Source organism: Cibotium barometz, chromosome 26, assembly GCF_041138505.1.
Source record: "Cibotium barometz isolate CiBa-2024 chromosome 26, ASM4113850v1, whole genome shotgun sequence".
Lineage (NCBI taxonomy): Eukaryota > Viridiplantae > Streptophyta > Polypodiopsida > Cyatheales > Cibotiaceae > Cibotium > Cibotium barometz.
Window position 1 is genome coordinate 13,509,052 of NC_141071.1, and position 64,433 is coordinate 13,573,484.

General features: G+C 44.9%; 1 protein-coding gene and 1 pseudogene across 1 annotated transcript; one reads left to right on the forward strand and one right to left on the reverse strand.

Moving 5' to 3' along the window:
• Positions 1 to 31,690: 31,690 nt before the first annotated feature.
• On the reverse strand, positions 31,691 to 59,682 carry LOC147623686 (carbamoyl phosphate synthase arginine-specific large chain, chloroplastic-like). Its single transcript, XM_086820283.1, has 3 exons — positions 57,614 to 59,682; positions 33,531 to 34,223; positions 31,691 to 33,385 (listed from the first exon to the last, which is right to left on the reverse strand). The coding sequence occupies exons 1-3, from the start codon at positions 59,090 to 59,092 to the stop codon at positions 31,871 to 31,873; spliced, it is 3,687 nt and encodes a 1,228-aa protein (XP_086676409.1). The 5' UTR covers positions 59,093 to 59,682; the 3' UTR covers positions 31,691 to 31,870.
• LOC147623687 (uncharacterized) lies at positions 38,919 to 41,490 on the forward strand (annotated as a pseudogene).
• Positions 59,683 to 64,433: the final 4,751 nt, after the last annotated feature.

The following is a 64,433-nucleotide window of genomic DNA, read 5'->3' on the forward strand; positions in this document are numbered from 1 at the left end:
TAATAAAATGTCCTGTGTCTCAATTCTCTAGCTAAGGACTATTTACTTTTATTTTATTTTATATTTTAGCATGACAATCAATATGGTTGTATGTCAATGGCTTGAATATGTTCATTCCATTCATCTACTTTTTTAAATAAAGGGGATAGCCATGCATCTACTTTTCTAAATTTAGGGAAAAGCCATGCATGTACTTTTCTAAATTTAGGAAAAAACCATGTATCTACTTTTTTAAATTTAGTGGATAGCCATGCAAAGCACCTTCTTGCTTTTTGTTTTGTGTATCTGTAAATTTGGTCCCTGCCTCTTACACTAATCCTCACTTCTAAATCTTGTTGCCTCCCTCTCCCTCTTATTGCCTCCCTCTCCCTCTCCCTCTTGTTGCCTCCCTCTCCCTCACTATCGTTCTCTTCCTTACAACCCTCACCATCATTAACTAACCTTTGTTGATCTCTAATGGCTTCTTTCCATGGCCCCGACTATACTCTGAAGGAAACTCTGGATAGGGTTTGCAAAGATTTATGTAAGAAAACGGGCGGAGATACAACAGAACATCTCAGAATCACGATAGGGGCATGCAACCTTTGGACAAAGATGCTAGCGGATGAGTCTATTGATTCTGGAGATTTGTATTTGTGGAACATGAATATTGGAAGCGCTATTGACACTTCGCAAAGTTATGGGTATATTGTTGAAGAGATGGAGGAACCCCTACAAGAGAGGAGCTAAAGAATAGAGCCCCTATGAGAGGAGCTAAAGAATAGAGTAGCCCAAAAAAGCGTATAGGTGTAGGAACCATAAGTAGTTATGGTATGTTATAAATTTTAAACAATGTTTGATTAAAGTAGTCCTTATAAGTACATAGTCAGATATAATAACTTTTTTTAGAATAAAGTGATTGCCTTGGAAAATTTTTGGTTTGTTGTTGTTTTGATTAATTATGTCGAATTCTCAAATTTTTATATGGTTTAAATAACAGTTATGATAGAAGAGTTGTATTTGGAAGGTGTATGTGAATGAACTTGGTTTTATTTGTAATTAAAAGTGGTATTTTTTATCCTAAGGATGTAATGTCGTCATGTTCTTATCTCTCTCCCTCTCACTCTCTCTCTCTTCCTCTTTGAAAGATCCCTACCCCCTCCGCGCAATGGATTCAGGGGTGCTAGCAGCGGAAGTAGCACTCCTTGCGCGGTGCAGGGTCCTTCACTCGGGGCCTCGTTCCACGGTTATCCGGACAAGAGACTAATCCCTCGGTTCTTCCAAAACCGAGCCCGAAAAAACTTCCCTCGCCTAGAAAGCACGGGCGATTCCTCCAGGATATTTTTACTCTAATGTAGTTACAGTCATTACTGACCAAACTGATCCGACTGAACCTGTGAGTCTCTTGGTCAGATCAAGGAAGAAACTTACACTTGGATAATAGAAACCAATGCTTTTTTTCCCATCGAGAGGCACAGCCGTTGATTCTTTTTCCATAGAACAATTACTATCTGGGATTTACTTCATCTATCGTACTATAATAGAATTGAGTCTCATTTTACAGATCCATCAGTCCAGTTTAAGTCCCATGGGTTAAGCCAACCACCCAACCACTGTAGTGATGGGATCCAATTAGGAACTTGGTTAGGTTTTATCTCGGGTACCAGGGAAAAGAGTTCCCAGGCCCCCTAGCCGGATATTCATGCAAATTTAACGCCAGTCACACCCTTACACACCCAATATGAAATTGCCTCTTTCACAGATTCAGCTTTCTTTAAAACAATCATTTAATGAAACCATAGTGTCACTGATCATAATCCTCAAAATCTCCAGTTGAATCCTTATTTCCAATCATTCCTTCATCGGTGTATCTATGGCATCATTGGCAACCAGTACGCTCATCACCTGTCCCTCAGGGGATTGAGTTTTGGGAAAAGGACATTTCTTCCATTCAAGAACTTTCCATATCCTGGGCTTGACCCTTATATCTCTTAGACGGTGGAAGGTTGGAATCGCCTGGAGCTAAAAACCTTTTGAAAGGGGATGGTTCTGGCTTCGGTAAGACCTATCCCTTTTTTTTTGCAGATAGTACGTGGCTATGTGCGCTGCTGTAGATGCGGTTATTCACGCAGCTATTCATGCGGTTATTTGTGCGACTATAGCCGCATGCTCGTAGCCACGCTTGTAACTGGGTGAATGTTTTTTTCCATTTATAGATCCTTTGAAATTTTTTGCAGCTCTTCAAGTGGATGTGTTCTTCGTTCACTATAGTGAAATAGGTGGAAGAGGAGGATGAGGAGGATGCGAGGGCAAACAAAGGAGGTGGAGGAGGAGAGGGTAGGTGGAGTAAGGAGGAGGGCATATGTGGAGGAGGGGGTAGGTGGAGGAGGAGAGGGTAGGAGGAGCCGAAGAAGGGGATAGGTGGAGAAGAAGGAGGAGGAGGAGCCGGAGGAGGGGGTAGGTGGAGGAGGGACGAGAATTGAGCCCCACAAATCACGGATCTAAATGAGCATGGGTGATTAGACCAAAGACGATCCATGTGGTGCACACCTAGTCCAAAAAGAATGGGATTTGAACCCCACAATATAATAGGGTCTATATGAAATTATGGGTGACTAGAGCATAGGGCATATAAGGCATGTACTGTCCATCATTGCTAAAGGCAAACAACTTATAATGTCCATATAAGGCATGTAGAGTCCATGGTGGTTGCTAAACGCAAACAGCATAAAATAAAATAGTGCATATTAGGCTCGATTGAATCACAGACATCTCTCATTTGGAGCAACAACAGGGCGAAGCAGAGTGAAGCGTTAGTAGTGCTAAGGTGGGACTCAAGGATCTGGCTGAAGATGTCGAGTTCCTGCCTGAGGACATGGTGGAAAGTGTGCTCGCCGATGTCTTCGTAGTAGAGGGTCCAGAGCTTGATGCAGGAGAGGGCCCGGGCAAGAGCTTGAGAGAGTAGGCGAAGCGTGCGAAATGCTTGCCAAGCGCCCCTCCCTCGATTATCTTCATCTCGGCGTAATAGTTGTCGTCTTGACGTAATCATAGTTCTCAAACACTGCAGCACAAGCACACGCACACGCACACGCACACTCACACGCACACGCACACGCACACGCAAATGCAAGCTTTCTCAGTACGTGATTAGGCTAATTAACATCATGATATTAGTAAACACAATACATGATTTTATTGGAGCTTGAGGTTAATCAGTATTGAACACGCCATGCATGTTACCACCGTATTAGGTTTCTCAGTATTGGACACGACACGCTATTATTAGGTTGCCATCGTCATTCATCAGTATTAACCGCTACAGGTTACCATGGTGATATCATTACCGCAAGATTAGCGAGGATTAAGAGGTTACCATCGTGATAGAATTAATGAGGATAATCAGTATTAAACACTGCAGGTTCCCATCGTGGTATGATTACAGCAAGATTAGCGAGGATTAGTAGGTTACCATCGTGATAGAATTAATGAGGGTATCAGTATTAAACACTGCAGGTTACCATTGTGGTATCATTACAGCAAGATTAGTAGGATATCATCGCCATATTTAACCAGCACGATTAGCGAGGATTAGCAGGTTACCATCGCCATATTTAACCAGCAAGATTAGCGAGGAAGAGTAGGTTACCATCCCCATATTTAACCAATACAACTCCTCCCGGCGCTAGAGGAGGGCCTTCCGGTACTCGATGCCAGTGTAATGCTGGGGCAGGAGTTGAGGCACCGTCACTTGCAAGTTCTTGATATATGCCTGCCACACGGACGAGGCGGGATGGTTCACGGGAAGCTTAAGCTCAAGGGTCTTCGCCATTGCACTTGCTTACAGACTCTACTGATACACTCAAACACGTTCTGGGTTCGGGTCATATTTATCAATTTGGATCTTTTGGGCCATTTCCATCCCCGCTACAAGGCCTCAATGCAATTCCTTGTATTGTATCCTGTGCTTACCATGGCACTGATAATATGTGTACTTTCTACTTTGAAGTCTATATTATATATATATATATATATATAAAAGATATTGAAAGGATAGTTGGAAATTGCATCCGTACACTTCAATGAAAATGCCATATCACCATATACATGTACTTTCAACTTTCAAGTCTCTCTCTCTCTCTCTCTCTCTATATATATATATATATGCAAATTGTGTGTCGATGATAATATGTGTACTCTTTACTTTGAAGTCTATATATATAAGATATTGAAAGGGAAGTGTATTGATGCAACTTCCCTTTCAATATCTTATATATATAGACTTCAAAGTAAAGAGTACACATATTATCATAGACACACAATTTGCATATATATATATATATATATATATATATATATATATATAGATAAAGTGTATTAATTTGCAACTTCCCTTTCAATATCTTATATATATAGACTTCAAAGTAAAAAGTACACATATTATCATCGACACACAATTTGCACACATACATACACACACACACACACACACACACACACATACACATATATATATATATTTAGAGAGAGAGAGAGAGAGAGAGAGAGAGAGAGAGAGAGAGAGAGAGAGGATAGTTGCAAATTGCATCACGTTAATGAAAATGACATATCACCATATACATGAAAGATGGGACATATTTTGCCATTTAATAGTTTTCCCTCGTAAAATATAGCTTTTTCCAAGATGATGTGCCCTACTGATCAATATTATATTTTAGAATTTTTGAATTCATATGTTTAATTAGAGGCCTATTAAATAACTGTGATTGGAGGTCTTCAATGGTCAAGACTTTCATTGCAATCATTGGTGTGTAGGTATAATATAAATAATACTAATTTATTACATCATGATTGGTGTTAAAAGTTCATGATAATTAATCTCAATTGTACTTTTACACCTAGTTATAATCACTTTTCATTCAGCAATTGCATAGCCTCAATGGACATTATATTTATTAAATTCTTCTAGATAATAATATGGTATCATGAAGTTATTCATTTTCTATGCTAGTGTGATTTAGTCAATTTTTAATGTAAATTTTGTATGGCCATTTTCTATTCCCTATTTTATGCAAGGTTTTTTAACTCTTTGCAGCCTACGCTAGTTCTAAATTTTTCTCAAGCAATTCTTATATTATCCATCTCGTCATGTTTATACATTGTCACTTTTATTGTTGGTACTTCTAATGGGTTTACTAGTGGGGCTAAATGCTTAGCGAACTCAATGAAAATAATTATGAGTCACAAGACCAGACATTCGCACGCCTCCCCTTCATCATTAGAACCAAACAGCCACAATTTCTACTAGTAACAGGGATATAGCAGCGTTTAGGCTTCCGAGATATAGCAGCGTTTAGGCTTCCGGGATATTGGAAAATTATGTTGCTGCTCAACAGCGACCGTATAGCAACAAAATTTCACTAATGTTTTGTTGCCTAGTAGCAAAATTTCACTACTGAGCAGCAAGAGTAGCAAGAGTAGCAACGAAATTTCGCTGCTACATACTGTGATTGCACTACTTATTTAGCAGTGTTATTTTGCTACTATTCTCGCTGCATAGAAATCCAAAGAGTTGTTGAGTGCTGAATTTAAGTTATACATGTCACATACATACAGAAAATGATTATAGTTAAAAAAAACATCCATCAGAATCCTTAGAGCCACGTTTCAAAAATAAATAAAGATAGTTGAAAACTTTTGAAGGGAAACAATGTCAAGATCATGAATTTATCCCATCTTGTAATAAATCCATATGTGTTGCTTCATCAATGTCTATATCTAATGGAAGCTCAATGAAAATATGGGGCTCCATATCAATATCACTATCATTATCCTATGAAGCATTGTCATGATCGATAGGTGACTCGTCATCTTCTTCGGATTGATGTTCCTTGTGCTCTTTATCAGCCTCCTCTAAATTGTTTTCTTCATCATCTTCTTCCAACGAGTCGATACTTGCACCTCATCTAGAGATTCGGCCTCAACATCTTGAAAGATATGTTTTGAACGAGGAGAAACTTTTATAATATACCACCAATTTGAATTAATTCGATCGACGTGAAACACAACCTAAAATCACAAAGCAAAGAAGTCACACTTTTATTATACTACATCAAGATTTACTAGTGATTGGTTGGGTTACTAACATGTTTGATAGTGTTGAGGTAGTACAAAAGCATCAATTTGAAAAAACCAATTTGAAAAAACCAATTTGGATTTTTCTTCACGATTGCTTGAGCACCTCTATATATCATCTTGAACCATTTGACATTAAAGATGAATAGACTAAATGCTCTAAACCTAACCTCAAGAATATATTGAATAGTTCTACAATACTCAAGATTGTCCTCTATGACATTGGTATCTTGTCTACTAGCTCAATTTTCTTGCTCAAAAGTTACCATCACACCATAATAAAATATAGAATCCACATGCTCAGTGCAAAAGTGTCTTCCCTGTGACCATATTACATTATATAGTTTGTACTAACATTAAACAAAAGCATGACATTTATTATAGTGCTAACATTAAACAAGGTATATACCAATCGAGATATAGATGAAGAATATACTTACCTGAGAGTCACATCCTTGTGCATACTCATGCTCTTCTCTTGTGATCATCTCTCCATTTTTTTATGCCATCGATATTGCCATACGAAGCCATTCTATATTGATCACATTTGGTAGAGTTTCTAAGCCGGGCGAGAAGAATGGCAAGCGTCTATTTGCTCTTCTGAAAGCTCTTCTCTCATCCTTTCGTCTACTACTGATTGCATCCTTATATCTCCCAATCTACTTGTCCATGATGGGACTATTTAGAATGCAGAATGTATTCACCTTTTTAGCATAATGCTTCATCCAGTCTTCATTGCCTTCCTTTTTCTTGTGGCACATTAGTGATTAGTCCATCATCCTCCTCATTTCTCCACAATCGTAGCATGAAAGGATCTATTTGAGAGAGATGTTTAAAGATATACAAAAGCCTGACTCTTGCATCAACTATCCCTCTGCCATGCTTGCTTCTGGCCTTACTCTTTGTCTCACAAAGTCCTTGACCTGGAAAATTCTAGAATTAGTTTACTTGGTTAGGAGCTCACTTTTTCCTACAAATAGAAGCCTCCCCCTTTGTTGAAAAATAATAGTGTTTATGCACTGTTACTCTCTCATAGCTTCCCCCTGACTAATCTTCTCAAGAAGAATATTCTATTTCAATGGTCTGCCAGGTGTGCTAGAGTGCTTTTGATAAGCTAAAGACCGCCTTGGTAACCAATCCCATCTTGAAGTTGCTAGATTTCTCTCTACCCTTTGAGGTAGTAACTGATGCTAGTGGTTTTTCCCTAGGAGGCGCACTCATGCAAGAAGGTCATGCAGCTAGTTTCAGTAGTATATGCCTTGAAGTTGTGGAGACATTACCTACTGGGACAAAGATTCACTTTGATGACAGATCATCAGAGCTTAAAATGGGTCTTCACTTAGAAGGATCTCAACATGCACCAAAGAAGGTGGTTGCACACCCTACAGGAATTTGATTTTGAAATCAGGTACCGCCTAGGCAAAGAAAATGTGGTAGCAGATGCCCTCAGCAGAAAAGCCTCCTTGCTTGCAATTACTATAGTGTCAAATCCCTTGATTATTGAAGCAAGAGAGAAGATCATGCAGGATAGATTCTTTGGCCCTATTGCTACCCTACTTATGCAGGAAAGCAAAACTCCACAGCAGTTGAACCGAGTTCAAGGGTACAACCTGGATGATGGAATTATGTATTATAATCACAGGCTATGCATTCCCAATGATGAGGGAACCAAGGGACAAATTTTGAATGAAGCCCATGACAGCCTTATTGCAGGACATCTAGGTTTCATCAAAACCTACATGTCTGTGAGGAAAAACTTCTTATGGGTTGGTCTAAAAAAGGATGTGCTTAACCATGTACGTCAATGTCTGACCTGTTAGAAAGTCAAGGCTGAGAGAGTAAAAATGCCTGAGAAGTTACATCCTTTAGACATCCCCCAAATGAAGTGGGAATGGATCAGTATAGATTTTATTACTAGATTACCTTCAGTGCAATTAGGTTACAACTCCATGTTCATGGTAGTTATTGATAGATTAACCAAAGCTGCCCATCTCATTCCAGTAAAAGAAACCTACACTACTGCAGTGGATGTGGCCAGAGTGTTTCTCAAGGAAATCTTCAGATTGCATGGCCTACCCAGAAGAATAGTAAGTGATCGAGACCCTAAATTCACGTTAAGATTCTGGACTACATTTTTTAAGCAGTAGGAACTTTCTTGGATCTCAGCATAACCTACCACCCTGAGACCGATGGTTAAACAGAAAGAGTAAACCAAGTAATTGAAGATATACTTCGGTCATACTGTGGTGGCAGAAGGGAACCCAAGAAGTGGCTAAGCTATCTACACCTAGTCGAGGTCGCCTACAATGCTTCTTATCACAGAAGTATTGGGATAAGCCCTTTCAAAGCTTTGTATGGACAATATTGCTTAACTCCATTAACTTGATCCGACCCATTGATTAGGGTCGAGATGTCCAGACAGATGCTTGATGAATGGAGCAACAGATGCAGGTAATTCATAAAGATATAAAAGCTACCCAGGATAGACAGAAGCAGATAAGAAGAGGACAGATAGAGAATTTGAAGAAGCAGATATGGTCTTCATTCGAGTATGCCCCAAAAGAAGTTCTCTATCTCTTGGGAAGTACAAGAAGTTCTCTATCTCTTGGAAAGTACAAGAAGTTATCCCCCAGATATTGTGGGCCATATCTGATTACAAAGAAAGTAGGTGACTTCTGCCTCCTCATCTTAAAGTACATAATGTATTTCATGTCAGCCTTCTTAAAAAGTGTATACCAAGCCCGAATCATGTGCTTGATGACGAAATCTTAACTTCTTCAACCCAAGGGCAGATATAGTACCCTTCTGTATGTAAAAAATGTATAAAAAGGGACTTTAAAAACCCCTTCTGTTGAACCCACATGCTATGCATACATATTTATGAGTGGTCCACCCCCCCTCGAGGGGTATACTAGACTAGGCCGAAGGTTGGAAGAAACCATGGAACGCTTTCACTCTACGAAGGGTGGTGCCTCCTCTAGTAAGAAACTGCCAAAATTGACACACTCGACCATGGAGGAGGCTGGTTTTAATGGTCCAAAACTGCAGTGTGTTCACCATGAACAGAGAAGTGTCTGATGAAAGCAAAATATATGGACCAGCCCAAGTGGTATACTAGAAAATGATAGTCATCGACTAGAATATGTGACAATGACTGTGAACCAGAGGAAGGCAACACGTAGCATGCCTAGAGAGGACTCTCAATTAGTGGCCAGAGAAAGACAATTGAATCGGAGCTTTTGGGCCATTCGTCGAGCTGATCCATGGAGTAAAGTTACATGTTTTGGTCTTCTAAAAGGGACTGGTAGGTGATGTGGTGCATTTATTAAGCCCATGGATGGGTCTTACTAGGAGAGAGTACTAGGCCCTTGTTTTTGGGGACGTCACACTTATCCTGGTGGTATCATAGAGGGCTTTGTTTGGTTATGTAGTTCCAATAACATACACTCTTGGAAAGTAAATACTACAAATGTCATTAGGCCACCAGGGCCTGCTCCTAGAATTTGTCTTGTGGCCTTGGGAACTAACCTAATTATTAATGAAATAGCAAGTTTGTAGTCTGTAAGACTTATATTAGAGGCAAGTGTAGTGGTCTTGACGGCTCCGATAGCTAGGAGGTAGTACTATTACACCAAGAGTCCTAGGCTCTGTTTGAGCAAAGTATAGGGATGGCAAGATAGTATGTTAGAGAAGCAAGCTAACTAAAGAGTTCTATGAGAACATTGATAAAAGTCGGTCTATTTTGCAGATGAGATCTAAGGGAGGTGATTATCCTTTATAATGAGACACACATTTTCTATGTTAGTATAGAGGATTCAAAGGTGACCAATGTGAATTACTCAGTCACAATTTTTGAATTCCCAAGGTGTACATGTAGACTTCCAAAAGAGAGAGGCTAAGTATATTCAGTTTACTTACCTTGCAAGCACCTCCACTATGTATTCTTACAAGTGCTGAATGTGGATGGTACTGCTCATGATTTCATGCATCAACAAGCACTCACAAAAGTTGAATTGTTCTAGGGTTTGTCGGGGCGTCGTTATCCCACAACTACTGAAACTGCCTAGTTACTTCCCCGTCAATGCTACATGCCTTCAACTTTTTGGTAGGATTATCTCCAGATGATAACTTTGGTCCTCTCAATTTTGCCTATGTGGCAAACATCTTTTGATATTTTGATGTAGCTATTTCTAATATTTTGGTGGGGTATGTGGCAAACATATTTTGATATTATAGTGGATTGATGTAGCTACTGCGGATATTGTGGTGTCTATAGTTGTCCTTAGAGAACTTGTGTTTTTCTTTTTAATAGTCTACTTATATTGCGAGATGAATAGTGTGATGTTGATCAAAATTTTTATAATTCCTCAGTTTTAGTGTCTCACTCGCGCGCTTGTGAAATGGCTATCCCCAATGCATGTGCTACATGAGGCTTTTACATAGTGACCCTATAACCTTCTTGAGAAAATTCTTGTGATGATTCGAAGATTTACTCCATATAAAATACCATTATACAACTAAAGATTTACTCCATATAAAATACCATTATACAACTAAAGATTTACATATCTTGAGAAACATCCTTGATTACTGGAGGATTTAATCCATCCAAAAGACTATTCTACAACATAAGAAGGTAACTAATCTTTTCAGGTATAGTAGGCTATGGGGTCTTTTTCTTCTAAGACCGCTACAATAGAATGAGGGTGTAGCGGCAAAAATAGGAGCGCTTTTATAACTAGAAGGGTAGAGAGATGTGCCCATTTTGCTGCTAAAGGCTGCTATTTTTGCTACAATGGGATTGCTACTTAATAACGAGAATATCAGGAAAATATCACTTCTGGGCAACGAAAATAGCAGCAAAATATCGTTGCTCATAGCAATGCATTGAAAAAAAAGCTAGGGCAGACTAGAGGTAATTTGCACACAGGACTCCCCAGCCTGCCGCAGCTGTTCAAAAAAAATTTAAAGCAAAGTCATAGTTTTTTTATACAAACATAAACTTGAAAAAGACAAACTCAGAGAATGCAAGTGTGAGACAATATATGTATTATATTTCTCGAATTGTTGGGCCTTTGGCCATATATACAAAAAATAAATCAAGGAAGAGGAGGCTACTCGGAATCCTCATCAGATTCCTTCAGCTGATCATCGTCTTCGTCCTCATCTTCACTTCCTTCTCCCACTTCATGCTTATAGTTTGGATCTTTCTTTTCCTCTTCCCCTTCATCCTACATAACATACAAACAAGAGTAAGGTAAGTATAAAACAATAAAAGATAATTAGATATAGATAAGGGAAGGGCCGTTTCACTACTTACCTCATCTACTTGAGTCCCCAAAATCAACTTGTTCAAGCACATGCATCCACGCCCAAAATTGCAGACAAGGGACTCTTTATCCATAATCATACTCCTCTTTTGTTAGGTCATGCCCAACAAAACTCCCTCTACCAAAAAAAATTAAGAAAATATACAATTAGTTAAAGGAAACAATATGGTACAAAATAAAATGAAAGAGGAGAAGGAAAATAGTAAAATTAGATACTTACAAAGCAAGCAATGAAGGAAGAATTTCCTCCCGAGCCAAAGCGTGAAGCCAAAGGAAGACTTTCCTCCCAAGCCAAAGTGTGAAGCCCCTCGCTTTTGTAGTCAGGAAGCACTTGCCGCCACTTGTTGTGTTGAAAAGCACGGGAGTGCTTTCTCACAAAGCTTCACGTGTGCCTCCACTCTTCCTGTGAGGAAACACTGGGCTTTTCCAAATTGTTCTTTGTCGCTCTCTTGATGTTTGCTCTTCTATTAAAGAGAAAAAGATTTATCCTTCTCTTCATCCCAGTACTCCAAGAAGAAAAGGCCCGCATGTGGAATGTCAAACTCAATCTTGAGCACATCAATGACATATTGCTTTGAGAGCTCATCCTAGGCTTTCCACTTTTAAAAAGAGTTTGTGAACTCCAGGTTAGCAAGTACATGCATGCGGTTCATGACTTTCTTCCCTCTTGCATCCATCAACATGGGCACCATCAACATCCACATTGTATGGTAGGGTGTGTGGATCAAATGGTGGGATGAGTCTAATCTTTGGGGGTGGCTTAAAATGAGCAGATGAAGAGCCCCCCATTGGAGAGATGACTTGAGAGACCTAGTGCTACTTTTGCCAAAGCAAAAGCAGCCTAGCATAGCTACTACTACCTTGCACTCCCTACTACATCTCGTCGTGGTGGTGAAGATGGATGTGAGGGAGCGGGGGTGGGTCTAGTCGACGTTGGTGGTGTAGGCACATCATAGCCATAACATGATGGGCCTACACCACACTTAGACCCGCACCTATCAAAGGAGTGGACTACCCCCATGGAGATGACTAGCCATATGGTGTAGATTGCCCATATGGAGTCAACTAGCCCGATGGTAAGTGAGCCCACATATAAGATTAAATGAATTGACTAACAAAATGCATAAAGGGTAAACTTTGTGTATGTGAAAAGGTTTTGTTAAACCATACTTGTCTGAGTGAACTTTGTCCAAGCCTGTTGCCCATATCATTCGTTAATGACATATTGAGTAGATTTGCGACATCTTGGTCCTGTGATGGGTCGATTGACATTCCCTATACATATAACCTAACCCAAATACATGCATAAGAGTCAATTGTTTGAAGCATAAAACATTCATAAATAGCTATTCATAAAGGTCATATGCATAAATCTCTATGTATAGAGCCTATGCATAGAGTTCTATGCATAGAGCCTGTGCATAGAAGCCTACGCATAGAGCCCTACGCATAAATATCTATGCATAGAAGCCTATGCATAGATCCTAATGCATAAAGATCTATGCATAGAGCCTATGCATAGAGCTCTATGTATATAGCCTTATGTATAAAGCTCTATGCAGAGAGCTCTATACATAGAGCTCTATGCATAGGGCCTACTCATAGAGCTCTACGCCGCATAGAAGCCTAGGGCATAAGGCTCTACGCATAGAGGGTGAAAGCATGTATAGGTGGTACCACTTTTTTCACCTTTTGGTGGTACCACCAATAGCCCCTAAAAGGAGGGAAGTTTAGTGTTTTTAAAATTAGTAATATGGAAAATAGTGGGCCATCATAAAATTAATTGGCCCCCCCTCTTCAAAGCATGCAATGATTTGGTGCCCCCCTTCTCTTAATATGGAAAATAGTGGGCCATCATGAAAAGGAAACGGGCCACCCTCTTTTAAGCATGCATTGATTTGGCATGTTGCACGCGCCCCCCTTCTCCCTCTACTCCTCTTCTCAACACCATATTGGGGAATATGGGAATTTCCCACAAGTTTGGGACGTGTGGTCAAAACTTTGGATTTTCCATAACTTGAATACCATTAATCCAAAATGAGTGGTTTATAGCTCTTTAGATCCCATTTTTTAAGCGCTTTCCAATGATAGGTCACATGATAGGGCTTTGAGAAACTTACAAACATGTTATCCATGTCTCCCTTTTTTAGTATCAAAAATGGGAATTGGGAGATTCCCAAATTCTCTAATATGGTGTTTCTCCCTCTGCTCCGTTCCTGCATTCCCTCTCACCAGAGCTTCCTGCCCATTCATCCCTCTACTGCCTCGCATCACTCACGGTTTCACCGTTTCACAGCCGTGTGCGCAGAGATGAGTGATCCCACCCCCAAGAAGAACCTAGGAGGTGCAAGAGACCCTTTGCAGATGCTGACTCAGTCGTGCAGACCCCTTCACCGCCGATGCCAGAGCAAGGTGAAGCTTCCCAGACAACATGCGGCCCCCAACAAGAAAGTCCGCTCGGAAAGGTATTATGCTCCTCTTCCATGTCTGCTGCATGCACATATCCTTCTTACACATCTCCTCCATTGGCTTTTGTTTGCACATTGTTTCCCTGCCAATGCATGCTCCCCTTGAGAACTAACGTTTGCTTGTTCTCTTATTGATAGCGTCATCTGAGTACGTAAAGCTCTCCCGTTTTTGCTACTCAGCTGAGTACGTAAAGCTCTCCCGTTTTTGCTACTCAGCTGAGTTGCATGCTGAGTACGGCTTGAGCATGGAGGGCAAGCTACCCAAAGACCTTACTGTCGAGGATTTGCCACCTGAGGGGCTGACTGTCTTCAAAGTTCCTGAAAAGAAGAAGACAAAGGTCTTCCTGCATATGGTGCAGGATCACCTATACGACGCTTGCCATCTTTTGTATCAAAAAGTGTACCAGGCTGCCCCCTCTAATGGGTAACTAATGACAAAGTTTGCTAGGGGGTTTGCCTTTGAAAATTGTGCAGCTGTTAAAGCTCAACCCGAAAGTCACAAGATTGCTTGGGCTGTGGTGGGTGGTATGGTCTTGTTGGAGAATGTGAAGGTCAACGGGGAGGTTTAAATCGCAAAGTGAGGAAGTTCATGTCCGATGACGGTGTTTCTGTCTTATATGGACAAACAAAGCATGCTGTTGACTCCTACGCCTTGAAGTGTCTAATCACCCTGCAAAACCGACTGAGGTTGCATCCTATCCCCTATACATAGAATGGTTAGGTAGAATTGCTGAAGATCTTGATGGGTAGGCCCATATTGCTAAAGCGAAGGTTGGTTCTGCTAAATTGGTCTTAGCAGAGAAGAGGGATTTGTGGCTATGCGCAACGAAGGCACCTATTTGGCCTATGCCCCGATTATAGTAGAGATGGAGAGACTTAGAGTAGACATGGAGATATTAAAAGCATCTCCCCTAGAAAATGAAGCTCTCATTCTGAAGAAGGAAGCTGAGATAGGAGTGCTGGAGAGGGTGGTCTCAGTGGCTTCTAGTGCTGTGACGTCTGCTCTGCACAGGGATGAAGGAGGAGGTGTCCACTATGCAGGTACTTTTGAAAACTCAAGCATTTTTCTATCCTTTAAGTAGTGGTCCAAGCACTTTCAAGTGATATATGCACTTGCAAGTGGTGTAGAATTTACACCACTTGCAAGTGATTTAAGTAGTGGTCCAAGCACTTGCAAGTGATTTAAGCACTTGAAAGTGGTGTAGAATTTACACCACTTGTAAGTGCTTGTTTCACTTGCATCACTTGCAAGTCATCGAGTTCATACACCACTCATAAGTATTGAGACCACTTGCAAGTGTTATACCACTGTAAGTGCTTACATCACTAGAAAGTGCATAGAAATCATGCAAGTTCTTAGAAGTTTAACAAGTGCTAAGACCACTTGCAAGTGTTCATGCCACTTGCAAGTGTTCATACCACTTGCAAGTGCCTAGGCCACTAGCAAAGTTCAAGACCACTTGCAAGTGTTCATACCACTTGCAAGTGCCTAGGCCACTAGCGAAGTTCAAGACCACTTGTAAGTGTTCATACCACTTTTAAGTGCTCATACCACTTTTAAGTGCTCATACCACTTGCAAGTGCTTAAAACACTAGCAAAAGCACAAAGCACATACAATTTTCAAGACCTTTAACAGGTGCTTAGAACACTTGGAAGAGCCACTTGCAAGTGGTTGCATTATTTGCAAGTGCTTAGACCACTTTCAAGTGCTTAGACAACTCACTGGTGCTTAGACCTTAGGGCACTGCATAGACCACTGACAGGTGCTCAAACCACTTACACATGCTTGAAAGTTTTGATGGCTGGTTGTTTTTCATTATGTGCAGGCTTCGGTTGAGGAAATGGAGCATGTGTTATGTGAGCTGAGGAGACATGCCTCCTTCATGAAGGAGGCATGCACTTTCTTGAAGAGAGAGGGGAGAGCCCTTCTAGTGCCTACCCTGCCTGCCAAGTCTGTCCTAGGTGCTGACACTATCCTCATTGGTGGATCTTGTGGTGGATCTTGTGTGGCCCCTGTGGCCAGCTGCCGTCAAACAAACATGTGGCCGGTGTTTATTATCTACCATGTGCCCACAAGTACCACCCCTTTTGCTTTTCCATTGTCTGTGCAACTGAGCCTAAGTGCATTGTTCCAGACTGTTCGTGGAAGATACCACCAGATGTTGGGCACTTGGGAATGCATATGAGGAGTCCATAGGTAAGGCATGCCTCTTTCATAGGACAAGATTCATGTTACTTTTGATATGTACATTAATTGTCTGTTGTCTCAGGTGAGCCAGAGGCTGGCGAGGGGGTAGACCCAGCCGCTTCCACCTCGTCCATGCATGATGTGGACGCCCCCTTTGACCTAGATGCCTTGATGATGAAATCCAAAAACATGGTGGGTGGTTGTAGTCTGTCTGCTAAAAAAACTGATGTGCTTGTGGTGATGGAGGCATCCTGAAGGAGACACCTGGTTCTGAGATCACACAAGGTAATTTTGGTTGCTATAACATGTTATCCTCAGACATGATTATCCATGATCATTGTGATCATATTAACTACCTGTGCTCCTAACTTGATTTCCTATTGCTATCCCAGGTACTGATGTCATTAAGACATTAAGTCATGTTAGTGCTCCAACTGGAAAGCCAAGCCGCGTCGACAAAGGTGTACATACTGAAGAGGAGTTGGACCCAGATATGGAAGAGACCCTCCAATTTGTTGCAGGAGAGCTGCGGAAGAAGAAGAAAAGGCAAGTGGAGGATGGGCCTCTTTGGGACCCCAAGAAAAGTACTAACCCAATTTTCGCCAAAGCCCGAGCATGCAAGAAGCTAAACAATTTTCCCCAAAGCCCGAGCATGCAAGAAGCTTTAGCTTCTTGCAACTTTGTAGCTTTTTGCTCATGCAAGCCGCATTATTTTACGGCAATATAATATATAAGTCCTTTGTCTCAGTGTTTGTGCATGTCCTGACCATCTTAATTGTTGTGCATGTAGTTAAAATTCAAGTTGTTGGCTCGAAAACCCTACCACCCACCACACTGATGAGGTAGAGCACATTGTGAGCACTGTCCTCCACGCTATCAGTTTCGACACTTCAATGACTCTCGAGACCTGGCAGTCGTTGTTGACTTCAACAAGGTTCTTTTGTGCGTGCACGATAATGGAGATTCCCCCAAATGTCTCAACGTTGTACTTTTCCAAAGTCCGTGAGGATGAGAACATCACCTATTACGTACGGTAGGATGCAGAGGTGTTCTTACTTGCATTGAGTCAGGTTGTTGTAGAGGTATTTGTGTGGACCATTGGAGACAGCCATGGATAAGTGCTTGCCTCAAGCCAAGAAATGCATGAGTGGATGGCTGTCGCAAACCGCTTGCCATGTTTGCACTTGGCGCTTTGATATTCCTCCTAGGCCAATGTTCTTGAAAAACGTGGATACCTTCTGGCATCTTTTCTCGAAATTCAATAAGACAAATACACTTGTGCTAGATGACTCATTGTATAAAATGTGCTCTAATGATCCTGCATGCTATGTGATCCTTCCTGAGTGGAGAAGCAGACCGAGGGGCAGTGGGAAAATTTTCTGAAACAGGATGTGGCTGACTTTGTGTTGCAGTAGTGGGCAGAAAGTGCTGACAGAGTAAAAACTGTCAGAGAGTGCCCTTTTGATGTTAGGGATGATGCCTTGCAACAGTCGAATTGGAGAATCATGCGGAACAATGTTGAGGAAATGAAAGAAATTGAAGCCCCCAACCTGGACCCTAAAGAAAGAAAGTATAAGCGTCCAAAGAGTAAAACAGCAAATTAGAAGTGCTTTTGTTGGCATTTTTCCCATTGTACAGAGGACTACCTGTAGCCCCTTCACTGCCATGACACCATGCCCTTACTGTGTAGCTTAATGTACTCTGACACCGTGCCTTTATTGTGTGGCTAACTTCCAACACTCCTTGACATATATACAAACAAAAATGGTTTTGACCTTGGAACGATTTTGTGTCGATCTGGTGTCATTTTCTTTAGTTTATACTGTACTGAAGTGCTTGTCAAGTGGTTTAAAAGTGCTAGTCTAGACACTAAAAGTGCTTGTCAAGTGGTTTGAAAGTGCTTGTCTAGGTATTGAGGTGCTTGTCAAAAGTGGTTTGAAAGTGCTTGTCTAGATACTAAAAGTGCTTGTCAAAAGTGCTTGTCTAGATACTAAAAGTGCTTGTCAAAAGTGGTTTGAAAGTGCTTGTCTAGATACTAAAAGTGCTTGTCCAGGTACTGAAGAATTGACAAGAATTTCTCAAGTGGTCTCAAAGTACTAAACATGTGCTTGTCTAGGTATTAGAAAGTGCTAGCTAACTACTGGTCAGGTAATCTGAAAGTGTTTGTCAAGGTGCTTAAAGCGCTTGTCAAGTGGTCTGGAATGCTTGTCTAGGTACTAAAAGTACCTGACAGGTGCTTACCAAGTGGTCTCAAAGTACTAAACATGTGCTTGTCTAGGTATTAGAAAGTGCTAGCTAACTACTGGTCAGGTAATCTGAAAGTGTTTGTCAAGGTGCTTAAAGCGCTTGTCAAGTGGTCTGGAATGCTTGTCTAGGTACTAAAAGTACCTGACAGTGCTTGTCTAGGTACTAGAGAGTGCTAGCTAACTGCTGGTCATGTAATCTGAAAGTGTTTGTCAAGGTGCTTAAAGTGCTTGTCAAGTGGTCTCAAAGTACTAAACATGTGCTTGTCTAGGTACTAGAGAGTGCTAGCTAACTGCTGGTCATGTAATCTGAAAGTGTTTGTCAAGGTGCTTAAAGTGCTTGTCAAGTGGTCTGGAATGCTTGTCTAGGTACTAAAAGTACCTGATAGGTGCTTACCATGTGGCCTCCAAGTGCTTGTGTAGGTACTTCAATTGTTTGGGAAGTGCTGGTCAAGTGGTCTAAAAGGGTCAAGTGGTCAAGTGGTCTAAAAGTGCTTGTCTAGTTACTTAAAGTGCTTGTCTAGGTACTTAAAGTGCTTTTCAAGTAATCTGAAAGTGCTTGTGTAGATCCTAGAAGTGCTTGTGTAGGTACTAGAAGTGCTTTTCAAGTGGTCTTAAAGTGCTTGTCTACTACTGAAAGTGCTGTCAAAGAGTTGAACGTGTGAAATAGTGCTTCTTAGGAGGACGCATTGTGCTAGCTTGAAAGTTAGAACTTACAAGTTCTCCTCTGGGGGGATTTTAAGATGCACATACACATGGGGGATGAGCCTAAGCACATGGGGCTTATGGGAATTTACACATGTGGTACTAGGGCATGTCGGCCTTGGGACTGTAAAAGGCACCTACCCTAGGACTATTGTACCTTTGAGCCTTTTAACCTTTATGAGATTACACCTTAAAAATATTTAGCTTTCTCTATCTAATCTAAGCTAATCTAGGCTAATCTAGGCTAAGCTAGGCTAAGCTCTAGGCTAATCCAAGTTAATCTAGATTTAGTTTTCTTTTAGTGGTTTCAGAGCTTTATTTCAATGATATGGTATTAGAGCTTTGTTTTGATTTTGGTTAACTTTACTTTGATCTTGACAGTTTGGTTTTGATTTAGTGGTGATTAATACTTAGTTTCAAATTAAGCTTTACACAATTTTTCAAGATTGATGTTATCTTGATTTATGTGGATTAGCATTGAGATTAGTGTTAATCATTTTTTAATCTATGCCTAATCACCACTTTAGATATCCTTATTTTTGAGTTTAGTGCATAATTTTCTTTATTAATGTTCATTCTTACTAAATCTATTTGCAAAACTTAGTTTGCTTCCATATTTGCCTAGCTCTGGGCAATCTTGGCAGTTTGGAGGAAATTGGTGATTGTTGTGAAATCTTGGTGTAAAGTTTATCAAGGAAGTGTGAAGAGTTGTAAGCCTATTTTAGTGCCATTGGAGCATAACACAACGCTTTCCATAGATATAGGTGAGTGTTTGGAGGACCCCACTATTTACAAGTGCATAGTAGGTAGTTTGATCTACATGACCATTACTAGGCCAAACTTGAGCTATGTTTTTAGAGTTGTGAGCCCAGTCTATACAGGCCCCTAGGAAGCCACACTTGGATGTGGCTAGATGGATTATCCGGTGCATAAAGTCCACAGTTTATTATGGACTTTTCTATGAGGCTAGTTTAGAGATATAGCTACATGGCGAGACAACTCATTCCGCTCTGGTAGTGTCGCAGACAGGAGGTCTATCAGTGGCTTTATGTTTTTATTTATGAGTGCTGCTATATCTGTTGGAGCAGTAAGAAACAACCAACAGTTGCTTTGTCGAATACAGAGGTAGAGTACAGGGGTGCTGCTGGCGACTTGGTTTTAGAAACTACTTGGTGGTATGGGTGAGCCCGTGGATAGGGTAGTTGCCATTTATTGTGACAACATGAGTAGCATACCATTGGCTACTAATAATACAATATACCATGCTAGAATAAAGTACATTAAGGTGCATTATCACTTTTTGAGGGAGAAGGTCCTAGAGCATGTGATGTAGATTTGGTATATGTCAGCACAGAGGATCAGGTGACTGACATCTTCACAAAGGCATTGGGCACATAGAAGCTCCATAGGTTGACGAGCTAACTTGGAGTATAGTGTGTGGAGTTGAGCTCAAGGGGGAGTGTTGAGATATCGACTTTAACTAGTGCTACGGGGGGCGGACATTGATGAACCGCCTAGGAGATAGCTTTCGCACTTATGCCACTGGCATGGTTGGTGAGATTATGGTTGATATACCACCAGTGGGTGACAGGCTATGTGACAGCCACTTCCAAAAAGCTTAAAATAATGGTTGTTAAAACATGCAAGTGCAAAGAACTTAAAGGAATTGGAAGAAACAAGATAGCTATCCCTGACAATGGCCCAAAAAATGTTATGGCTCATTCACAGCCTCACCAAAACTCTACAATTCTAGAAAATGTGGAATAAACAACAACCATTGCAGGGGACTTACCTTGCTTCCAGCTCAAGATTCATAGCCTCCAAGCTCAATGGGGAGTAGGAACTTAAAGAGCAGCATCAACAAAATGAAGATAAGCTGAAGGTATTAAATGTAAACATGGATTTAAAAGCCTTAAGATATGCCTCCAACCAAAGGGAGTTACAGCCTCAAGTTGAAGGTATTAAATGCAGACATGGATTTATAAGCCTCAAGGTACGCCTTAACAGAACATCATTCTAGATGAGAGGGAAGAAATGATAAAATTGTTACCACCTAACCTTCCCTCCACACTAGCCAATTTTGAAACCATCTCTAACAATTTTGCATGGTTCCAATTTCAGGGGTGGCTTGAGGCTTATGATACACATACGTACTTATGTTTACATGAGATTTATCTTTATCATCCATATGATATACTTAAGATTTATCAAAATATATCTCGAGCAAATACTAGTATCTGTAGTGTATGGTTTTTTCACTATTGAACATATTGAATACCCCATACTAATAACCCCAAAGGATAAAATAGATATGGATATCTTCATTAGTTGCACTAAGTCCTCACCACACGACCCACATCTGCTGAAGTACTTATCCTCTTAATTGTCCTCTTACATTTAAACTCCTTCCTTCCCATGAACCAGTTTCTAACAATACTAAAAATGACCAACCAACTAACGTAGAAACTTCTTCTCTACAAATTGATCTTCCCATGGATACTCTCACCCGTGAGGAATCACCGATATAGAAATAGTGAGGCCGACTACAACCGCCTTCAAAAAGCACCTCCTATTTCTCTACCAACAAATTATACCGACAAAGATGTTTTTAGAGGAGTTGTCTGTTGTTGCAGAATAACACCCTTCAACCCCATAAAGAGGATTTTTTCAGAAGCATACAATACAGCCCCTAGGAAATTCCCTTAGCCTCACACTCCCTCTCCACAAAAGCCAAAGGTAGGTATACAATACAGCCCCTAGGAAAATCCCTTAGCCTCACACTCCATCTCCACAAGGACCGGCAAAATCTCCAACACTATTCATTGGAGCTATGCCAATGTATCAATTGCAAAGTGATGTTGTGTGAGTATCTTGAAGTAGCCTGAAATCACACTAGTGCATGGTTGTTTGATGCAAATCATTGCGTATGGTGCACGAAGTGCATGATGTTGATCACATGGTTTGCTTGCACTCTTTGTATGTGCTCTAGATGCTAGGAAGTGATTTGGAGAGCACTTAGGGTCTTCACGTCTTCAGATCACATAGTCTAACCTTCACTTCCTACTTAGGAAACATTAGACAATTATAGCAATAAGTCATGACCTTCTCCTTATAATTACTGCTCAATACAATACTCTTCTCTCTCTGGTTCCTCTCTCAAGAAATGTCTCAAGAATTATCCCTTCTAATGCTACTGTGCACTACCATTTTGTCCATCTTTGCTCATCCCGGTCCACCTTGTACACTTAATAGGTTAAGGCTTATCAAAGTGGTCATTGATGCTTCTACTATTGGGATGATTGCCACTATGTTGGGATAATCCTTATAAGTATGGCTGAATGTGCCCTTACAACATGTGCCTCCATAAAGAAAAACATTGGGTACTTCACATTTCGATGGAACACATCCTCATGCAATAAATGCCTATATAACACATCATGCAATACAATTCTTGTGGTTACTCATTGAAATTCCCCAAGCTATGGTTAAGTTGAGAGCTCTAACAATATCATTTGTACTATCTTTACCAAGACTATGGAAGCCACTCATAATGGTTGGGAACAAAAGCTATGGGAAAAATTATGGGCATATTGGACCGTCTAAAAGTTGGTTGTAACCTCCTTCAACTTGGCATATGGACTTGCTATGGTGGTTCCTATGGAATTATTAGTGCTAAGTACTAGGATTGTGGTGGTAAGGTAGAGGCTTATTGGTAACAACCTTTCAGAGCAATTATATGAGCTTAAAAGGCTATACGAATCACATCTTGTGGTAGTGTATGGAATTCTCATCAAGAAACTACGGTACAATCAATGGTTCAACAACTAGCTAAATATAAAATTTATATGAAGAAGACATGGTCCTTTTGTATGGTGAAAAATGGTTTAAGTACAAACGACTAGGACCATTTGGAATCTCCAAAATCACATTGCAAGGTGGGGTGAGAAATGTGGACTTGGATGGAGTGGAGATGGAAGGATTTCTAAATGATAAAAAACTACCACTATTAATGTGAAATGCCTTATATGTTAAATCCATCTCAAACAAGAACAAAAGAAATAACAAACATAATTTAAACAGCACGCCTAAAGAGACTGAAAGGGATGCCAAGGACAAGCTCAAGAAAAGAGTTATTTCCATCAATATCGCCCAAGTCATTGATGTAGAGAAATAAGACTGTGAGGTAAAACCTACAAGGCTATGGCTTGGATTGACCACTAACAATTATCTTGAGCATAATATTGCTTTTGTTTCTTATGAAACCTAGTGTGCCTTAGGCCAATCTACCAAGTAAATAATAAAAGGAATTGAATCTAGCATTGTAGCATGCAAAGGGGGTGACTCTATTTCACATTGAACATAACCCCCTCTTAGAAGGAAAAAAAATTTATCATGCTTATTGGCATAATGAGAGAGGAAGTACTTCTCAAAAGGAGATGGGTAAATCCCAAACCTCATCCTTACAATTGGTAAGGCACAAGAAATGTCACATACATTAGGAAACCCAAACCACATCCTTACAACTGGTAATGTACAAGAAATGTCATGTCCATTGGGAATCCCAAACCTCATCCTTACAACTGGTAGTAAGATAGGTGACTATCTGTTTTCTCTTAAGCTAAGAGCATAATGCTACTATAATGGAAACACATTACGCTATAATGTTGCTATAATGGAAACACATCATTATTGCTACCTAAATTTAGATGAAGCCCTCAGCTCCCAAGGAAAGCTCTTCACTGCCAATATCCCACCATAAAAGTAATGGGTACCCAAAAAACCAACAATCTCTTCTTAATCGATGCAATATCAAAGAAAGGGCAAGCAAAAGCTTGAAACACCCAGCATCCTCAAGGAAAAAACTAACATTCACTACAAGGGTAAGGAAACTCCTTTCACTATATATCATCTAGTAAGGATACTCCTTCCACTTCATATCGTCAGGTAAGGATTCTCCTTCCACCTCATATCATATGATCATTATCATTAGGTAATAAACCATAATGGGTATCCAACTTTGCTACTTGGGATTCGGTCCTCTCTCCAGGACCAGCGTTGCATGGGCCTCTTCCTGCTTGAGCTCTGCAGACACAGGGACACCTTCTTGAGACACAGGCCCCATCCACCCCGCCCCCTCCCTCGGTAGCCAACTATCACTAGTTTCTTCTGGAGCCAGGAGGTGGAGGACACCAACATGGTGGATCTTGTGGACCCTCCACGAGCTGCTCTGGACCTACCTCGCCCGAGAGGAGTTACCTCGGACCGAGCCTCTGCACTCCAGCGTGCCCGATGCCCTCAACCCCCCCCCCCCCCCCCCCGCCGGCCACGATCACCTCATCAACTCTAGATCTAGGACATGCTCCACCACCATCGAGCTACCTTTCCACGTGACATAGCTAAGGGAGACCTCTCGGCCATACTCGTCAGCCCCATGCTTGACATTTTGGAGAGTGGTATACCATCTACTCGGAGCTGATGTTGCTCCCATGTTTTTATGTTCTTAGTATTCCATGAGTTTCCATGGACAGTTTTGTATCACCCCAGTGAGAGAGCTATATTTATGTTTTCTTTCTGTTTTATTTTCCATTCCATGATGAGATATGCCATGGACATTATTGCATCACTTTGGTCTCATAGGCCCATTGGGTCTTTAGTAGACGCTTAATATATATATATATATATATCTCTCTCTCTCTCTCTCTCTCTCTCTCTCTCTCTCTCTCTCTCTCTCTCTCTCTCTCTCTCTCTCTCTCCATGAACACAGCACTCAAGGAGGAGGTGAGTGCATTGAAAGTGGAACTGGTAGCCGTGAAGAACACCGAGAAGGCAGAGGGGGAGATCAATGAGAACACTCTCACAGCCATCAAAGAAGAGATCTCCAAGGAGATCACAAAGGACATGGAGGGAGAACTCGAAGCCAAGCAGTCAGGATGGGTTGAGGTGGTGAAGAAGAACATCCACAAAGAAGTAAGGGAAGAGACTCAAAGGGAAGAACATCAAATCATTCACACCACCATTGAGGAGGAGAAGATGAGGCATGCCCGCTGCCTCAACATTCGAGTCACAGGTATAGCCGAGACACCCAACTCCACTCCCGAGAAAGATGGACAGCTTCTATGTATGAAGGTAGGCTACAGGGAAGAGGACCCTCTCCCCTTCACCAAAGCATGGAGAGCCAGGAAAGACTCAACACGCAAGCGAGCCCTCATCCTACAGTTTGCAGGAGAGACAGAGAGGGTCACCTTCATGAGGAAGAGGGTCATACTACGAGGCTTAGAGGGAGCTCTTATTTTCTTGGATGATGATCTCACGAGGATGCAGCTAGAGCATAGGAGAGCTTGCATGCCACGAGTCTTACACGCGAGGAGAGAAGGCAAGAAGGCCTTCTATCGAGATGGTCGGGTCATCATTGATGGCCGGCCCATGGATTAGCGGTTTGGGGCCTATGGAACACAGACCAGGCCACTGGCAGAGATACACATGGCAGTATGGAACTGTAATGGTTCACTATGGGTGCAGCCTGGATGACTGGAGCATGTTATGGTGGGGAGAGACGTCATACTTCTGACAGAGACACATCAGAGCCCAGAGAGAGGGCTACCTCGAGTAGAGGGATTCTAGTGGGAGTCAGCATACAGGAGGACCACACGCCAGGGTACCTCGAGAGGGTCGGAGGGAGTAGCAGTTCTATTCAGACGGGAGCTATAGGGGAGACTGAGAGTGGTAGCACAAGATCCAGAGGCCATATACACGTGGATCAGCTTACAGCTCTCACAGGACAGGGTTATATACATAGCCCTATGTTACTTTCCTCCATCAAGATCCTCCTATGTCATTACAAACGACATGCCACAGGAGGAGGAGACAGGAGCCTCGCCATACATTTGTCTGTCAGAGGAGATTATTCATTATTCTACACTAGGGGAAGTATTTCTTATGGGTGACTTCAATGCCCACACACAGAGCAAACAGTGTGAGGTGTATGACTATGATGACATGGAGATCCTCCACCCTGTGGATCCAGAGGAGATAGGGGCTAGTCGGGCATCAAAGGACACTGGACCAGACAGAGGACATTATGGGGACCACTTACTAGAGTTGTGAGCCAGGCATCGTCTCGTTATTTATAACGGGATGCTACAGTGGCCAGGATCAGGAGGGTTGACATGCTTCCCACATGGGGGTCATACACGGACCGGAGGCACGGTGGTGGACTACATTATGGGGTCTTTGGAGGCATCACAGCTTGTCACCTCATTCTCCATCCCACCTCGTCCTATTGGGGCAGATCATACATACTTGGCATTTTCACTAGCCGGATCGCCAGTATCACCAGCCCCCCACATACCGACGCCACACACTACCATCTACTTCACACACATGACATGGCAGACATATACACTAGCCGCATACAGAGAGCCTGGGAGCCATCACAGAGCAGGAGTCGAGGAGAGACATGAGGAGACTTCCTTCGCAGAGATACAGGAGCTAGAGATCTTCCATTTCTTCTTGAGTAGAGATAGCCCTATCTCATGGCGGCACTTCAGAGAGCCCCGGACACCGACAGCCATTGCAGACCCACAGACATGGCACACATATGCAGAGGCCCTATACCACACCCCACAGCAGCCACCTATACCTCAGCCCACAGGAGCCTCGACCTACCACAGCTAGCTTCTTTACCCACTCGATGGTAAAGGAAGCTATCCGCCGCCTACAGCATGGACCGGCCGCCGACCATATGGGCCTACATGGTGAGCATCTCATATATGCAGTAGATTCTTTGGCTCCTTTTCTTGCACACCTGTTTAACAGGGCACTAGCAGAGGATTTGCCTGCGGAGTGGACGATGCACACCATTGTGCCGATCCACAAAACAGGGGATATGCTCGATCCGAGCAACTACAGGACGGTTATGGTTGGCCACGTGTTGGCCAAACTCTATGGTGCAGTGTTGGAGCAAGAGCTTAGCTTATATGCTGAGCGAGCAGGTTTACGCTCATCAGGGCAAGCACGCTTCAGGAGAGCTTTCTCTACCACTGACCATGTATTCACTTTGAGATGTATGATTGATCAGGCCAGAGTGAGGAAGAGAAAGCTCTATTGCTGCTTTGTGGATTTCCGCAAGGCATTTGACACAGTACCACGAGAGAGGCTCTTTCAGCGCCTGCAATCTCTTTGGCATACCAGCACATACGACATGGGGCATCTATGCATTATATGAGCAGGTTTTTGGGCGAGTCAGATGCCCAGGAGGTATGTCCGAGACTATTGCTAGCACCATTGGTGTGAAGCAAGGATGCCCACTTTCCCCCACGCTATTTGGGTTATACATTGATGAGGTGGCTGACTTCATTACACGAGGAGGCGGAGATGGAGTTGATCTAGCAGGTACCTCAGTACATATTATGCTTGATGCTGATGATATTGTATTAGTGTCTGAGTCTCCAAGAGGTCTACAGCAGCATCTACATGCACTCCATGATTTCTGCACACAAAGGGGTCTTACTGTGAACCTTGGGAAAACCAAGGTTATGGTCTTTCATACATCGAGACAAGGCAGGAGTCAGCTGACATTCACTCTCGCAGGTGGAGGTGGTGACATCATACGTGTACCTAGGGGACAGCAGCCACGCGCTTCACCATGGATTCAGCAGCCAAAGCCAGATTGACACGGGGATATGCAGCATTGGCTAGGCTAGAGAGACAGTGCCACTAGGTGCATTTTCAGGAGCCCCGGACGAAGGGGTGGCTATTTGACACATTAGTCACACCGGCACTGATGTATGGAGCATCAGTATGGGCGCCAGGACTTGCTACCCATTGGTGGACACAGATAGAGAGACCACAGGCCCTCATGATGGCACACATGATACGCAGCAAACCGTCAGTACCTCATGACATTATCCGAGCAGAGTTTGTTGCGCCTCCTATGATGGTAGAGGCCATATTCCAGACTATATGCCTGCTAGACAGATTCAGAGAGATGCCACAGGACAGATTGTCATACAGAGCTTTTGAGGCATCTAGACAGCTGGCTGAGGCAGGAGACAGAGGATCATGGTAAGCACAGGTCACACATTGGTTCTCACAGCATGGCCTAGACATGGATCATCTACCACCATTCAAGTATGACAGGGATACACCACATATTCGTCTCTCTCATAGTGAGAGGAAGAGAGTATTGAGACAGGACCTATGGGGCAGCTCTATACACAAGAGACATGGATATCGCCTACATAGCCTCTTCCACCAAAGATGCTATACTACAGAGATTTCTTCATGAGTATCACTAATGATGGATTTATAGAGAGGCCTAGATACATGGAGGGCTTTTTACCACACGGCTCCCAAGTAGCTATTAGTCAGCTTAGAGTCTCATCACATCGATTGGAGATCGAGACTCGCAAAGCAGCACGGATCCCCCGAGAGGAGAGGGTATGCAGATTGTGCAGAGAGGAGGTGGAGAGAGTGAGGAGCATTATGTATGCAGATGCAGAGCATATACAGTCATGAGAGAGAGAGATCCCATTTTATTCAGAGAGCCACATTCCCTACGCCAGATCTTTGAGGCAGCAGACCAACGCATACTAGGGAGATTCATTCTAGACATACAGCGTCATAGAGAGACATCATTACAGGCTCAGACAGCTCCAGAGGGGGGACGATAGACACAGATTACTACATTTTTTCAGAGATCCACCCCACTCCCAGCCCCTACACAACAGGGAATTACTCTCCAGAGAGCAGAGACACTCAGAGCCCGCAGGAGACAGAGGACACCTGGCTTTCGGACACCACGCCTATACCAGAGAGAGATGACAGTGATCAGAGCTCAGTTTCACACAGAGAGGGTGCAGAGCAACTCGCTCGCTTCAGAGCAGACCCAAGCATGGACACCCCCTTCATTGATGTATACCATTCTATACCCCCAGTATGGTACAGGATGGAGCTAGCTAGGTCGCATATCATGATTGTATACTCCATGCATATAGCTTTACATTCTCCTAGTAGTAGAGCTCCATCACCTCCCCCACTCATTGTACTTATTGCACACCTAGATTCAGCTTTTTAGTTCAGTACTTTTTCATTTTGTTGGGATGACAGAGGATACCCCACACAGGTACACTGATTTGTCTCATAGGCCGAGTTCGGTCTTTTGGAAGACGTTAATAAAATCTTTCTTTCTTTCTATCTTTCTTTCTTTCTTTCTCTCTCTCTCTCACCATCCAGCTAGGGTATGCCATTCTATGGAACCTTCTTGACCTCACTAATTGATAAGAAGTGTTGTGAGCATACAACCTTGATAAATATAGACTTCTAATCCTCCAATTAATTCTTGAAGCCATCATATCACACATATCCGTTACATCCACTTAAACTCAAGTGTGATATCCATGTGAACTAGGCTTATTATGTACTCAATCTCATTGCATAAAAAGAGGGTCTCCCTCTCACCCTTGCTCCTTGGATACCCTTACATGGCTCGTTTCGTAAGTTGCTCCTGTTGGAGACATTCGGACGATGGACTGCACACATGGTGGGGGGTCTTCACCAGAATGGTGGCGGCTTGTTTATCCCATATGCAGGCCCAGAATCTGGAGAAGCGCTCTAAAAGAGCCAGCCGGGAGCCTCTTTATCCTCAGGCTCCCCCCTCAGCCCAGATTCTTAAACAGCGAGAGCAACACTGCAGCATTTGTGGGCTGCCTCCTTGCTTGGGGCAGTCAATTTAGCCGATCTAACACGGTATCAAAGCCCTGGTGTGGAACCATTTGGTAATTTTCATTGGAGTGGTGGTGGCCTGATTGATTATCCCATTTGCCAGCGAGGTATGTAAGGAGAACTCTATAAGGGTGGTGTGGTGGTGTGGTGGCCTGATTATCCCGTATGTAAGGAGAACTCTATAAGGGTGGTGTGGTGGCCTGATTATCCCGTATGCCAGCCGGGTATGTAAGGAGCACTCTGTAGGGTGGTATGGGGCCTCATTTTGTTTATCCCCCTGGGCCCAGATTTTTTAAGAGGGAGAGCTGTGGGCCTCACTGAGCAGCCCCCAGCCCCTCCATGCAGCATGCACTGGCTGCCTCCCTGCTTCACGTAGTTGTCTTAGCCACTTCAACAGCTCCCAATAGCTCATCTAGACACCCCCAAAGATTAATGTTATATATCAGCACGCCTGCAAACCTGTCACATATATCAGCTCATAGAAAGACAATTTCCAGATAAAATAAAAAGGTTAAAGAATTTTCCTCTACAATAGCCATGTAGCAAAAGCTCATCCTTGACAACTTTCTACTTTATGAATTTGTGGAAAAATCAACCCTAACCTTCTTTCCAAGGATGAAAATTTACCTCATCATGCTTGACATGTAATAAGACCTCACTGACTTTAGAATTCAAAATGAAAAACCATGTGTATCACTGACCATTCCCAAATTACCCCTACCACATCCAGTTGCTACCGCTACCCCTGCAACTTTTCATCACACCTGGTCTTCCTCGTCTTCAAGGGATTTCCACATTCGGTTGTCCCCTAAGCCTTGTGACCTTGCCTTGACCACCTAAACCAGTGTGCCTGTGTATCATCTGTGCCATTACTCAGAGAAGATGTGAGACCCCTCAGATGGGACAAGGAGAGGAAGAAACAACCAAAAATGTAACTAAAGACAGACACGAGAAGAGAAAATAGAAGCTTGGCCTTACAGCCATCACAAACCACAAGGACCCCATACGGTCCTGAAGTCTGCACCGTCACGGCAGTGCGTAAAGAATTCTTGCAAGGACCTTTGAAAATAGGACCCACTAGACAGTCAAAGCCAGTTCAAATACGATATATATGTGACAGGCTAACAGAGCACGAGTGGCTGCCAGGTATAAGTACCTTCAATCATAAATGTAAGGGTAGGCTTACTCGAGTGTCCCACCTAGTAAAGGCATACCCAACCACCACATCTCTCCCCCTTTCTCGTCAACAAATTATATCCCTCCCCTTTCTTTTCCAGGAATAGCACACATGTCACCGTGTGCAAGATACTTACGCATATGAATGTGGAGTGTAGATTAAGCTGGTTTATAACAAAAATATCTCAAAACCAAAGACAAAGAGTCTCTTTATAAGCAAAGCGATACTTATGTTCACAACCAGAACCCATGCATTAGCTCCTCACAGTACAACAGTCCAGTATCTGATGGGCCACTATGGAATACGACCAATGAAATGCAACACACGCGTGTGATTCAGTCACCAGCTAAACAAATAGGAAGAGCTCTTAAAGCTGTTTTGAGAATCAAACAAAAATATCTAAAAACCAAAGACAAAGAGTCTCTTTATAAGCAAAGCGATACTTATGTTCACAACCAGCACCCATGGATTAGCTCCTCACAGTACAACGGTCCAGTATCTGATGGGCCACTATGGAATACGACCAATGAAATGCAACACACGCATGTGATTCAGTCACCAGCTAAACAAATAGGAAGAGCTCTTAAAGCTGTTTTGAGAATCAAAACCCAAGCAGGATTAATGGAAAACACATTATTCCAAAAGACCCACATTCTAAGAAGACATTGCAGGCCAACCTAACAAAGGCTTGAACAAAATTGACTTTGAGAAGAAGATTATAGAGCTTCAAAAGAAAAACACATGGTTGAAAGCAGCATGTGTAAACATGCACTCAATTTCAGCTCGAGGACCGCAAAGGTTTCTCAATGGAATGCACAACTCCAGAGATACCTGTTTTTTATGAGCAGGCCTAAAAGATGGTGAAAGGGTTATGTTTTGGAATGCTCTTCAAAAATCAAACGCCAACCAGCATGAAGGTCTTTCATCATAGTTCAGACTTTTCCACTTGAAAAAACTCTTGCAATGCAATCATGCTAATTGGACTTCTTTTCAACCCCTTTATAGCTCCGAGTGTTGCTAAAGCTCCTGCAATTGTTGTTATGATGGGGACTTTGTAGGCAAGAGCCATGCGCCTAATCTGCCTTCCATCCTTTTGATCCAAAACATCACCCGAACTCGTTATGACAACGAGTTGAATCTGACCGTTGGCAAGCATATCTCCCACATGTGGGCGGCCTTCATGGAGCTTCAAAACCCTGTCTACTTGTACCCCTTGTGACTCCAAGAACCCTGCTGTACCTGCAGTTGCAAGAATGCTGAAACCAAGATCAACAAAACCCTTAGCAATAGGTAAAACATTTGGCTTGGTCAGATCATTCATGCTGATGAAAACCGTCCCAGTGAGTGGAAGCTTTTGGTTGGCAGCAATTTGCGCCTTTGCAAATGCCATGTCAAACCCATAATCTATGCCCATCACCTCTCCTGTGCTGCGCATTTCTGGACCAAGTAAGACATCACAACCTTGGAATTTATCAAAGGGGAGAACTGCTTCTTTCACTGAGACATGATTTGGGATGACCTCCTCCGTGAAGCCAATGTCATGTATAGATAAGCCGGACATGAGAAGGGCAGCATATTTTGCCAATGGGTGGCCGATGGCTTTTGACACAAATGGCACTGTTCTGGACGCCCTTGGATTTGCTTCCAGTATGTACACATCATCTGATGCTGTGATAGCATATTGACAGTTCATCAAGCCAAGCACCTTCAGCTTCTTTGCTAACTCTGATGTCCACTTTCTGATAACTGACAAGGCATGTGCACTGACAGTTTTAGTAGGAAGAGAACACGCGGAGTCACCTGAATGCACACCAGCTTGCTCGATATGCTCCATTATACCTCCTATCACGACATTACCGTCCGCATCAGCCAGAGAATCAACATCAAGCTCACTAGCATCAGTCAGGTACCGATCCACAAGGACAGGTCTCTCTGGATCCACCTCTACAGCTGTCTGAAGGTAAGCCTTTAATTTATCGGCTGAGTAAACTATCTCCATAGCACGTCCACCTAAGACATAGGAAGGGCGGACAACGACAGGAAACCCGACTTTCTCAGCTATCCCAAGAGCATCCTCTTCGCTCCTTGCAATTCCACCAGGAGGTTGTTTGATCCCAAGCTCATCAAGTATGGAGTTGAACCTCTTCCTATCCTCAGCAGCATCAATTGAATCAGGAGATGTACCCCATATCTTAACCAAGCCAATCCCACTGGCAGCTTCCAGCTTAAACTCATCAAGGTAATTCTGTATTGGCACTGCTAGTTTCAATGGAGTCTGGCCTCCAAATTGCATTATGATTCCATCTGGCTTCTCCAAATCAATGACATTTAGAACATCTTCAGCAGTAAGAGGCTCAAAGTAGAGTCTGTTACTGGTATCATAGTCTGTGGAGACAGTTTCTGGGTTGGAATTCATCATGATTGTCTCAAAGCCAGCATCCTGAGCATCAAAAGAAAATTTTGGCTAAGTAGAATCATGCATGTACGGAGAGTCATGCTTCAAAAAGAAGCCCACATAGCCCTTCCTCTTCAATAGAATCCGATTCTACTAAACATCATAAGCTAGGTGAAGATGAATAAATTACCCGGAGAGCAAAGCATGCATGGCAGCAGCAGTAATCGAACTCGATCCCCTGGCCAATGCGATTCGGGCCGCCTCCCAAAATAAGCACTTTTTTCTTGTTGTTTGGAGAAGCCTCACATTCATCATCATAGGAAGAGTACAAGTACGGTGTGTTGGCTTCAAATTCTGCAGCACATGTATCAACCCGCTTAAATGCGGGAATCACGCCAAGAGCTATGCGGTGAGCCCGGACCTCTTTCTCTGATGAGGTCGTAGCATACGCTATTTGCCTATCACTGTAGCCTCTTCTCTTCAATTCATACAGATCTTCTTTGATGAGTTTGGTTAGACTGGTTTTATCAAGAAACTGTTCAACCTGTAGCAGTTCACCCAACTGGGAAAGAAACCATGGATCGATATAGGTTAGCTCATGCAGATCTTCCTCGGTCATTCCCCTCTTGAGAGCTGCATATACTGCAAACATTCTATCTGGATTTGGCACACGTAAACTGTACTTTAGCCTGTCCAAGTCCCACTCCAGCTCCTTCACCTTTTCACATCCCCATCCACAGTGCCCAGTCTCCAAAGATCTTACGGCCTTCTGAAATGATTCCTGGAATGTTCGCCCCATGGCCATGGCCTCACCCACAGATTTCATCTGAGTGGTTAAAAATGGTTGAGAACCTGGAAACTTTTCAAAGGCAAAACGAGGAATCTGCACAGGGTGAACCAGCAATAATTAGCCACATATCCATGCTAACAAGACAAGAATTGAATCTAGTTTCACAGAAGAGGCATGCTAGTACTGTTGCTTTCAAAAAAATGATACTTCCTCCATCCTAACATTGATATGTTATTAGAAGCATCTCCAAAATGAGTTTCATACACAGAAACGAGAAGCACTACAAATGGAAAATGCTTAATCTGTCCACGATAGAGGCCATGATCTTTAGTGCCTTTTAAATACTTCAAAGCACGCTTTGCTTCAATCCAATTGCCATGAGAAGGCTGAGCAATAAATTGACCAAGAAGATTTGCAGCGAAAAGAACACAGGGCGTGTATTGAGACCAACAAATTGTAGACAGCCAACCAGGTTTGCATATGGGCAGTCATCCATCAAAGGATGATCATATTTTGAAGGCCAATTCTTAGCAGAATGCATAACAATAAGAGTACATACTGGATGTGTATCAACCAATCAAAATTTTTTAAGAGCATCAGTAATGAATTTTGTTTGTCGAAGAAGCAAAATACCTTTCTTATGGTGTTGATTGTTGGAAGTGGCTACAACGACCACCTAAACAGTCTTGCTAGCGCATCCTAGCTGATAGGAGGTGCCCTGTGCAAACATAGGGAGGGCCATCATTGCTCATGGAGACCCCATTACCACTACTGGCCTTCCCTTCCTCAAAAATCCAGGTCAGGAAGAAGTCAAGGCATGGAGCAGCCCGTAATGGAATATACAGCCCAAAGGTCAAAAACAGGCTTTGAAACAGATCAACCATTTGAAAGCACCGATAAAGAAGTCTGAAGGTTTGAAAGCTAGAGAAATTTATTTCTACTTCTTAGGGTGTTTATAAAAATTCCAAGCCACATAAGAGTAAGACAAACTAGTACTTTAAACAAGTCAAAAAGGGCACAGCATAGCAATTCATCAAAACCATTGTTTTCTTCACTATAGGTACTAGGTAGTATCCTATAGGATTCAGTGTTAACCCCTTGCAAAACTAGAAACTGTAGATTTAAAATTCTATATTGTTCAGTGTAAATATTCAAGCAAACCACCACACCCCCACATGAGCATCTGATGAAGCAAGATCCCTCTGCTACACAACGAATAAGGAGCTAGGGAATTTGTTGGAAATAGGGTCGCAGGAATGCGCACACAATGGAGAAGCTCAAGGGAGCACACAATGAGATGATAGATAGATAATGAATGTATGCTGTACAAAGAAAACAAGTATACCCCAAGATGGATGTATACTAGCACGGGAAAAGAAACCTCCTAAAGAGGGAAAAAGTGTCTCGACTGGTCCTAGTGTGTTCACACACATCACTACCAAATATGGCTACAAATCCCCTCTGGGGGTGATGTGTGAACAAGGGGTGAGCTAGCACTAAAAGTACAAAGATAAGCCAGGCTCTTTGGACTGTGATAGGGAGCCCATACTAGTCTCCAAAGAGAAGTAAGTCTAAAGCTTTGCGAAAAGCCTCAAACTTCTCCCTTGGGAGAGCCTTTGTGAACAAATCTTCCAAGTTGTCCTGTGTTGACACATAAGCCAAGTTGATTTTCCTTGCAGAGCATCTCTCTTTGACATAATGATAGTGCACCTCAATGTGCTTTGTATGAGCATGAAAAATTGGATTCCTCGCAACACTGCCATAGCGCTCTGACTGTCAGAGAAGATGGTAGTGGCTAAGCACTCGCTAATACTCAAATCAACAATAAGGTGTCTGAGCCAGACACACTCAACTGTAACTGTAAATGCTGCCTTGTGCTTAGTTTCACAATTAGAGGTGGCTACAGTGGGTTGCTTCTTGCTGAGCCATGATATACATGAATCACTAAGGTGAAAGCAAAAACCACTCGTGGACACTCGTGTGTCATAACATCCAGGCCAGTTTAAGTCTATAAATACATGCAGTTGTGATTTATTCCCCTTGGGATAAAATAACCAAAGTGCTTAGTGCTCTTTAGGTAACGGAGCTCCTGTTATGACACTCGTGTGTCATAACATCCAACCCAGTTTAAGTCTATAAATACATGCAGTTGTGATTTATTCCCCTTGGGATAAAATAACCAAAGTGCTTAGTGCTCTTTAGGTAACGGAGCTCCTGTTTGACAAACCACCGATGCTTTGTGCCTGGGCTATGCATAAATATGCTCAATATTGAGACCACATACTGAATGTCAAGCCTGGTGTTACACAAAAAGATAATGCATCCAACAACTTCTTGATACAGGCTAGCATCAAAAGAGTCACCTGATTCTTCAAGAGTTAGTCATAAACCTGGCTCCATAGGTGTAGCCATAGGTTTACAGTCTTCAACATTGAACCTCTTAAACAATGCATCTATGAATTTCTTCTACAGCATAACAATGCTATCATTACGCTGCCAAAACTCAATGCCCAAATAATAGTGTAATGGTCCAAGATCTAACATCTCAAAAGACTTCTCTAAATCAGCTATAAAGGCTGAAATATGATCATCATTAGGACCTGTGAGTAGCATGTCATCAACGTATGACACGATGACCAATAAAATATCACAACATGTGGGTACAAAGGTTTCCGTATCCATATTATCAAATAAGGCCTGCCAAAAGAGACTTGTTGTCTTGGGATCTCTATCCCCCACAATGGACTTCAGCATTCCATGATGCTTGAATACTTATATTTTAACCATATGCTCAGCTTTGATGGTCTTTTTGACCGGCAAGAAGTGAGCTTGCTTGCTAAACCTGTCCATAATTATCCAAATTGCATCATTAACCTGATGGGTCCGTGGCAAATCCATAATGAAATCCATTGTGAAACTTTCCCATGGCTGTGTGGGAATAGGCCATAGATGTCTGCGGGACGCATACCGCAGCACAAGCACCAAAAGTACGGGATGCTGCGAAACGAGCAGTGCGAAACTGTTCCGAAACAGTTTTGACGCCGGTGGACGTTTCGGTCCAGCGAAACGACCGTACTGCCGTACTGTTTCGTACCATACATCAGCGAAACGGTCCTGAAAAAAACTGCCCATTTTTTATCGTTTTTTCCTCCGTTTCTAATCGTTTTTTTTGCCCGTTTTTCCACGCGTGTCTCCCGTTTGTTGTAGCCGTTTTTTCGTGTGCCATGGATGATGGGCCACATGGCCTTGGCCCTTGGATCCCTTTAGGGCCTAGGCTTTCACCTCCATGCTAGTCTCTAGAGCCTTAAGGCTTGGTCCTTGTATAAGAGCTCTCGAGCTCTCTCTCTCTCTCTCAAGGCTCTACTTATCTCCCAAGCTCTCAAGCTCTCTCTCTCTCTCAAGGCTCTACCTATCTCCCAAGCTCGAGGTTTTTGCCTTATACCATAGTTACCAAGGGACGGGGACGGGGACGGGGACGGGGGGGTGGGGACGGTGTAGTGAGTAGGAGAGGGTGGAGAGGAAGGTGATGGACCGTGGAGTAGGAGAGGGAGATAGTGGAGAGGAAAGCTTGAGTAGGAGAGGGAGATCGTGGAGAGGAACTCAAGTCTTGGAAGGCTTGAGTAGAAGAGGAGTGGCTTGTGTTGCTCTCTCTCTCTCTCTCTCTCTCTCTCTCTCTCTCTCTCAGGGAGAGAGTGGAGAGGAAAGCTTGAGTAGGAGAGGGAGATCGTGGAGAGGAAATCAAGTCTTGGAAGGCTTGAGTAGAAGAGGAGTGGCTCCAAGCCCATTATATAGTTGTGTTGCTCTCTCTCTCTCTCTCTCTCTCTCTCAAATGGCCAGTGTTAACAGCTAATAGCCGTTTATTTGAAAAAAAAATGCCTGAAGATTTAGCTGTTGCAGCCGTCCCTGTCCCCTGCTGACAACGTCCCCCCGTTCCCACAGGGGGGGGAACGCCCGTCCCCTGGTCACGTCCCCTCCATCCCGTCCCCCTGGCCCGTCCCCTGGTCACGTCCCCTCCGTCCCGTCCCCCTGGCCGTCCCCAGCCCGGTGTGCAGGTCTCTCTGCTCGGGACGGTGTTCCCACGTCCCACGTGGGCGTCCCTCCGTCCCCCTGTCACTATGCCTTATACACCACCACCGGTGAGAAACCTACAGGTAATTCGGGGTCATGGAAATGGACGTGTAACTTTTGCGGGAAGGGTTACATAAGTAGTGTCACAAGGCTCCTTGCACATGTGTCCAACCTTGGTGGGGAAGTGGCGCCGTGCAAGGAGATTCCCCAAGGAATTGCGGATGGTATAGTGAAGAAGTACTCGCTCATCCGCAACCAAGGCAAAGGTGGACGTGGGGGAGCTTCCATGTCTGGTACCTCCGCATCCGTGACTCCTTTGCCCATCCCATCCGGCTCTGGCTCTGTCTTAGGCGGTTCCAACTTCCAATCAAAGAGGCCAAGGGAGGAGAGCTCTCCGGTTTTGAGACAAACCGCCATCGGTGCAAACATTAACAACCTCACCTATGTGAAGGCGAAGATGAAAGCCGCGAATGAGGAGATTGCACGCACGGTGATAGATTGCAATCTCTCCTTCAATGTACTCAAGGTTCCACAATGGCACAAAATGGTGAAGGCCATTGCGGAGGTGGGGCCATCCCATGGTGAATGGCATGGTATCACCTACCATGAGATGCGCACCACCGCGCTTGATGATGAGAGGCAAAGGATCAACGACAAACAGGAAGGATGGGCGAAGTATGGTTGCTCTATCCTCTCCGATGGATGGAGTGATCGGAAGAAGAGAGGTATCATGAACATCCTTGTTTCATGCGCTCTCGGCACATACTTCTTACGCGCCGTGGATACCGGAAAGGTGGGGCAAAAAACATCGGGGGACTTTATCTATCGTCACATCCGGCAAGCCATCATAGAGGTATGTACTATGTACTATGTTCAAGCTTCTAACTTCTAAGAATGTCATTGCATTTGTCAAATTGCCATTGTGTTACTTGTAGATCGGACATGAAAATGTCATTCAAGTCATCACGGACAATGCATCCAATTGCCGCAAAATGGGGCGCTTGGTAGAGGCGGAGTTCCCATCCATTGTATGGACTCCTTGTGCCTCCAATTGTCTAGACCTACTCATGGAGGATGTGGGAAAGCTAGAGTGGGTGACGAGGGTGGTTGCACAAGGCCTATCCATTGTGAATTTCTTCACAAAGAAGGTAAAGGTGCTCGCTATGTTTCGCGAGCAAAGCGACTTGGAGCTTAAGAAGCCCTCTTCCACGCGGTTTGCCTACATGTGGCTTCTCTTGGAGCGGCTATACTACGTGCAACTGAACCTCCATATGACCGTGGTCTCCCCAGATTTCGTCGCATGGCTAAGAGAGGAGTTGGTGACTAGTGCGGACGAGGCCCAAGCTATTCAACGGCTATGCATGAGAGAGTCCTTTTGGCGCGAGGTGCATGCCATTGTCATTGAGGTGACTCCCTTGTATAGGGTTTTGCGCATGGCCGACATGGAGGGCTCCACATTGGGGTTACTCACCCACTTCATGCGAGAGGCTCTAGCGGAGATTCGTGCGACCACCGTGCTTGATGATGAGGACCCCAACACTCCTATGGAGGGGATTAGGTAAATGGTTAAACCCATGTCCCATGTTTTCAAATCTCATTTTCGCATCTCCCTCTCGTTCCTTAAAGACTTAACCTTAAAGTGAAATTTTTGCATTCTAGGGATCCCATGGAGCCTCCACTCAGTCCGCGACGCGATTCGATCGTGGCGCTTGTGGAGAGGAGGTGGCGATGGATGCATAGACCTATCCATGGTCTTGCGGCCTTGTTGCATCCCACTTACAAAGTACCAAGGCTCTTCGCCGATGAGGAGCTACTTTCCGAACGGGATGCCTTCTTGCCAAGGATACTTCCTGTCCACTAGCAAAGAGACTTCCTCCAAGAGCTCATTCGGTATAATGATCAGAGGGGAGCCGCTTTCACGAACCCACTTTGCTCGAGTAGGGAGTCAATGGTCCGGTCACTTTTTTGGTGGGAGTCATTTGGTTATCAAATGGCTCACGTACAAAAAGTGGCTTTGAGAGTCTTATCACAGGTGACTATTGAATATATGGTGTATATTGCAGTCTCTAGAGTCGTAACTACTAACTAGTTCTTACATTCTAATTTCTAACTCTCTTATTTTTCATAGGATTGCTCTTCGGGGGCATGTGAGAGAAACTGGAGTTCCTACTCACTCTACACACAAAGATACGAAACCGTCTCAGCACCATGCAGTTAGAGCGGCTTGTATATTGCCGTGCTAACATGCACATGGTGGAGAAGATGCATGACATGGAGATCTCCAAATAGGTAGAGATCTCCAGAGTTCAAAGTTCAACTCATTAATAATGATTTATAAATGCATGTGCCATGACTACAGTCTAATAATTTATAAATGTTTGAACTTTGCTTTCAAGTGAATGTCGACGAGTTCAAGTTGACAGTGGGCACTCTTAAGAGTGTCCACAAGGAGCGAGATCCAGATGAGGAGGCCATATATGCCGATCTCTATAGAGAGCTAGAGGAGATTGACCATCGAGTTTCTCGTACTCGTAGAGGTCGCGTCGCTAGAGGTGGCATACAGGTAGGAGGTCGCGGCTACACTGTTCGGCGTCCTACTTCAACCCCGGTGGCTACATATGTGAGGCGTGGCTCCGGCTCGACTTCAAGGAGCACTTTAGCACCTGCTGAAGAAGAGGATGCTCCTATTGCAGGCATCAGAGAGCCCGAGTACAATGACGAGGGCAATGTCCTTAGCGAGGGCAATTTTGGGTTGGCCTCTGATGATGGAAGCACCTCTAGCGAGGGCATTCCTTCCACTAGTGATTTCTCTGAGGAGGAGGACTAGAGTCTAGACTCTAGTCTCTAGAGTCTAGACTTTAGACATTTTTGTACTTAGTGTTGTGACTAGTCAGTGGTCACAACACACTTTTTTGTATTTCCTATTGTAGGCCGTGAGCCACGACTCTTATTTATGGCATGTTCGGTGTTCATTGTTCATGACTCTTGAGTTTTTGTACTAGTTTATGTCATATGACAAATTACAACTTCTCTAGACTTTGCATCTCTAAATGTGTACAAATATCTTTTTTTCAAGTGTTTTTTAGAGTGGATCGTACCTCAATCAAACTTATTTTTCAAAATTTAAAAGTCCCGTACCGGTACCGTTTTTTCGTACCTTCGTTTCTGTAATATGCGGAAGCTTCGGAGAAGGATAGGTACTTCAAAACTCAGAAATCAGCACTCTTTTCGCGACGGAATTAACGCACAAACTGAAAGGAGATGTGCAGAAAATAGAGAGAGAAGGGGGAGATGGAGAGGACAGTATTGGGTCCCAATTACCCTCTGTAGGGCCCCCACCACGGATGGTGTATTTGCTTTATTAGAATGATGTAAATCTGAAAACAAATACAGAAAACTTGACCTTTTCTTGGCTGGAAAATCCTGCCCTTGACCTTCAGAAGTCCACCCCTTTGCTTGGCAATCTCCTTGGCTTGACTGGCCCTTGATTGGCTTGAGCACTTGGTGAAAACTGAGATGAATTATGGGATTGTGGCTTCCTCTATTTATACTTCCCATCATGAGCAGTCGGCCAGCTGATAAACAGGCAGCCAGCATCATATTCCCACGACTGAGTAAATTCAGCAATAAATGCTGAATTAAATCCCCAAAAATGCTGGAAAAATCCCATAATGTCTGCGCATCTCTTCCTGGCTGGCTGGACATCAGGCGCCTGCTTCTGAAGGGCTGGACACATCTTTTGTCCACAATCCCAGGGTTGGGCAGCCTGTATGGGCTGCCCCATACATGCCCTACAGCCATATAAAGGCTGTAATCTCCTGGAGATTGCCTGATCTGTGCCCTAGGGCTGTCCTACAGCCCCTCCATGGCTGGTGGGTTCAGCCTGGGCCTTCCTGGCCCTCATGGGGGTGGTTCTACACCATTCCCATGCCCACACTCAGATCCGGGGTAGCCCTATGGGCTGGCCCCTTGTCCTAAACCTAATCTACTCAGTGATCTGGCATCCGGTACCAAACCAGATACACAGAACCACTGACATCATTCTAGAGGGAGACTCACAGCGCGGACTGGCACTGTTTCATGTGCAGGACAATGCACACCTGACCTTGGACTCATGTGCAGGACAATGCACACCTGACCTCGGACGACTGAGATGGATCCCTGGCTGACTCGTCCCAAACTGGGCTCACATGGGACCAGTTCACCATCCCAGGTCCTGCACCTTCTGTACAGAAATGTCTACGTGGCATCCAAGTGCGGGATGCACGTGACAGTTTCGTACCTGACAATCATGGAATAAGCAATGGCTGAAGCAAACCTGGTGCCTTTTGCCTATCAAATTTCACCTTTTGACAAGTGATATATGCACATACATATGCCTCTATGTCCTTCCGCATACCTGGCCAAATACCACTCAATCATGTGCGTAGTAGGCATTATGCCTCTATGACCAGCATATGGAGGAGCATGGCACTCATCCAAAACCTTTTGCGTCATGTCAGATACCACACATAGGCAATTATCTTTCATGAGATAACCCTCTTTGATCACATGTGAGGCATGTGCATGACCAACCATCAAATCAGCCCAAATAGTGGCAAAATCAGCATCCGTATGATACAAATCACGCATGGCAAACAAGTCCCCATGAGAGGGGGACCGAGATAGCTGCTACATACGACTTTCGTGACAATGCATCTGCCACTACATTCTTCTTTCCTGGGGTGTGCAAGATCTGAAAATGAAACATAGAGAGGAAATTGGCCATTCTCATATGCTTCTCTGACAACTTAGTTTAGGTAAGAAAATACCTCAAACTCTGGTGATCTGTTTTCACAGTGAAATCAGCCCCAAGAAGATAATATTTCCATATAGTAAGTGCATGAATTACAGCCAAGAGCTCTTTCTCATAAATGCCAAGAGATAGCTCTGAATCATGCAATCTACGGCTCTCATAAGCCACGGCATGTCCCTCTTGATTAAGGACAGCTCCTATGCAATTTCCAGATACATCACATTCCACACTAAAAGGCTTTTGCAAATCCGGAATGATCAACACTCGACCATGAGTAGTTGCATCTTTCAATTTAAGGAATGCATCCCTCTGTACAATAGTCCATTTGAATGTGGCCTTCTTCTTTGTCAAATCATGCAAAGGAGAAGCAATCCATGCAAAGTGCCGAATGAACCTACGGTAGTAAGAGCATAATCCAAGAAAACTACGGATCTCATGCACCAAACTCAATTTGGGCTAATTCCGAATTGCATCGATCTTTGCAAGATCCATTCGCACTCCATCTTTGGACACAATATGCCCAAGATAATGTATCTCCGACAAGAAGAACTCACTCTTCTTTGCATTTAAGAAGAGTTTATGCTTGCGGAGTTCTTCAAAAACTTTGGCCAAATGAGCTCTATGATCTTCTTCGGTCTTCAAGAAGACTAGAATGTCATCAAAGAAGACACCTGTAAATTTTTTGTACCCACAGAATATACGATTCATTATTCTGTTGAATGTAGCCGGGGCATTCGTAAGACCAAAAGACATAACAAGATACTCATAAAGCCCAAATGCTGTCCTGAAAGCAGTTTTGTGTACATCCTCAGGCACTACACGCACTTGATGATACCCACTCTTGAGATCAATTCGGCTAAAGCATGCCGATCCATCCAACTTGTCAAGGATGTCGTCTATGCATGGAATCGGAAACCGATTTTTGATGGTAAGCTTATTCAAAGCTCTATAATCCACACACATACGAAAGAATCCATCCTTCTTTTGAACCAAGAGGACGGGTGAACAATATGGGGAAGAGCTTGGCTGAACCAAACCCTTCTCAAGAAGCTCATTCACCTGCTTCATGATCTCCTCTTTTTGGGATGCGCTTACACGATAGGCTGGCCTATTAGGTGGTGAGCTACCCGGCACAAGATCAATGCGATGATCTTTCGGTCGTACGGGTGGCAACTCATTTGGTAACTCATCAACAAAACAATTATTGTGCTCTTGCAAGAATTTCAACCTATCATTATTAAGAGTGTTTACATGTATATTATTTTCCTCAACATGATCTCGTACAAAAATCAAGTACGCAATAACGCTCTTTTTCATTACTTTCTAAATTTGTACATGAGATACAAGGGGAATGGTATCACCCTCTTCACCAGCATCAATTACATGCTCTCGGCCTTTATGCATGAAGGTGATCCTGTTGGTCTTGTAAGCCTTGCACGGATCAATACGTGTATGCCAAGGCTTTCCAAGCAATACATCACAGCCATTCAAAGGCGCCATAAGAAAATCCTCATGATCCACATAGCCTTGAATGTGTATGCGCAAATTGCCAAAAATAGGCATGACCTGCACTTCTCTACCAACAAAGGCAGCCCCTGCTTCAATTTGAGGACCCATGTCCTTGTAACACGCGGAAGCTCTGGGGGTCTTCTTTCAGCCCTAAACACTCCGGAAAAACCATCTGATGCAAAACGCAAATATAGAGAGAGAGTAAAGAGAGAGAGATGTGCTAGAAATTCAGTATATTCGTATGGTACAAAAAGGTACTCAGTCTACAGCCCTAGGCTGCCTTGCTAAAAAGGTGGTAACACACCAAAATCTGTCCTAGAACTTGATCCACTCCCTAGTGGAATGAATGATTACAACAAGGAGCACTTGGGCCTTTTATATGGTTCTTGGACACTTGTTTTACTAGCCGACTACTAGTCGGCCAGTCATAAATTCATTAATGCTCTTTAACGCAACCTCGACTGGATCTCCTCCTTGATCATGATGCGCCTACTGCTGCCCCTGTTCTCTGGTTCAGCCGGCCTGTTCTGTGAGCAGCCGACAGCCTGTGTTTGCTTCTAACGCATTGTCAGGACACCTCCTTCATGCCCTCTTGCTCTGAGTCCATACATGTCCACTTTTGTATCTTGTGCTCCAAACCCTGTCTCTATCTGGTTCATACTATTTATCTGGCTGCCTCTTCTGAATTTAGCCCTAAAAATGTCCATGGCATTTATCATGCACATGACATCCCCCTCTGCTAAACTTGATGACGGGCTTCCAACCTATTCTTGGATGACTGTCATCATCCCATACTTTTTCCCGAAGTCCCTCTGTCATCCATCCATCCCTGGCAACCCTTTTCTCTGAAAGCCCAGCCTGTTCTCCAAACCACTCTGTCCCAGACGAAGATCCCTGCATCCGTTCCATCTAGTCCACAATCCGTTCCTGCCCTAACTCTGAACACCGGCTTGGTCTTCATTCCTGAGAAATGAGTCTGGCACTCTCACATCACCCTTGGAGGATAAACCTCCCTTGGGACCGTTGCCCGAGAACCTATCTGGCTCACAGGACTGCCATCCCCTTTGGCTTTGTGGAACACCACTAACAAACGTCCTGGGAGTTCTTCACGGTTCTGTGCTCCTTGCCTTGGGCTTCGTATCCGTGTACTTTCCTGTACCTTGGACCTGTACACCGTCATATGGGACTGATTCAGTGTTTAGCTTTGCTGAGCCTGATGCTCTGATACCAATGTCACATGCGGAAGCCTCTGTGGCCAGATCATCACTCATAAGAAAAATGCAACACTCCCACTGGATGCTTGATGCACAAACAACTGGATAAAAACACAAGAGAGGATGCAGTAACCTAACCTACTCAAAATCTTATTCATATACTTGTCTGTTACAATGCCATGTTGGAAGCTGAGCTTCCCTTGAAAAGGTTCTTGCACTTCTAACTAATGACCCAAGTCCCAAGTGGAAACTTGAATGAATGACTAAGAGACCTGGCCCTCTTTATATAGGCCCTTGCAAAACTGGCTGACTGGACCCAAACTGGACCAAATCTGGCCGACTAGCATTTAATGCTACCGACCAGCACAATTCTGGCGTTTTCCTCCTATCGGGCTGCTGCTGGCTGCACTAATGAAAGCTCCACGCTGCCCTTCATAGCCTTGTGAGGCTGCCGCCTGGTCCACGCCTCCTCATCCTCTGTTGCTGGTTACTCGCTACAGCCCTCTTGGTCCCACTCAGCCCTAAAAAGGTGTCTGTCCTACTGCCTGTCCAGATCAGGGCGGAAGCATGTCCACGTGGCATGCACGTGACAGCCCCCCTGCTAAACTTGATGACGGGACCTCTTTGGATGACTGTCATCATCCCTCATTCGCTGCCGTGTCTCCTCACTGTCATCCTTGGACGTCTGGCAACTTGACTTAACCTAGAAAACATTGCTATCCTCCACGACGGCTCCGCTTGAAGAACTTGCATCCTGATCCACTGAGTCCCCCTGCCTTCATGCCCTGTCCCTTGAACACGGGGTCTTGGTGTCCTTCCTTGAGGCTGATCACTTGCATCTTCGCTCCACCCTTGGATGATTACCATCCCTTGGAACCAGTATTCCTATGGGCTCACCGGTATGCCCTTTGGCATCCACCCACGGACTGCCCTTTCCCTTGAACCCACGGCCTTGGTTTCCTTCCTTGAGGCTGATCACTGGCATCTTCGCTCCACCCTTGGATGACTACCATCCCTTGGAACCAGTATTCCTATGGGCTCACCAGTATGCCCTTTGGCATCCACCCACGGAATGCTATGATACCAATGTAACACGCGGAAGCTCTGGGGGTCTTCTTTCAGCCCTAAACACTCCGGGAAAACCATCTGATGCAAAACACAGATATAGAGAGAGAGTAGAGAGAGAGATGTGCTGGAAATTCAGTATATTCATATGGTACAAAAAGGTACTCACTCTACAGCCCTAGGCTGCCTTGCTAAAAAGGTGGCAACACACCAAAATCTGTCCTAGAACTTGATCCACTCCCTAGTGGAATGAATGATTACAACAAGGAGCACTTGGGCCTTTTTATATGGTTCTTGGACACTTGTTTTACTGGCCGACTGCTGGTCGGCCAGTCATAAATTCATTAATGCTCTTTAACGCAACCCCGACTGGGTCTCCTCCTTGATCATGATGCGCCTGCTGCTGCCCCTGTTCTCTGGTTCAGCCGACCTGTTCTGTGAGCAGCCGACAGCCTGTGTTTACTTCTAACGCATTGTCAGGACACCTCCTTCATGCCCTCTAGGCCTTGCTCTGAGTCCATACATGTCCACTTCTGTATCTTGTGCTCCAAACCCTGTCTCTATCTGGTTCATACTATTTATCTGGTTGCCTATTCTGGATTTAGCCCTAAAAATGTCCATGGCATTTATCATGCACATGACAGTCCTCCACTTCAATTCCCAAAGCAACTGCCATCTATGTGGATATGAAATTCTCATATGCACATCATCAAACATGAACAAAGCGGGCTGATCCTTGAGCTATCCCCAAGCTTTACATACAACCCTGTCTTTGCTATCATGTGAAGTGTTGCCCTGCACATCCAGAACCATATGCACATTAGGCTTTGATGCATTTGCATTATCACGCTTCTTCTTGTTTGGGCATGCCTTTGCAATATGCTCGGTGCTGCCACAAGTAAAGCATTTCCCCTCGCTCATATATTGCTTTTTCTGCTCCAGAGTGAGACCATAGTCTCTCAATTTGAAGGGACGCTTCTTGGTAGTGTTATTTTCAGCCTTTGGACCATTTTTATCTTGGTTTTGGTCCTTTTTAGGTGGCTGTCCATTATTTTGTAAGTTTTGGACAGCCCTCTCTTTGCCTTGAAATGAGGGTTTAGCCTTATTGGATCGACTCAATTTGAGTTCCAATTGCTCGGTGGCAATGGCGGCTGCGATTAATTGGTGTAAGGTGTGACCAGGATACATTTATAGTCCCGCTTTGTACTCAGGTTGCAATCCCGATTGAAACCTTCTCTTCCTTTCCACCTCGGTGACATGCATAAATGGAGACACCTCCAAAAGTACTTTCCAAAACTTTTGTACATATGCATTCATTGATTCCCTCGCATTTTGCTTCACCCAACCCCACTTCAGTGTTATCTCATTCAATGCATTGGGAGGCAAGAATTGAGCATAGAACCTCTCCTTGAACTCTTCCCATGATCTAACAGGATTCGGTGAGAGCTTCTCCGTGAGCCACCAATGGACAGCAGTGCCTTTCATGAACATGCTTACATGCCAGATCATGGATTTCTGAGTGAAATCCTCATCACTGAAAGCAATATCAAACTGGGCAATAAAAGCAAGTGATGCATCATATTCTCCATGATACGCGTCAAACTTCACAGATTTGTCTCCAGCTTTGAAGTCACGAGACTTTGATGCATATGCTTGCATCTCAACATGTTTTCCTCCATGTTTGTCCATTGGGACAGCCCCTAAGACTGGCATTGTTTTAGGACCAAAAGGTGATGCATAAGGCATAGATACATGTGCCCTATAAGCATGAGGCATGGCTGGCCCCTCAACATGCATTGATACATTTTCAGCCATAGCTTCTCTCTCATGAGCACACTCGAAGGCATGAGTGGCATGAGAGATACGCGGAATACCTGCACCAACAGAAAATTGCAGCCTATGTTGCATGTGTTGTACATGCACTTTTTCATCCGGCAATGGCATTTGACATACATTTTGACCATTGCCATAAACATTGTGTACTTCACAGGCTACATAAGGTATTCCTGCATGGCGTGAAGTCACTGATTGTTCCTCTCCCATAGCATGGAGATTCATCCTCTTAGACATAAGTTCTTGTTCGGGCACCTGTGGGGATTCCAAGACATGTGGGATGGTTGCCTTTTCTGCATAGGCATCCTCGGTACAAGCCAAGTATGCACATGTTGCATCCCTCGGTTGCATGTGCAACTCTTGAGCAATCATTGCCATTGCATGATCCATATAAGATTCAGCTTCCTTGGCCTTCAAACGGTCATGTACCAATGGATCCTCGCGGCGGTAGAGAGTTAATTCTTCTTGTTGTGCATGGAGAAGAGCCTGTATACGAGTAAGTTCAGCCCTCAAGACTATAGACTCTTCTTCTTGCATCTTCTCTTTGCCACGAGACGGCTGTCCCACATATTCATGTTCCCTATTGTGCACCACATGAGTTTGCTCATCCTGTGAAGCACTGAAGGCATGCATTTCATTGTCCCTGCCTCTTGTGTTAGAATCTCCAACATTCATTGTATAGCTGTCCATAATGTTCTAAGTGTAGAGATAGCTAGTGTTCACAGTGATCGTCTCTCACGATAGAAGTGAAAGAGAACCGTATGCTCTAATACCAATGTAACTTGGTTGAACACAATGCTAATCAATACACTTAAATACACTAAGATTTGATGAACACTTGCTCAAATACAAGAAGTAATTTTCTGAATTGACAAGAGACACACAATGAGCCGGAACAGCCAACCCCTCCCTCATATAAAGTATATTGATCTTGGGAGAATCAAGTACATGGTGTCATGGGCATTTTTGACCAAATTTCCATACCAATGCATATGAATACAGTATTGCAAACAAGTGATTGTCGATGTAGACTTGCAACCCACACTACCCTCTCAAGTGCCCATGTTCCCTTCCAACTGACTTGTTTGTCGATGTAGACTTGCAACCCACACTACCCTCTCAAGTGCCCATGTTCCCTTCCAACTGCTCTCTATTGTTCCACCAACAAATGGTAGCAACAATCTGCAAGAGAGCACGTAAGACAAGAGAACACTACACAGGGTATGTGATCTTGTAATCCGGTTCCTCCCTCACGCTACTTGCTTCCATACTTAAGCATAAAAGCTTACCAATTGCAAGTAGAGTCGATGACAGCAGAAGTCTTCACGATTGAAGTCCTCGGAGTGATGAGATCTTCGATTTGTCGCATTTCTTCGCCACAAAAGTCTTCAGGAAGATGAAGGGAACCTTGGAAAAGCTCCCCCTATGGTTCAACTTGAGAAAGGAGGACTGAAATTAGGGTTTTCAGCAAAAAGACTAGAAATTACAACAATAAAGAGAGCTGTTTTGCTGAATTTCAGTCGTTGGAAGCATGTAGAAAAGTGATTAGCACCCGGAAACACTCTTGGAAGCTTGGGAAACACCTTAGCAAGCTTGGATATGGAGTAGGGAAGGAGAATGTGCAGAAAATGCAGCCCAACAGCCCTCATGAAGGAGGCGCCAATCTCTAGAGAGAGGAGGAGGAGTGAGGTGGTGAGTTGTCCAATGTAGGTGGAAGGCAAGTGCTTTGTGGAGCAAGCTAGAGTGGACACATGGCCGGTTACTCCCTTTGTACAAAGGGGATAAGATCTAGGCGGCAGACATTGGGTTATGTCCACCTCGGGACATCAGTGTGTGTGAACATCGGGCTAGTCATAATTTGTAAGTGAGTTTTGATCGCCCAAAACTTAATGAAGTGTGTACACACTCACTTATAAATTAGTGCTAACTCCTAAGGCTAGGTTTATGACCAATACTTACCACCTGTCACATGCCACATAACCATGTCAGCAGACAGTTTCACACGCACAGTTCATGGGCGGGCGTCCCCTTACCCGAAACTACACATTGGTCAAGCAAGCATGAAAACAGCATGCAATTTCAATTGCAAACAAGCACATAAAGATGATATGCAATGCAGCATTGGTATGGACAATCCCCGTTCATGAGACTCTACCAAAATAGACGTGCTCCAGGCAAGTACACGAGGTACCAAACCCAATGGAACATCAATCCACCAAGCATTTCCGGGCATGTACACGGAGGCACAAGTCCCAACGGAAAGCCAAGTCCACAGTATCACATGAGTGGCACCAATCCCCGGCATATACAACTGCCATGGACACCAGTCTAATGTACATACATGATGAGAATGCACAGGTGGACCAATTGGGTGGCCAAATGGTGATAGCTTCCCATCTCCAACATGTAGCATGCATTCAGGAATGAGGAGAACCGGTTGCCTATAGCACCCCTCTATGCCCATGTCAAGATCAACGATTACCCTCTGTCCATGTCACGTCTGCACCAACAGCAGCAGAAGAAGTCTCTACGACTGTCTCCATGCCTGGACACATCTCCTCGTTCTCTGCGCAGCTGAGCAAATCCTCGACATCCTCCAGATCCCATCTATCCGATTCAGCAATCCTATTGTTTCTCTGCTCTCTAGGTACTTGATGTATAGCAAAAACCACCATTGAAGATTGCTGAGACACTGGTGGCTCTAGCTGCGCTGCGCATCAGCATAAGCATAGTTCATTGTAGTAATTTTAGGTGACGAAGTGATAGCTTCAGCACATACTACCATACCTATCAAGACTCAAGAGCCGTACGCTCATACATCTCTTTGAGATGCAACATTTCCCTTGCAATGCCCTTTATTGCGGGGAAAGAACACCCTTCGCTACTTTCAAGTTTCAAGAAATCCCAAAAAATTGCATTCTCAAAATTAAGTAGACAAATACAAACACATCAGTGATTTGGTAGTAGGGATGATGGACCAACCCGCTCGCTGAAGCTCCCGCCTCCCCCTGCTCTGCGCGCCATCGCTCCCCCCCCCTCCTCGCGGCCTTTCTTCCTTCCGCCCCCCGCTTGCTCCCCTCTGCTCGCCGCTGCGCCCCCCCCCTCCTTCCTCGATGCTGCGCCGCCCCCCCCTCCTTCCTCGCTGCTGCGCCTCCCCCCCCTCTTCGCCAGTTCGCCCCCCTCCCCTTTTCGCCATTTCGCCCTCCCTCCCCGCTGCCGCCTGTTCGCCCTCCCTCCCCGCTGCCGCCAGTTCGCCCCCCCCGCCTCTTCGCCTCTTCACGCCCGCCTCCCTTCAGCAGCGCCCCACCCCCCTCCTCCTCGCTTTGCCGCCGCCCCCCCCCCCCCTCTGGGCCTCTCCTCCGTTTTTCGCCCCCCCCTCCCTCCTCTGTCGTGCTGCTTTTCACCCCTTGGGGGTTTTTGTTTTTTTTTCCTCATCGTCATCCGTCCTTCCGCCTCTTGGTGTGCAGCCCGCTTCTTGCAGGTTTTCCGCTTTCGCCTCGCCTTCGCTTGAGCTTCAGACTCTGATGGAGACTCCTCCCGCCTCGCCTCAGAGGGACTCTTCCGCAGCCCCCTCGCCCGCCCCCGAGGTCATCCCCATCAGGCTTTCTCTTTCGCCGGAAGAGGAAGCGAGCCTCACCGCAGAGGTGGAACGCCTTCAGGCTCACTCCACCATCTGCCGTATAGTCGGCACTCGCCCCAGCAGAGGGGAGATCAGGGATCTACTTCAGGCTCGCCTTCTTGCAGATGTGGGCAAGATCCTGGATGTACAGCTCTTGGGCCGGGGACATTATCAGATCGAGTTCGAGGCCGCCCAGAGCGTTGCCAAGGTCCTTGCCATGAGTCCTCTGGATATCAGGGGTGCTCGGGCTTTCTTCAGGCCTTGGCAGCATGGATTTGACCCAGCTGCGGCGGAGCAGGGAGAGCGCCTCTTCCATATTACAGTTTGTTTCCCTGGTCTCCGCCGGGAGTATCTTCCGCTCCTCTCCAGGCTCGGAGCATTGGTGGGCTCGGTTCTTGAGACGGGCCCCTCAGCAGCTTCAGTGGTGGCCAGAGCAGCTGGGCTACCTTCGGTCAGAGTGTTGGTATCTGACATCTCCTCCCTTCCTAAGGTCATTCAGCTACCTAGGATAGGGGGGGGGTGGATAGATCAGAGAGTGGAGTTCTCGGGGCTCCCGAACCAGTGCTTCATTTGCAGGCAGGTCGGTCATTTGGCCAAGGCCTGCCCTCGCAGGAGACCTCGGCCCTCACCACAGCAGCAGGCCACGGATGGCCTGCCCACAGATTCGGCTCGGCAGGCTGCCTCAGGGACACCTGCTCAGGCCACAGAGACCTCGGAGTGGCAGCCTGGACAGGGGCGCCGTCGAGGGAGACAGCCACAGCAGCGCGCCCAGATACCGCTGCAGCAGCAGCCACAGTCTCAGCCTCACTGGGTTCCCGTGAGGAACAGATTTGCTCCCCTTCAGGAGGAGACCCCTGCAGCGACCGAGGACCAGGAGATGCCAGCTCCCCCTCCTTCACCTCCCCCACACCCACCCCCTCCCACCGCCTCGCGTCCACCATCGCCTCCTCCCGCCCCCGCTCCGGTCTCGGCAGCGGCTCCCTCTCCTCCTCCCTCGCCTCCCCCTCCTCCCCCACCGCCCGCCTCGCCTTCCCGGGAGGTCCTGGCAGTTCCCTGGCGCTCACCTGCAGTCCGGAGGGCGCTGAGCACTGACCTCGCTCGAGCATCACAGAGGAGACCTATGCCGATTAGGGCCTCACGGATTTCATCTATCCGCAGTCGGCTGAGTCGCCTCGGCATTCGACAGCGCTCGGAGGCGTTTGATTATACCTTTACACGGCTTTTTGGAGCAGAGGGCCCCCATGAGCCAGCACCCATCCGAGTGCATGTAGTGATTCCTCCGGCCCGCGGGGAGGAGGCACTAGACTCAGCGGTGGCCTTCTCGTTCCCTCTATGTGGACCTTGTGACCGGGAGTGGACTCTAGAGCTCGCTCTCAGCACGTTGAAGACTCAGGCAGTTGAGTTTTCTCATCACATGAGCGATTTGGAGGTTACAGATGTGATAGGCCGACTTTGGGAGTTGGCTCATTTTTTCTTGGATCCCGGGAGTGTGGATACATCCGGGATTCGGCATTTGGTCGTACGCATAGTTGCAGATTTGGCACGCGACCCAGGATATGTGAGTATACACGAGATTACTATGTCAAAGCAGGAGGCAGTCGCCATGGGTCACAGCCACTGGCGCCTGATCCGGGATTCTTGTAGTACACCGGGTGGGCAGACTCGCAGCCGTTCGGATGGGGACTACTCTCCATCCAAGCTCTTTTCTGCACGCTGCAGCTTTGACACGACTGGGAGAGATTCGCGAGCGGGAGCAACGGCTGAGACGCAGCCTTGCTTCGCTACAGCGCCTTCAGGAGCAGCAACCAGCATGTGAGTGGGTGGCGTCCCAGCTGAGCCAGGCCCGCCAGGAGGTTAGAGAGGCAGAGGAGCAGAGACATGAGTTTTACTATCGTCGTCAGGCCTCTCAGTGGACGCAGCTTGGTGATAGAGTGACTGGGGAGTTTTTTGAGATCACTGGACCCCGTCATGCGCGAGCAGGGGTTCGCCAGCTTGGTAGACCGGATGGATCGATAGCTACTGAGCTCGGGGAGATCAGAGCCATTGCCACTGCTTTTTATAGTGACTTGCTTTCAGCGGAGCCAGCCACTGAGGATCGAGATGTATGCAGACAGACTGTGTGGGCCCATGTGCAGAGGAGGGTCACAGACCATATGCGCACAGTTCTAGGTGCGCCTCTGTCAGAGACTGAGCTTGCCGAGGCCTTGAGGGTCCTGCCGCGACATAGTTGCCCAGGGGAGGACGGACTGACACCGGCCTTTTTTATGCGCTATTGGGACCTTTTGGGGCCAGGCCTCCGCAGGGGCTTTCAGCATGTTTTGGACACTGGGGTGATGCCGCAGAGCTTTTCAGAGGGCTTGATCTATCTTATCCCCAAGGGAGAGGGAGTATCAGATGATATTCGGCATTGGAGGCCTATTACGATCCTCAATACTGTCTACAAGGTCTTGGCAAAGGCCTTGAGTTTGAGGATCCAGCCCTTCCTGGGGGAGTTGATTCATGCTACTCAGACAGGATTTGTCAAGGAGCGCAGTATCCTTGACAACATCTTTACTTTCTGGGAGGCGACGGCCCGAGCTAGGTTTCTTGGCGAGGACTTGGTCGTGATGCTTCTCGATTTTGAGAAGGCATACGATAGAGTTGATTGGGGATTCTTAGAGGGCACTATGCTACGCCTGGGCTTTGAGCCAGGATGGATCAGAGGGGTGGCAGCTTTGTATTCCACAGCTCGCAGCCAGGTGCTGATTGCAGGAGGTCGGGGGCCGAGTTTTGAGCTGACCAGATCAGTCCGTCAGGGGTGTCCTCTCGCCCCTTTCCTTTTTCTCCTTTGCGGAGGCTATGAGTATGTATTTGTCGGCAAAGGAGGTTGGTTTGAGAGGACTTCAGCTCCCAGTCCGGGGGGGAGGATTTGCTTGATGCTGAGTTTGCAGACGACACGGGCTTATTTTTGCATGGCCAAGAGGCCAATCTTATTCGGGCAGAGCAGTCGCTCCAGGTTTTTAGTGCAGCTTCGGGAGCACTGATCAATTGGCGCAAGACAGTGGCCTTTTGGATCAGTAGTGCTCCCACTCCGGCATGGAGTCCAGACCCCGGTTTTAGATGGATTCCTCCTGGCACAGCAGTGCGGTATTTGGGATGCCACATTGGCCTCGATTTGTCACCTGAGCAGCAGATTGCCCCGCTTCTTCTGAGCATTCGGAAGAAGCTATTGTATTGGAGTACAGCTCGACTATCCTTGGCTGGGAGGGTGGTGGTGGCAAATCAGGTGCTGTTAGCGACTATGTGGTACATTACGTCTTGCTGGATTTTCTCGAGCTCTTGCATCAGCCAGGTACAGAGGCTGATCAGGAACTTTCTGTGGTCTGGGCGGGACGGTCAGCCAGCTCGGGCAAAGGTTGCATGGGCAGTTATTACACTTCCGCTGGCTCAGGGCGGTTTGGGCATTATAGATCCAGTCGATCAGAGTAGAGCCTTATTGGGGAAGCTTATTGTTCGGGGGTTGCTTCCAGGCGCGCTGAGCCTTGGAAAGAGCTCCTCTTGCAGTGACTGCAGGCCCGGGCGCCTCCTGCAGGGGGTACTTGGGCACCAGAGATTCGATGGATCTTCATAGAGATGAGGATGGGAGGACAGATTTGCTTTGAGTATCCTGAGAGCTTGGGAGCTGCTGAGACCGGGGCTCTCTCAGCGGCCTCCTTCTTGTGTTGAGGAGCGGGCCAGGCAGCCGCTCATCTGGAGCCCAGCGGTTCATACAGAGCAGGGTCATATGCTGGGTTCTCGGCCTCGTCTAGCCTGGGGACCTTTAGCGGCAGGCCCAGCTCGTAGTTTTGGAGACTGGCAGGCTTTCTGCAGTCTACCAGAGGAGACCCAGGTGGAGAGGCTGAGTCACTTCAGAGGGGGGTTGATTATGAGGGATGATATTCAGGAGGCACTTTCAGAGGAGTGGTTCACACCTCTCGAGCCAGTGGCCCCACGGTGGATGGGAGCCTTTACACAGTTGGAGATCCTGATTGCTGTCAGAGCTAGCACTGAGGATGGCAGATGCCTCTATTATGAGATTCAGGATGAGGGCAGACTCCAGAGAGTGGAGGTGGAGTCGCCTTTGGTTGCAGAGTGCACCTTTCAGAGGATTCGGGTAGTGGCTGCCGCTTCTCGGAAGTGGCATATTGACCCCGACCCTGCTGACGTGCTCCCGGATTGGCGCATATGGGCATATGCAGCGCGCCCCTTGGCCCGGCTACAGTGGGACCCCGGAGAGTACGAGTGGCATGATCCTTATGCATCCCTTGAGGCCACAGAGATCACATTTTTCCAGTATACTGTTCGGCTGGGACGGCATATTTTGGCGGCGAGGAGGACGGTTTCTCCAGCGGCAGCGGGGCATTGGCGATTGCAGGGACTATCACAGGAGTTCCTAGAGGATTTCTGGGCTCGGCTCTGGGCTAGTCGACAGGCCCGCAGGATCTCGGCTTTTCAGTGGCTGGTCGCCCACAGGGGCTCAGCAGTTGGCACTTGGCTTGTTTACAGCGGTCTTCCGGCGGCCTGCGTCCGATGCGGCCACCCTATGGAGACACAGAGACACTGCCTTTGGGACTGCCCTCAGGCACAGCAGATTTGGCTGCGGATGCTGCTTATTCTGGCCCCCCTCTCTCCAGAGGGTTTGTTTACGTGGGGTGCCGCTGCTTGGTCGACTTTGTTAGGGCCTGCTATGGGCTATGAGATGGAGCAGGGCAGTCAGGCCATCAGATTTATTAGGGGCCAGCCTCGCCTGGTTCCGGCACCGGATTTCTCGTCCGCCAGCTGGACACAGGAGAGGGATTTACGATGGGAGCTCCTCAGCAGCCTCACCATCTGGTTCACCTGGAGGGCCCGGTGCTTTACGGCCTTTGAGGGGAGATTAGAGCCACCAGCAGAGACTGTTCGGGGGATTTGGCAGGAGTTGATCCACACCCTGCGAGGACAGTACGACCGCATCCGGGGAGACTCGGATGAGGCGATCTTACGGCGCCAGGCCTTTCATACCACTTGGCGCTGCGGCCCGTTCTACACCCTACACACGGGATCCCCCCGTTGGCACTACAGGCCACCTGTTTGGCTCTTTCCCCCCCCCCCATTGTATGATTTAGCCGCTCAGTCCTTTAGACTGATGCTTGTATTTTGCAGCACCTAGGGAGAGTCTCCCGGGCTGCCATGATGTATTCACTGCTCTTCTTTCTGTTAGGAGCAGGAGAGATCTCTTCTGTAGCCCTACGGGCGTTTTTTACATAACTAATGAAAGGATCTTTTCTCGGAAAAAAAAAATACAAACACATCATCACAAAATTCTAGTTGCTTTTTGAATATTATGAAAAAGATGAGAGAGAGATTTTTAAAAGGAGCTTACCTTTGTGACAACATAATCAATTGACGGTTCAAAGCTTGCTGGAGTCTTTTTTGTGATGTCATTTGGAATCAAGTCCAATGTATAGCCAATAGAAAGCTTTGCCGCCATTTTTGCAATAGGAAACCCTGTGGCCTTGGATGCCAGTGCGGATGACCTGGAAACCCTTGGATTCATTTCTATGACCATAACTTCACCATCTTTTGGGTTGATGGCAAACTGCACATTGGAACCCCCACATTCAACTCCGATTTCTCTCATAATTGCCACTGCTTGGTCTCTCAGACGCTGATACTCCTTGTCAGTCAGTGTCTGGGCAGGAGCAACAGTTATAGAGTCCCCAGTGTGAACCCCCATAGGGTCGATATTCTCAATTGAGCAAATGATCACAACATTGTCTGCCAGATCCCTCATCACCTCCAGCTCATACTCCTTCCATCCCAGGAGAGATTTCTCTACTAAGACTTGTGAATAAAGACTGGCAGCTAGGCCTGACTTACATATGGCCTCAAACTCTTCTTTGTTGTATGCAATCCCCCCACCTGTTCCTCCAAGTGTAAATGCTGGTCGTATGATAAGAGGGTACTCACCAATAGTCTCTGCGATCTGGAAGCATTCCTCAAGTGTAGTGGCAATTCCAGATGGAGGCGACTTGACCCCAATACGGTTCATTGCCTGCTTGAAAAGATCCCGGTCTTCTGCCTTTTTTATTGTTTCTAGCTTGGCCCCAATCAGTTCAATCCCGTACTTTTCAAGTATTCCCCTCTCTGACAAGGCCACGGCAAGGTTTAAGGCAGTCTGACCCCCCATAGTTGGCAACACAGCATCTGGTCTCTCTTTTTCAAGAACTTTCTCAACCAGCTCAGGAGTCATGGGAGTGATGTAGGTGCGGTCGGCAATTTCAGGATCGGTCATGATCGTTGCTGGGTTTGAGTTGATGAGGACCACCTCATAGCCTTCCTCTTTCAGAGCCTTGCAGGCTTGGGTTCCTGAGTAGTCAAACTCACAAGCCTGCCCAATGACAATGGGTCCAGCTCCAAGAATCAGTATTTTCTTCAGGTCAGTCCTCTTTTGCCCTTTTAAACCGTGTGTTTCTGTGTTCCACGCTAAAAAGGGCTGCTGTGTTGGGGCAGCATCAGAGAAGGGGGGCTCTGTGGCTTCCAACACACTGCCTACTGGTCTCAACCCATGCTTTGTCTTCTCTCTTTTCAAGGCTCCTTTTGAAGTCCCCACTGATGGAAACTTGAAAACTGAGCAATCACAGCAGAATTGAGTACTGTGGCCTGCATCTATGTGATGATAGGTATTGGAGGGCAAATACCATGGAGATTTTTGGTCCTTGAGAGACCGCCCAAATGCAGTATTTTTACCCAAAAAAGCAGGTACTCTTACAAAACCAAGAAACTTAGACTGTGATGTAGAATAGCATGTGGGAGAACACATGTGAGGGGAAGAAGGTACCGTTAAGAGGCAATAGCCCATTTTTTTGTTGCTGGCGGCTGCTGCAGCGGCTGAAGGAACCCTAACCCTAATGTTCTTAAGCCACACAGAGAGGAAAAAGGTCACTGTTCAGAAGACCCAGAACCCAGTTGAGGACAAAAAATCCTAAACCCACTGGAGACTAAGAACTGGGTGCCCAGAAGAGAAAATGGGCTCTCTCTCTCTCTCTCTCTCTCTCTCTCTCTCTGTGTCTCGCTCTCCTCTTACGAAGGGGCAAAGGAGCTCTTGGGAGGCACAGGGTTTTATTAGAACAGAATCTTGTTAGTGGCGGCAATGGTGCGGAATTGTGGGAAGTGAATCAGCGCCCACATCGGCGGGCGACAGGGGCGACAGGCCGGGCCTCATTTCGTCTTTTTCTATTGCACTAATATTATGTGCATCACCTCGTACTACCCAGCCTCCACCGAAAAGTACTCGAGAGTCGATGCTGTACTTGTGTTTTATTTCCCATGTCCCCACACACACACATGGGTGCATAGCATACATTTGGGCATGTTTTGTAAATGGGGTGACACACACACACATGTAGAGCACACATGGATGCACACCCACACACACACACCTCCGCCCCAATTGGGCTAACTCTCCTCCATACTTATGTTACTTGAACATGGAAACACCAAAATACTTTTACACCGAGAGTCACACGCGTGGGTAATAGAGGCCTTCACACATATACCCTTCCAATGATCTCCGCTTTGACATATAGCAATTTGGAAAACTTGAAGTGGCAACAATTTTGCCTTGTCTTCCAAAATGGGACGATAAGGCTCCTAGTCGTCAAAGTCGTGAGCATTTTTGCTCACAGTGGCAAGCACTCACAAGAGAGACCCAACGTGTGAATGGTGAGTGAGGACTGGTCAACTTTCTCATGCTGATACTAACAAAACAAGCATAGGATTTGCTAACATATCATTTTTTGTAAAAAGTGAATGATGATGGTGAAAGGCTAGTTAAGGAGATAAATATTCTCAAGTTTAATGAAGATTGAAGATCTGCTTTTAGTAACCTAATTTTAATGAAGATTGAAGATCTACTTTTAGCAACCTAATCACACCCACCACGACTAGGACTATATAATGTAAATCCTTTAAGGTAGGTCACATATGGGTTAGAATGCTATTATAATTTGAATAGTAGCTTTTCTATTTAACTTACATGTCGCAGTACCGACCATTTATGCCATTAAAGATATTAGCCCCTTCAGTGCCTCATATAACATGTTGGCCAACTTGGACATCATACGAAATCATGATTTTGTGTGAATATTATAATATTTATAAGACACACAAATAGGGTTAATCTATTCAAATAATAGATGTTACAGGACCTTTGGTACATGGAGATAGCATAACTCAAGAGCATAAAATCAAAGAACACAAGATTGGGTGCAATCCTCCACCTCGACGTGTGTGGCTCCCCTCCCGTACGTGGTATTTAAATCATATTTACCGTTGATCGGATTCACTAAACACCCAAGATATTCTTTTCACTTGTTGGGTCACCCAATAATTAATAAATTAATTACGAAATTTACTTTGTTTCTACAAAATAAATTGCAACACTAAGATTAGAGATGTTAATAAGTTAGTTCAAATCCATCATGAATTGCGAATTTGGAATATAAACTTTGTTTTCCCAAGGTTTTGGCAAAATAAATTAAGATCAGAAAAAACATGCAGAAATATATATATTATTTGTTAGCTTAATGTAAAACCAGGTGATGAAAAATAGATAACATGTGCATTTGAAACTTTTTAAAAGTTGCTACAAAAATAAATTTAAATAACAAATATTAAATAAAACTTAACGATGTAAATAACTAAAAACATAATCTTAAAACTTGACAATGTAAATAACTAAAAATATAATCTTTCGATAAAGATAAGGACTTATTGTGTATAAGTTAAGCTTATCAATGCGGCTCCATGATAGAAATATTTGGAAGCACATCATGCTTACACCACACATAACAACATGCCTACCCTCATGCACAAACTTAAGTCTATAACCTAGTTAAGTGAAATAACCATATGGCCTAGAATAATGTCGGCCCGAGCGTAGTGCATAATCGAAAATTTTACCCAAGTCGAGAGTCCCTATGCAACGCTGAGACAACATCTAAAACCATTGAATCCAATCGATTTGGACAAGACCGTATGACAATTATCGCTTCTCTCTCTCTCTCTCTCTCTCTCTCTCTCTCTCTCTCTCGTTCTTCTTGTTCCTTCTTCTTCTCCCTCTTCTTTCTTCTTCCTCTTCTTCTCTCTCTTCTTTCTTCGTCCGCAGCTCACCACACGCTGCCACGTAGCTTCCTATTTATCCCACGTCATTTTTAAACTCCCGCAAAGAGGGTATAAGGGAGAAAGCGTTGTGGCTATTGTTCTTGTCTCTTAACGAGACATGTGCGCAGTGCGTCGGTTCCTCCTATAATCTATTGGTTCTATTCCATCAATGCTATTGCGGGGAGTGTGGGGGGGTCTCATGCTAATCGTTATGCACCTGGGTTCTCTGACGCTGTTCTGTTCACTATTCAGGCCCGTCATCTTGTACTTCAGTGTCGTTTGTATATGCACTAGGCTCTTGGGCTTCTTGCTGCCGCTCTGTCACCTTCACATATAGGACCCTTGGTCTCAGGCCGTAAGTGCCCCAAACACACACCTTTTGATGGACGGAGCATAGCCATGCTCTGATACCAATGTCACAGGACCTTCGGTACATGGAGATTTGAATATTCCATAAATTGAATAATAAAGGAAGTAAACCATATACACCATAGCATAACTCAAGAGCATAAAATCAAAGAACACATGATTGGGTACAATCCTCCCCCTCGACGTGTGTGGCTCCCGGTTTACTTCCTTTATTATTCCATAAATTGAATAATAAAGGAAGTAAACCATATACACCATAGCATAACTCAAGAGCATAAAATCAAAGAACACATGATTGGGTACAATCCTCCCCCTCGACGTGTGTGGCTCCCGGTGAAATCCGATCAACTATAAGACACGTGTGACACAAGTAAAGGTGTGAGTTTGATTGTGAGTGAATCCGATCAACTCTAAGACACATGTGACGCGTGTAAAGACATTGTGAGAATGAATCCAATGTGGGAACGATTAATGTGTTTAATCACCCGTGTGTGTTGATAGTTACAACCGAGGGGATGGTTGTTTCCTTAACCGGAAGGACTATCATGGGAGTGAGATTTTTCAAATATTTTTATTACCCAATTTTTGTAAAAGAAAGCTTGTAGAGCAAGAAGGGTTAAATAGCCATGTGACCTATTTTTGTAAGTAATAAAATCTCTAAATACTCAAGTAGGGATGCTTTTGGCACGCTTGGGTGGGACAGTTGGTACCCAATCCTGTCTTCTCTCTCACGCTTGGGTGGGGCAGTTGGTACCCAATCCTGTGTTCTCTATCACGCTTATATTTTCTGCTCCGCGCACTTCCCGAGGATTGCACATTTCCATCACAATAGATCAACGTTATCTAATTAAATTTAAATGAAACCTTGAGAAACAAAACATATAAATTAAAAGCAAGGCATATAGCTATATTTTAAAAGTTTGGACTCGTATTGTCACACAATTGAATAAATGAGTAAAACCTTGAGTCAAGTTAGGTGGAAGAATTCTTGGAATTACATAATATGAGGGGGTTCACCTAGAGACTCAAATGCCAATTCCGTTTCTCCCATCACTCACAAAGGTGAACTTTTGGTGACTAGACCTTGTGCCAATGCCATTTCTCCCATCACTCAACCCCTCAATGATGAGCCATGCTAGGCCTTGGTGTACAATTTCTCCATTTACAAAGGAGGTTGGTGGGCTTCTTGAGGATTAGGAAATCTTCCTTATCGAAATTGGTGCATGACATGAGCAACCAACACCAAGATTCAAGGTTAAGGACAAGGGGAGATAAGCAAGAAGGTGGAAGATATTGGTGGGGGCAAGGAGGGAAAATGCTTTCTTGAAAATATAACATGGTGAAGTTGGGGATTATAGATTTTTGATGGAGGGAAGAGGAGGCTTAGGGTTATACGTACGTTCCCTGCACATCCATAACAATCATTCTAAGGCCTCATAAATGTTTACCTAAATGCCATGTTAATAGTGAAGAATGGCAAAAACTACTTTGAGATCATGCATATAAGAAAGGTGGCCACTTATCAAAGTTTTAAGAAAGTTATATTTGAAGCCCAAGGCAAGGTCTCAAATCTAGACACAAGGGTCATTTAAAAAACATGGTGCGTGGTGTTAAGGTCTAGATGGGAAAGGCCTCATAGATGTTAATCTAGATGCCATGTTAATAGTGAAGAATGGCAAAAACTACTTTGAGACCATGCATAGAGAGAAACATGGCCACTTGTCAAAGTTTTAAGAAATTTATATCAAGGCAAGGTCTGAGATCTAGACACAAGGGTCATTGAAAAAACACGGTGGGTGGTGCCCACGATGTGATGTAAGGAAATGAGTAGCGAACTATTACTTAACAAAATATGTTGCTACGCAAAGGCAAGTGATGCCCATGATGTGATGTAAGGAAAATGAGTAGCGAATTAATACTTAACAAAATATGTTGCTACTCAAAGGTAAGTGGCAATCCTTTAGCCAACTTACGAATGCATGCACAACCCAAATCAAAGGAACTGGATGTCTAACTCTACGAATTGTGGATGTTGAGATGCACAACAACAAATCCAAAGGGAGCTTGAGGGGTTACACAAGTTCTAATCACCACATGCACAAACTTTATAACTAAAGAATAGGAGTGCAAAGCACTTAAAAACAAGATATTGCCAAGTCAGGTAAGGAACCAATAGCAGCCATTTGATACTCCTTATCAGTGCAAAATAAGATGTACCAACAAGTTCATAAAGGAAAAGATTATAAGATAATTAGAGGAATAGCTACAAGCAGTGTGATGAATAAGGGTCAAAGCTTAACCAGTGGTGGTTGATGTGCTCATGGACATGGCAACAAGGTTGAGCAACCTTACTCACTCTCCATGGACCCCTAAGCTTCCTCTCCCTTCATAGACCTCTAAGCCTCCTCTTCGGCTAGAGGAGCTTACTGTATGGGTGGTGGAGGGGTTAGAGATTCCGGAGGGGAGGCACCATTTATTAGGCTAGTGGGGGGATTTGTAGAAGAGCTCCCTATAGGTGACCTTGTTATCATCCCCCAAATTTTCAATGCCTATCATCACTGTTATTCTCATTATATTTCCCCATTGCATCTTTTATCGGAACTCTTTGGTGATGGCACATCTAGCTGGAAGTCAGCTTTCTTGATACTTTTAGGAAAGGCATGTCTGGG

Excerpts from the sequence above, each read along its gene's own strand:
- LOC147623686 (XM_086820283.1), bottom strand. The coding sequence starts at position 59,092 with ATGGGCTATTGCCTCTTAACGGTACCTTCTTCCCCTCACATGTGTTCT. Across the intron at positions 34,224-57,613 it reads TTGATTATGTTGTCACAAAG|ATTCCTCGTTTTGCCTTTGA; the intron begins GTAAGCTCCTTT and ends CACCCTGTGCAG. Across the intron at positions 33,386-33,530 it reads ATGCATGCTTTGCTCTCCGG|GATGCTGGCTTTGAGACAAT; the intron begins GTAATTTATTCA and ends TTTGATGCTCAG.